The sequence below is a fragment of the Lissotriton vulgaris genome, chromosome 5 (assembly GCF_964263255.1).
Source record: "Lissotriton vulgaris chromosome 5, aLisVul1.2, whole genome shotgun sequence".
Lineage (NCBI taxonomy): Eukaryota > Metazoa > Chordata > Amphibia > Caudata > Salamandridae > Lissotriton > Lissotriton vulgaris.
In genome coordinates, this window is record NC_141693.1 from 1,238,035,198 (window position 1) to 1,238,107,286 (window position 72,089).

Below are 72,089 nucleotides of genomic sequence, written 5' to 3' on the forward strand. Positions count from 1 at the left end.
GCTCGGAGGAGTTTCACAGCAGAGCGGCCATTACGTTCTCTGCCGTGGCCACGCCCACTTTCTTGCTATACTTGCAAGCTTTGCAGCGCAAGCACGGGAAGAAGCCTGTGATCCTATTGGTAGCCGAGGTTGCAGATTGGGGGGGAGAAGTGGCTATGAATCAGGTGATCTGATAATGACTGGCATCTCCGATAGGTAATCATAGGTCTATCAGAGATATGTTTTTTCAAGAGGTTATCTGTTTTTAATATATGCCAGTTTTTCTTAAACGCCTGGATAAGATCACCTGATTTGATGTTAAATGTGGTGATCATTCTGACCTGATCATTCTCATTCTGCGCCTCCTTCACCAACAGGAGATCCCTCCTGTTGATGGTTTCTGCCTTAACGGTTGCCTGATTTAATACACTCTTTGAGTAGCCCCTAGCCTGGAATCTGTTGCTAGCATCTTTTTGGGCATCTCTAAAATCTGTTTCCGCTGAGCAGTTCCTTTTGAGGCGCAGATATTAACCGTAAGGTACGTTCCTGATTAGACTCCTAGGGTGATGGCTAGCCGCGTGTAGCACGGCATTGCCTGCCGTGGGCTTCCTATAAAGTCTAGTGTGAAGGTTGTTGTTGTCCACAAATACTTCTAAGTCAAGATAACATACGCTACTGTCAGTAATTGTGCTAGTGAATTTTAGGTTCAGATCATTATTGTTAAGCGTTGAGACATAGTCCTCAGCCGAAGTTTTATCTCCGCGCCAAACAACAAAGAGATCGTCGATGTATCTTGTCCACATCAAAATTCTCTCATTCCACATTTCATTATTACCTCCCCAGGCCTCGTGCTTCTCCCACCAGCCCACGAATAGATTTGCGTAGCTGGGAGAGAAGCACAAGCCCATTGAAGTACTCCTGATTTGCTACAGCTGGCCAGAGAAAAGGAAGAAGTTATTGTACAGACAAAATCGCATCATACACAAAAGCGAACTTTTTCTTGTTTCCTGTCCAGGAACCACTTTGTGGCACTTAGCCCTTTTTCATGATCAATGCATGTGTATAGATTAACAACATCAAGTGTTATTAGTAGCATATCATTCCCAAGTGACGCTGTCCATGATGCGAAGGAAATCCTGCGTGTCCCTCACATAAGAGGGTAAATCCTTCACAATCGGTGCCAAGTATGTATCAATGAAGCAAGAAGTGTTCTAGAGTAGGCTGCCTATTGCCGAGACAATAGGCCTCCCTGTTGGTCTTTTGGCATTTTTATGGATTTTTGGCAGGTGGTAGAAGGTGGGAAGAACCGGGGAATCGCAGTGAAGAAAAGAGTATTCCTCTCAACTGATCATGCCATCACTCTTCCATTGATTGTTCTCTCTTTACCATAGCATAGCACTCTATGTCTCTCAATTGTCTTAGTGCCTCATGTTCGTAATTATCCTTACTGAAGATAATAATGTTCCCACCCTTATCCGAGGGCTTGATCTCCATCGATTTATCATTCCATAGAGATTTAATTGCTTCCCATTCCTTCCTTGTGATATTAGATGTTCTCATATCCATTTTGTTGTTAGCCATTCTTTCCAGATCTGCCGTTATTGCTTCACTGAAAACATCAATCGCATCGTGAGATGCATTCGGCAGTTTCCTTGATTTGTTCATTAAATTGCTTGGATCTCTGACTTGTGTTATGGAGGTTACATTATTTCTCTCCATGTCTTGCTCCTGATTTTGTAATTCCTGCGTGGGAGTTAGCATGATATTCAGGCGATTATCTTCAATTGTTTCCTCCGTTAGTGTTGTTTCTATCATTCCTGGGCTTGCTGATTCTTGCCCTAATATTGGGTGTTGTAAGAAGAATTTAAGTTTCCTAATATATCTGAACAAGTCCATTTTTGTGTCCACAAGCTTGAACTCACTCGTCGGACAAAAGCTGAATCTTTTTTTGAGTACCTTGATCTCATCAATCGTCAAGTTCCTTTTAGACAGGTTGTTGATGTTGATGTTGTTTCCAGTAGGTAGTTCTAGTTATACCTTGTTTCTATTCAAAAAGTGTTTTTTCTTTTCCCAATAACTTTGCCACCGGTTGACGAATCTTCGCAAATTTTTCAAAACTAGTGGGGCGCTCTGGTCCGCTCCCATCTTGAAAGTTTCGGGGTGATCCAGCAAGCTAAAGGTAGCCCTCAAAAAGAACTCTTTTTCTTAAATGGTGTAAATCCGTTCAGTAGTTGCTGAGAAAATCAAAAAATAAAAGTTTCAATATTTAGAGGCACGGAGGATCTGCGGACCCTCCTGACCACAAGCTGTATTCTAATTGACTGACAACACTTCAAACCAGGAAGTGTTCGCAGCCATCTTGTGCCTCAGTTCTGAAATGCGCAAAACAAGAAAAGGGGGCGGGGTAGAAACACCCTAACCCCCTAGGCCTGCTCAGGGGGTCCCACAAGGACCCCCAGGGCCAAAAAACATTACTGAAGGTACCTGGTGGGCTAGGTGGGCTAGTTGAACCCCAGGGACCCTCAGGATTCAAGGGGGCTTAATCCCCCAACTTAAAACGTGCCACATGTGTGCAAACACGCCCTGTGGCACGTTTTAAGTTGGGGAATTAATTCCCCTTCAATCCCGATGACCCCTGGGGGCCAACTAGCCCAACAGGTACCGCCAAAAAGCGCCAGAGTCCTGCGTTGTAGAGAGGTGGTCCAGGCCATGCCCCTTTTTACACCTCTCTGCAATGCAGCTCCTTGGCCCTTACTGTAGGTACCTGGTGGGCTAGCTGGACCCCAGGGACCCTCAGGATTCAAGGGGACTTAATCCCCAACTTAAAATGCGCCACGGGGCACATTTGCACAGTGGTGAAGGGAGGGGGCGGGGCCTTTCTGCACCTCTGAATTTGAGGTAGTTTTAATACCCCTGCCCTATTATGTACCAGGGCCTTACAGAGGAGGTCATGCTAATCACAGGGGTACCCCAACACATAGTGTTCTCTAGTGTATGTAGGTGTTTTCATTGTATTCTAAGTGTCTTTTAGCATAGCACTGGTTCTAGGCGTGGTTAGTCAGAGTTATTTACCACCAGTACCGTCTGAAAAAGTTGAGGGCATAGGATAATTTTGTAACAAGGCCTCTTTCTGCTCCTCTGTTTTTTCTTTCTGCACTTCTTGCTTTTTCCTGCACTTTTCCTCGTCTTTGAGGACTTCTTTCTGCATTTTTTTTTATTCATTCCGTGCATTTTTTCTACTTTCTTCACGTCCTACCTCTGTAGGCATAGTTCTAAACTAACATTTAAAAGAACCTTAGAAATTCACTTAAAAACCATAGGTTTCAGGCATGTTATAGTTCGAAATTAGCATTTAAAAAACCTTTGAAATTCACAGAATAAACCATCAGTTTCAGGCACGTTATTGCTAGAAATTAGCATTTAAAAAACCTTAGAAATTCACTGCAAAAACCATAGGTTTCAGGGGCGTTAACGTAGAGCAAAGTATAAAGGATTTAACCCGTTAACCGCGGCGGTAATTCCGCCGTGGTGCGGGCGTTTCCGTGCGCGGGTGGGGCGCCGTCGGCCAATGGCCGACGGCAGCATGGAAAGGGTTAAGAACAAAAGAACAATAAAGTCAAAATGCAAAACAATGAAAATCCCAAACGGAATTTGATTTTTTTTTTAATGAGCTAAATAATAACAAAATGGCAAAAATAAAAAAGGGGTACCTTGAGATATGAATTTTAAACATTTTAAGTAGGAATAGCACCAAGAAACATAAAATGGCAATGATATTCAACGGTCGCAGTAAAAGTGATATAAGCACAATTTGTGGCTGTCTGCAGTGGAGTTTGGATAGGATACACAAACCAGGTTTGTTGTGGCCAAGGATTATACCATTTGAGTTAGTCCTTTAACCCTTGCATGCGTGGCGAATCTTCGCGCTGTGTGGGTCTTTTACATAGTGGGCGAGATTCAGACGGCCCCCGGCAGTCTTGAGCACACGCCCAACGTAACTCATGACAGGCGAGGGCCGTCATGAGCATGCAAGGGGTTAAGTCCCAAACCAGCACAAGAGTACACTTGTAAGGCCCCCTCAGGACCTCACGGGTGGCACTTAAAAAGACTTGATCGGTGTCAGGGAGATGACAACAGAAGGGTACAGTTGAGGTCCAGATGCCGATGGATGTTGCTGGAAAGGCCTCTTGTAGCTTGTTGTAGCTCTGTAGCTTGGACAAGTGGCCAGTCTTATGACCCTCACCCTTGGAGTCCACTCCTTTGTCCCGAGTACAAGAGGGAGAAAATCCAGTCCTTCATGGCTCCTCTCAGGTCACAGAAGCAGGTCAAGCCCTCTTTTATTTCTCCTCAGGTCCAGCAGTGTTCTGAAGTGGGTGCCTAGAGATGCTACCATTATGCTTGGCACAAGCCAGTGGATGGGAAGGACTCCAAGGCAGGCCCTAACCAACGGGGTAAAAGTTCAGACCCTAGCTATTTTGGGCATTTGCAAGCTGGCGAAAGTGTTCAGCCATGCTAAACTTCAGCTCCGAGTGATGGAGGTGTATGCGGTGAGTGTACTACGGTAACCCCGGTGCCCTCCCACATCTTACACCAACATCCAGTCTAAAGCAGCCACTGAACCCCCAATAAACCAACATTACGCAAAAGATTGGCATTTCCTGCAGTGCTGAGAAGTGGGCCAGGGGAAACCAGCAGGTGGATAACAACTGTGCAACTTCAACCAGTTTTAGATATTTTCCCTTTCAGTATCATCAGTGATTGAGGGCAAGTTGTATAATTTCCAACATGACAAAATCACAACACAAACATACAAAAAGTAAGATTGACAACACTGTTTTGTTTATTAACTTGTTTTCTCTTTTGTAACTAGCTGTGCATTGGACACTTGATGTTAGGCTCAAGTCTAATGTCTGGCTCATGCTTTTTTATAAGACAAAGCAGGCGTGAGCCAGCATTTTCTGTAAGGAGTTGACAGGATTATTCTGATCTCTACAATCAAATGTGTATCCAAGCAAGCACCTACTGAATTAATGCTCGACTTCATGTATATTTCAAAACTTTAATCAAATGGTTACACTATGAAACATTAAATTCCTTGATCTTTTTTGAGCTGTTGGATTTAAGGCAAACACATATCAGTTCTGGCTTGACTCTGCCGCAGAATGCTTTCGCTTCTGCCCCTTCGGCAAGATGCAAGGTGGATAAGGTTCAGTACGTGGCCTATTTGTTTGGAATATCAGCTTAGACAAAGAAGTCCTATCATCACACAAATCTGGATTGGACATTCTTTTATTCTTTATTACACATGAGAACACACGTTCCTCTTCTGCATTACTGTGTGGTAAAGTAAAAACAAGTCTTGCGATTTTAGAAAGTAGAAAAAACTTGCTCCTGTGTGAGCTTCGAAAGATAAAATCCCGCTCAAGATGAAACCAGACAACATCTATTCTGTATGCATCAACCTCTCCACTGGCACAGTTTACTTTAATGGTAGCATCTTCCCAGGTTTTCGCAGGAACATCTGCAAATTCAATAACTTGGTAAGTGCCAAACTCTTGCTTGAGGAAGGTCAGATCTTTTTTTGTGAATTTTAAATAAGTTTTAAACCGCTCAACCATAAAGAGCACACTTTCAAAACCATATTTATGTTTTTCAAAAAAGTTGAAGACTCTAGCATGTTTGAGCACCTCGTCATGAACTGGGAGCACTTCTAATGCCCATTTTACTGCCTCCTGGTGAAAAGAGCGCACAGCTTCAAAGAATTTAGATTGGGTTTGAGTTTCAATAATCCCTCTTTCAAGCATGCTCTTCAGCTTTCCACGAACACTGATGCCTACATAAAGGCTAGATTCGGGGATCTGGTAGTCGCAGGAACTCCGATCTGGAAGATTGGTTTCTGGATTTTTAATGAACGATTGGACAACCTGGCCCAGATAAGCTCTATTTAATAGTAATGTCAGAAGATCCACAATGGCATCATACAACAGATGAATTACTGGATCTTCTCTCTGCAGCAAGAGGTTGAAATTCACAAATGCTGGTAATGAAGACTGAAGGAACAGGCAATAGATCTCAGTCATAGGGTTCTCGAAGCAATGAACCAGCCTCTGCAGTCTGCTCCAACTAGCTCCATCAATATCCGTAGTGGACGAAAAATAAGAACGGAGGGAGTCAAAGTTAAGAATCAGTTGATCCAAACAAGTAAGCATTCCAAGCCAACGGACAGAAATTTCCTTCAGCGTTTGACAGTAGTCGGAGTCTGCAAACTTACAAAACTGACCAGACAAGTTTGTCATTTTCGATGCATGTTCAAACCAGAAGTATAAATCAATAAGAAGATCCTCAGCATCAAAATCTTTTAGGAAGATGCAGAAAGCAGATGAGGCTTGCAAGGCACAGTTGTCTGCTACTTGACTTGGGCATGCCATGAAATATATGTTTTCATTATAATTGTGTGCAATAGTTTTTATAGGGTTTAGGTTCCCCATATTAAATGAGGTGTTATCAAGCCCAAACCCAATACAATTTTCCCAAGGAATGGAATGTTTATGCACAGCATTGCAAACAGCATCAAATATACCTTCGGTTGTGTCATCCTTCCTTATGCACATGTCCAGAAATTTACAGCATACTCTGCCCTGTTTAGAGCCAAAAATACGTACAGTCAATGGAAATGCTTTTTGCTCAGGGTCTTGATATCTGCTTCCATCAATGCAAAGACTGAACACTGATGCCTTCATGTCATCTGTTAAGTTAGCCAACAATTCTGGTACAATTGCTTCATTCAATATGCTGTCTGCTCGCGTTTTATCACAAGTGAAGGACCGGGCAAATTTAGAGTCCGGAAAACTTTGGGATATTATACCAACCAAGTGATCTGCTGCAGCAAAAGGGACTGTGTGTTCAGCAAAAAATTTGGTGAATTTCCATTCAGCTTGCCTCACAAGCCTCTCTTCAGTGGACTCTTGCTCTGCTAAAGGCCCAGTGCTTGTCTTGTTTTTTAACTTCCTCTCTTCGAAAGTCCTGTGTGCTTTACCTGAAATATGGCGTTTCACATCAAATATACCTTGATGAGCGCAGGATACATTCTTTTCACAAATCAGACAACGGAAGCAGCTGGAATCATTCTTGACAGGAACAATGATCCCTAGGAGGTAAAAAAAGGATTTTCAAAATTAGATTTCTTTCATATGTGGCAATCTTTAAGTAAAGTGGCAGCAGATTTTAATACATAAGGGATTTTTATGCTAAGCTTCTATTTCTCACATAAGTGCATATGTTAACATTGAAATATTTAAAAATGTTCTGGTAATGCTACTGTGTTTGGCTCATAACTGTGAGTGGCACTTTGCCACGGATTGTTTTAGTCTCTCAATATGTCATGAAAGAGTCACTGGGTCCCTCATCTTGCATTGAAACATCTATTCATCCACCTATTTTTTTCCATTCACCTATTTAACCACCTGCAATAAAACAAACACACAAACTCAGCAAGCATATGGAAGATTCATGTGAGAATAAATGTAGAAAAAAAATGTCACCTAACCTTGGTGGGCATATGGTTGCAATGTAAAAAAAATATATACATAGCAATAGGCAATCATCTTGTACATAGTGTATCACTGTTTTAAAGTTCCATCCTCGCTGCAGTGTTTAGAACAAATGTGTTGGTCACCTTGGAGCAGTAAATACAATGATACATTATGCACAATACCATTTCAAGTTGGCCGCTCATATCACTGGGTGGCCATCTTAGATTGGTAACATTTACAGTGTGCCTCTATTGTACTAATCATCAAACGACAAAACCTTGGATAGTCTCCACGTAGGGAACAGGAGACAATGGCGTCACTAGAGTGAACTGGCCTCCAACGGCAAATGTTAAACACAAGAATCGCCACCTGAGAAAATGTTTCTTTGTTCCTTTATAAGTGATTATCCACCTCAAGTCTATCTACGGACACACAAACAATTGTGACAGGATGTCCTCACACCCCACCAGGTGTAATGCTTCATCATAGGACTTTCCTCGCTCTTCAAAAACTCATTCTGATTAAGAACAGGCCTACACTTAATAGTAAAGGAGGCACTCCTACCTGACTATTTAACTGTGATATAAGTATGTTAAAAACCAATGTGATAAATCAAAACGACCTTTTTATCTAAGCGAGATATCACTAGGTGTTAAAAAATAAGTATGGAGACTGGGGGAACCAATACCCCATCTCCCACTTAGACCATCAACATGTTTCTGCCTCTTGGTTCACAAGAGTGTGACATTTGTCAGGACGGAACACGGGATCATATTGTGGCTTGTACTCCTGTTAGTGCCACTTTATATTCAGACTGACATTAAAAAACAATATTTTGGGAGGAGGTAAGGAAAAGTCTTTTCCAGTTCTCCTCTCATGTTAAATCTGTTTGCTCACATCTTTTTAATGGGCACCTCAGTATCTTGGGGCGGAGGCGATAGTGTACTTTGTTTTGAAAACCCTTGCGCTGACCAGCTGTTCTTGCTAAATTGGCACCCTAGCAATAGCTTTTCAGGGATAGATTGTTCACCCGATTCTGGTGCTTATCAAAATTACCCAATATAGCACTGCCTCACATGCAAAAATGTTTGTTTCTTTCTACAGTTTTGCATTCTAAGATTGCATGCAATCTCCAAAAAATATCCTCTGTAGTCGCTTGAAAATTGACTAGGGGGCATATGTATCAAACGATTTTGTAATAGCAAATGCTGCGATTCGCAAAAAAACAGCGTTTGCGAATACAAAATCGCAAAACGCGATGTATGAGCAATTTTCGCGTCGCATTATTAAGGAATCGCTAATATTGCGATTTTTTAATTTTGCGTAAGCATTTAAAGGAATCGCAAATTACGATTCCTTAAATTCTATGTAACAAGCACCCAAGTTGTGCGATTTCTCTTGAAGATATCGCAAATTACCACCAACTTACAGTTGGTGGTAATTTGTGATTTCTTTGAAAAGTGCACTTTTTGGCATTTGCCATGTGGTGCACATACATGCCCTTATGGCATGTATGTGCGCCATATGCGCACACATGCTCATTTCAGGGGTGCATCGGGGTGTCCTTACGACACCCTTGCACCCTTGAAAATATTCTCAATTTGTGATTCTCTAATTGCAAATCGTAAATTGAGAATGACTTCCCCCTCATGGCCCATAGGAATGAATGGGAAGGTATTCCTTAATTGCGATTTCGCAATTTGCTAATCGCAATTAAGGAATAACAAGAAAACTCAAAATATTTGCACATTTTTAAATACATCCTGTTATGCGATTCTCAAATAGCGATTCTCAAAAAATCGCTATTTGAGAATCGCAATAACAGATTTTGATACATATGCCCCTTGGACTTAAAACGTCCAATTTTTGCCTCTCCTTTACTTTCCAATGAGCCTCTCGTTTCTTTGCATCCTTTAATCACAGCCTAGTATAAGTCACACACGTTTGCCGTATCGCCTATCATTTTATTTCTGCAAATCTCCCACACCTCATTTCAAAGATGTAACCTTGCCTTTACAAGATGTATCCCTGCAGCCTGACAATACCTAATCTCCTATAGCTTATACATTAATAATGCCAACCATTTGCATGGACCTCCGCCCAACTAAAGATCACACTAAGGGCCCGATGTAGGTAATTCTAATTTACCACTTCTTAAATACCGAATCATACCGATTCGGTATTTAAGAAGTGGTAAATTAGAGGGGGGGAAATGTAGGTAATTCAGAATCGGTAAATACCGAATCGGTAAGATTCGGTATTTACCGATTCTGTAAATACCGAATCGGTATCCCCCATTGATTCCTATGGGCCTTGAAGCCCATAGGAATCAATGTGGAATACCGAATCGGTATTTACCGATTCGGTAAATTCCGATTGTTGCAAGGGTGCAGGGGGTGTCACTTTGACACCCTCTAGCAACCCAATTCCGGACTTGTGTGCCATGTGACACACAGACATGCCCTAAGGGCATGTCTGTGTGTCACATTGCACAGGTGTGCATGCACAGATGTGCATGCACACCTGTATTCGGTATTTTACCACCCAATAGGATTGGGTGGTAAAATACAGATTCTTAAAGCCCTGTGGCACTCTGACATGTGCCAGCTACATCTGCATTTACAGAATCGGTATTTTGCTGAGTCTGTATTTACCGATTCGGTAAATACAGAATCGGTAAAATACCGATTCTGTAAATGCATGCCCTACATCTGAAAAACGTAATACCGGTCGGAAACGGCCGAATTCGGCCGTTTCCGACCGGTATTAGGGCACCTACATCGGGCCCTAAGCTTCTATAAATTTTTTCTACCAAATATAAACTGGAATAAATGCATGGAATTGTTTCCTTAGTGCATAAAACTAATCCCTATAACCTATTATAACATGGGTAAAAACACTAACCATTGATTCCACAGCAGAATGCTGCTTGGCGTAAATTCCTTCATCATGGGTAGTAAGCGCTATATGTATTCAACTGCAATAAAATATATAACCCTACTGGCTCACACTAATACCATAACACTCAATGGTGTTAAATAAAAGGTGACAGTAGTCCATACAGGCTGCATAATCATATTTACTGCTTGACACTCTTACACTTATATTAAGACAAACTTGCTATGGGTCATGTCAATCCATAGTACTTTACCAGTCCACAGCAATCAGCCACCCATCACAAATTGAACAGACATGGTATAACTTTGGAGATCTGCCACACGCTCCTGGCCAACGGAGGACTTTAATTTGGTCCTACCACTGCAGGTCACAAGAAGCTATACATCATGACTGCTATTTTTATGGTTGTAACTAACCAAATAAAGTTTTCTTACTGACTGACTGACTGACTGACTGCTATTTGACATCTCACAATGACAATCAGATATGGGATGGTATTAAGGTCCATCCAAGCAAATCTGTCGACTATTTCTCCTTCCAACCTATGCCTGCTCATAAACTTTACATAAAATATCTCAGAATGGACTACCCACTGCAGTGCATTAACCAGCTAAGTACACTATGATCTTACAAAATACTATAAAGGGACCTGCAAAGTTGTAGAAAGCTTCCAGCTTAAGCAAAAAGCAAACGACTTGCCTCTATGTCACACATTTTCATCAATTACACTGCTAAGTGCTGTGTCCCTTAACACAATAACCATACCTTGGTGGTCATCACTCACACGTGAACACTTAACTTATTGAGTTTTGTATAGTGAGAACTTGACCCAAAGGCATCAGAGCACTTTACAGAATGGGGACTGCCGCAATTACATGAGTTACCTATGGAGTAAATATTCATACATAGCAACAGTACATAAAATAAGTATACAAGAGACAGTAGGATATGTGGACAATATAGTCATAGTGCTTTACAGAGTTGGCACAGCAGCAAATACCAAGTTACAAGTGGAGTAAGTAAGAATACATAATAACAGTGTTATAAAGGAAGTTAACAATAGACAGTAGGATAAACGGATTATATAGTTTTGAGGTAGCTACGAAAGGGTGTTGCAAATGTGGGGAGAGTAGAGGCACAGTTCCCCCCTCCCCCCAGGTAGTGAAGCTCATAATTTTCGGAGATTGAGGGGTGCGGCAACAGACTAGTCAGATGGTTTAGGGGAAGGGTTATGATGTGTTTTAAGGAGAAGAAGTTTCTGTTTCTTTCTGAAGTCAGGGAATGATTGATTGTAACGCAACTCCTTGGGCAGTGACTTCCAGATTCTCCCTCTATGCAGATGATATCTTATTATACATTGCAAGCCCGGACACAACACTACCGGTGGTCTTCAAACTAATCACGGTACGGTAAACATGCTGGATATAGTATTAATTTGGGGGAAATCCACCATCTACCATATCAGCGGCCCCACGGACATATAATCAGTACCGCCCGTCTCTCGACTGCAGCCAAGGGCTTTCAACATCTTAGACTGTTTATCTCCCTTAATGATATGGACTGTCTTACCCACAATATCCAACGTGTCCTGCAAGAATTCCGAGAGGACATGGCCAGATCTATTGCAACACTCATAAGAGTTTGTATCAATTATATTTACTCCCTATTTTCATTTACATATTTCATATATGCCTGAGAACTACAAGTCTGGCATGTAAGTATAGTATTTTCATTTTCTCGTTCACCTTTAGCTCGTGTTGGCACAAGCATGCAAACACACTACACATATCACCATAATGGGCACCTTTTACCACAAGTGAATCACAGTTATGTACGAACAGAGTGAACTTAGTGAATATATTATTTATGTTGACATGACATATATACATATATATTTCTTTTTAGTGATGCTCCCTGATGAAGGGCTCTGTGCCCGAAATGCATAGGAGGAGTTAAAGCCAGATGCATTTAAAAAATGTTGCAACTATGTGAAAAGAACATAATGATATAAATTGACTTTGAAGCAAAGAAAGCAACAATAAAACGTTTATTTGAAAATTTAACTCAAGAATTCTGTAAGACATTTATTGTGGAGTTCATGGTACTATTCCCAAGAACAAGGAGGTGTGCTCAAAGGGATGGGACCAGCAGTTTGTTGGAATCACGTCCATCTTGGAACTTGAGTCAGACTTCAATACATCATTTATCAGACAACCACTGTTTGCCTACACCAGAGCAAAAAATCTGGGGGAAATTCTGAAAATGAAGTCAGAGAAACCTATTGAATATAAGGGCACTCGTCCATGCATGCACTGTGGAAATTATAACAACATCATAAAGGGCACTAAGATAACACATCCAATGAAAGGCCACAATATCAATTTGAGAGTAAATGCCACTTGTGACTCCACTCATGTGATATACTTACTGAAATGTCTGTGCGGCAAAGTATATATCGGTAAAACGGAAAGGAAAATAAAAACACGATTGAATGAGCACAAATCCAACATACGGACCTTTAATCAGAAATCGACAGTGGCGTTACACTTTGCTGAAGAACATCATAATGTTTCACAATTAAAATTTCTGATGGGGGGACGGAGCTTGCCGGCAACGATGGTGGACGCTTGAAGTGAGAGCTCCGTGCCGTCGCTCCTAAATATCCTGAATTTATCCTGAAATAGCCGAGCCCCATGGTCGGCGACGCTGTCTACCGGCCCCCGGACGGTGCCCGATTGTAGCTGAGAAAGAGCGAGGAGATTCTGAGCCTCCGCGGCCACAAACGATCCTGGACCGACATCGCGGCGACCTAGGCCGCTAAGCCGGGCGGTTGCTTAGATACCACCCCGGAGTGCGTCACTCGACGTGCGGCCAACGCAGCATCCTGAGACGGGGAGAGCTCGCACCACTTGATGGGACCGGACATTCCCAGCGAGACACGGCAGCGGCTGCAAACCCAGCTCTCTACCCCCTCAAGGAGTGTGACGGGGGATAGGGGCGATAGCTGGCCCCTGCTTCACTGAACCGACGAGTGGGCAGCGGCGACCGATAACAGCGTGGCGCCATTACTCTTCGAAAATATTGCACCGGGAACACTGCCTACCTGACGAGACTCGGAGGGACGGAGAAACAGTGATCTCCACGCGGTCCGACAGTGCGACGCATGGCCTTCATGGCGCGGCAGTGAGTGTAGTTTTGCCTGGTTCCTGCACGAGGACTGGAGCGGATAAGGAGCGCTAGTGCGGATCTGACTGTGAGTTGCGACCAGGGACTACTCCAGACAACGACGGACAACCCTTCAGAGCTGACACAAGCAACGGGAAAGCTCACGGTGGAGACCCGCTCGGCGATTACTAGCGGGGGCAACATGGGCAAAGGAGATAAAACGCAGTCCAAACTGGCGTTCGAACAACGCAAAACGCGGCCCCCGGACACACAGGAATAATCGCCTACGCAGCAAGGAAAAAGCCCGGAGAGTTCGTTTTACACAGACATTAAGGGGCTTCTAGTCACGATGGAGAAGAGCCTTCAAGATAGCATGACCGCGATAGGTTCAAAACTTGACGCTCTCACTTATCGGATGGACCGAATGTCGGAGCGTGTGGAGAAGCACGCGGAAAGACTGGATATGTCCGAAAGGCGCCTGACCGAGGTGGAAGAGGCCCAAATGGACCTGGACAAAGATTGCAAGCAGATGGGGAAGCTATTGCAGGTCATACAGGATAAGTCGGAGGACTTGGAGGCCCGCTCCCGGCGATCGAACATCCGAATCACGGGCTTGGCGGAAACGACCCAAGTGGGAAAAATGGAACTGTTTGTGGAACGACTGCTCACCACGCTGTTGGGGGACGACGTATTTTCACCCATGTTCATTGTGGAAAGAGCGCACCGATCGCTAGGCCCGCGGCCGAAGCCAGGCGCCCCCCCAGAACAATTATTGCAAAACTCCTGAACTATAGAGACAGAGACACTGCTCTGCGACTAGCCAGAGAAAAGGGGACACTGCAATTCGAGGGATCATTGATCTCCTTATACCCGGACTTCACAGCGAGGGTGCAGGAGGAACGCCGCCGCTTCGCCCCTTATAAGCAGCAGATCCGTGATCTGGGGTTGGACTACGCCATGTTGTACCCGGCAAAACTCCGCATAAACAGACAAGGGCATTCCCATTTTTTCACCGACCCTAAAGTACTGCACAAAGCGTTGAAAACCTGGTCCAGGGACAGACGTAATTACTCCGAGGACCAGAACGAAGAACGAGACCTCGTCAGCGGTCTAGAAGACCAGGAATAGGCCGCTGGGGCCACCAACTCTCCCTCATTGCCTCCTGACTTCAAGGCGGAGAGTCCCCTGGTGATCGGGTGGCGTGCTCGAGGACTACGGCCGACCCCCCCCTCCAGGCGGTGCGATCCAGTCGAGCCCTAATATTGGCGGGGCTGCTGGGGCGACGTCTTTGAGGACCCCCGGTGAGAACATCGCACGTTATGCTATGGTTTGCTCTTTTGTACTTTCACCTTGAGCTGCTTGTCATTGGGGCCACCTTGGGACTTAAGGCCATGAACAGCTACACTGTGGTTCACTGAAGGGGAGTGGGGGGGCGACTGTATAGCTGCTGTTGGGTTTCCGATGGGTGGCGGGGAGGCGCGTGCGATATGGGGCGTGAGTGCTAAAACAGTAAGGGAGCGGCGGGGCTCAGCAGCTCTCAATGCTGAGACGTACTGAGTACATGCACCCTGCACTGATCTTGGCGACCTCTGCCCCAGAGCTGTACGCACAACTGGACCCTACTTGGGATTCTTTGAGAAGAGGGGAAGGGTGGAGGAGGGGCTGTTCTATCATGCTAGGCCATGTTGGGGTTGGTCTGCTGTGGGAGGAGGGAGGGGGATCCATGGAACGAGGGGAAAGTTACTGTTTTTATGTTCTGTTCCGAAGTGCCTTGCCTCAGAGAACACAAAGTGCTTGCTGTGACCGATTACTGGCCGCGAGACAGCCTGCCTGCCCTGCACATCTGACTCCATTCTCAGAACCAGTGCAACGTCCTCATGGCTGACGCAAATGGTGGGCGGACAGATGAGAGGCCCGTATCGCTACACGCCCTCACATGGAATGTCAGGGGGCTTAACGATCACAGAAAACTCAGGAAGGTGTTGAGATACCTTAGACGCCACAATATTGATATTGCACTCTTGCAAGAAACGCACCTGACACTCACGAGCAACATGCTGCACACTAGAGGTTTGGCGGGGCATATAGCAACGGCTGGATTCACCACACACGCTAGGGGGGTCCTTACTTGGGTGAACTCAAAATCAGGCATTCAAATACAGACGTTGGGTGCAGACACTGAGGGAAGGTATGTCATAGCGTCCTTTAAGGGGCTAGGGATGGACCTGTTGGTAGTCAACACTTATGGCCCCATGATTTCTTTGACACACTGGCCAGTGAGATAGCTAGACATGCGAATCCACACGTACTGTGGGGTAGGGACTTTAATTTAACGTTAAACCCAGACATAGACAGATCATCGGGACCCCCCCCCGACGGCCCTCGTCAGCCGCACAGTCGCTCACAGCGAAGTTAGTGATGCTAGATATGGTAGACGTGTGGAGGAGCAGAAATGTTGGAAGGGGCGGCTTCAGACACTATTCCGCATTTCACGAGATACACACGAGAACAGATTACTGGTTTGCCACTGCGGGGATCAACCGTTCCGTTAGGCAGTGCAAGGTGCTCCCGCAAACACTCTCAGACCACTCCCCCATACTGTTAGCCTTGGATACCCCAGTGAAGGGTTACGCGCCGTTCACATGGCGCTTCCCGCCTTACTCCCTGTTGGACCCGGTCTTCCGCGGAGAGTTAGCGGAGGCGATTGATGTGTTCTTCGAGAAGAACGTGGGGTCGGTGGAGGATTTCCAAATGATTTGGGAAGCGTTCAAGGCCTATATTAGAGGCATAGCGATGTCAAAGCACTCCAGTGTTTTGAAGGCTACAAGGGCCAAATTGGCCGAACTGGAGCAGCAGTTGCAGGCGCTAGAGGCAAGGAGTCGATCTAACCCGGTTGACACTGTAGAGGGACACATTAAGCACCTATTGGTGGAATACCATGAGGCCGCGGATAGAGAGGTCCAACATCTAGGCAAGTACGCCATAGCCCGAACATACGGTGAGGGGGAGCGACCAGGCTCAGTCTTGGCTAACGTTATTAAAGGCCGCAGGGGAAAGGTGCTAATCTCAGAATTGAGAAACGCAGGCGGATATAGGGTGACGGATGAGGCAGAAGTCACCGCTGTCTTCAGAGACTACTACTCGGAGCTGTATTCTTCCAGAGGTGGTGACATGTCGGCTGAAATACTGCATTATCTAGAACACATACAGCTCCCGTTTCTCCCAAACTCCGAAAGGGAGTTCCTAATGTGCCCTATACAGTTAGACGAAATCAGAGATGCACTAGCCTCCATGAGATCAGGCAGCGCGCCAGGCATTGACGGACTCTCGGTCGACTTCTATAAAGCGTTTCGGGAACAACTACTGCCACACGTGCACACCCTCCTGGAGGACATATGTGTCCAAGGCACCATGCCCAGTTCCATGAGAGAGGCAATGATAGTCACCATTCTAAAGACGGGTAAGCCGCATGACGACTGTAGCTCGTACCGCCCAATATCGTTGCTAAAGGTTGACACCAAACTATAAGCCAAAGTCCTAGCGACTAGACTCGCGCTACTGGCCCCTGACTTAGTGGCCCCAGAACAGGCGGGATTCATCCCGTCCAGAAACCTGACATACAATATAAGGACAGTGTTAGGAACCATCCAATATGTAAAGCAGGATAAACCAGCAGTGGCGCTCTTTCTAGATATGGAAAAGGCATTTGACTCTGTTGAGTGGCCTTTCCTCCTTCAGGTGTTGCGTCGAATGGGGCTTGGCGAACCCTTCATCCAAATGATAGGCGCACTATATGACGGCCCCTCGGCTAGGGTTCGTGTGGGCAACGCGATCTCCCACCCACTATACATAGGCAGGGGCACCCGCCAGGGATGCCCTTTATCCCCTTTGCTGTACGCACTCGCTGCAGAGCCTTTAGCCTGCGCGATGAGAGAATACCATAGCCACGAGGGAGTGCGATTCCCCACGTACAAAATAGTTGTGTCTATGTATGCGGATGATACGTTACTATATGCCCATGACCCCGCTACCACACTTCCCCCACTCCTGAGGGAGGTAGTTCGGTTCGGTGTACTATCAGGACTCAAAGTTAACTGGGCAAAGTCGGTGGTACTGCCCCTAACTCCGGTGACCAAACGAGTGGAGACTGAGTATCCTGTCCAGTGGGCGGAAGACCCGATTAGATACTTGGGGATCCAAATCCACACTGACTCCTCAGTCAGAATTACGGGAGAGCGGTCAGCAAGCTGGAGGAGGATATAGAGATCTGGTGTAAACTGCCTCTTACACTGATGGGCCGCATAGCCATAATGAAGATGATAGTGCTTCCGAGATTTTTGTTCCTTTTTAACGCCTTGCCAATTGTGCTCTCTAAGGCCTTCTTCCAACGCTTAACCAGCCTGATGATAAAACTAGCGTGGGCAGGGAAACAGCCGAGAGTCAAATGGACAAACTCACCCTCCCGTACAACCTTGGGGGCTCAGCTGCACTGGATCTTGAATTGTACTATAGAGCGGCCCAAGCGTCACACCTACATACTTGGGTACATGGCGACAAGCAAATTCCACATGTCCGGATGGAGCGACTATTTGCTTATCCACTACCGCTCCCGGCAACGATCTGCCAGCCGCAGGATCGTCGAACGGGAATACTGGATTCCATCTCCTCCACCAATCACGCCTGGCACTCTCTCCTGCTTCGTCAGGGAGGGGCGACGATTTGCTCGCCGGAGATGCCGATAGAGAGGATGCGATGGCTCCCACCCATGGCTGAAAGAGCAGTCACGCAGGAATTGACGAAATTGGGTCTGAGCAGGGCAGGAGACCTGTTCCGGGACGGCACAGTCAAAACCTGGGACCAAACTTGGGGAGATGGAGATGAGCCCTCGTTACTCCAAAGATTCCACTTCCATAGAACCCGTAGTGCCCTATCGGAACTTCTGGGTCCAGATATGGCGGAGCCTCCGGAAGTCCCAGAATTAACATATGTGATTACACAAAAGGACCCAAAGAAGCTCTTAACAAATCTTTACAGCATAGCTAGGTCCCATGGGGAGCACCAGCTCATGAAAGCTAGGCTGGAGTGGCAGAGTGATCTAGGAGTCTCGTTGGACGATGCGACATGGCGCTATTGCTGCGAAAATACAAAACGTATCTCCCTAAATGGAAAACATCGGCTCATACACTTCAAATTCCTCCAAGGGTGTACTACACCCCCGCACGGCTTCACAGATATGGGTTGCGACCGGAATCTCACTGCGAGCGCTGCCGAGTGGCGGATGCCGACTTCCTGCATTTGTCATGGGGATGCCCGGGTATACAGGCGTTCTGGAGCGAAATATTTGGCGAAATGAGCAAAATTCTAGAGGTCGACTTGGACATTGATCCGGTAATAGCACTCATAGGAAATTCCAGGGGACTCCCGGGTGCGATACGCAGATTCACAGATATGGGGATGCTAATGGCAAGAAGGGTGGTGGCCCAGTGCTGGATGCGAGGCCCTCTGCCGACGAAGGCCCGATGGGCTCGAGATATGTTGTACTGTAGCACACAGACGGAGACGTACAGTGAATTACTACCCCCAAAAAGCCGCCCGAAAAGCTTCTGGGCCTTATACCAGACTTATTTGCAGGGACAGCAAAATGAAGACGTGAGCTCCACAGACAGCGTTTCCCAAGGGTAGGAGGCAGAACCAAAGATCGAAATTGTACAAACCACTCGCGAAGAAGTAGTGGGACTGGAGTAGGTCTGAGTGCTTCAACAGGGGTGAGCACAATAAGTGTAGAGGGGGAGGATAGAGCGCGAGGGGCACTAGCGGGGCTTTCCTAGGGGAACCATACATAACACGTAGGTACATCTAGACGCCGTACTAACACTTAGAAAGATAGCCTGAACACATACGGGGTGATTTTCCACCGGGCTTACAGGTACTAGTAGGTGAGAGGTCGGGTGCGGGTCAGGCTACTACATTCGCGGGTAACTTGCAATAGAACAGGAAGCTCTTCTGAGGCTAAGGGGTGGGGGGGGGGGCAGAAGTTACCACAGGGGAGTTATGGGGCTGTTGATGAGGGCGAAAAGTTAAAAAATGCACATGAACATTGAAAACCGGCTGCATCTGAGATCAAAACTGGATAATGAGAATACACTATCTACTTCACGCCGCCGGACCCCCGGGTTGTCGGCCACCAGGGTGTGTAACATACGATATAGTTTTGATTAAATTACCTGTGATGCGACCGGCCCGGAGGGGTTGTAGGTCGGAAGCTGTGTCAATCGAATTTTTTCTATGCAATAATTTTTTTTTTTTTTAAATTACATTTCTGATATTGGAAACTGCTACCTATCGAGAGGGGACTGATATGAACAAATATCTCCTCCAAAGAGAGAACTTTTGGATATACAAAATGAACTCCATGAAGCCATACAGGCTTAATGACCGAATTGAATTTGCCTACTATTTATAATTGGGAATTGACATTTTCTGAACCAACTTTATTGATATTGTTATGCTGTATGTTTTTACCCTTTGGTCCGACAAAAGATGAGGTTATCATAACTGGTTTTTATTTTCTGCATATTACATCACCAGTTGTGTCCGTACCTTTTTCCTATATATTCTTCTTTACATATTTTTCTTTCAATTTATTTACACACTCTACCTTTTATTCCGCATTTTGCTAGTTTAGTCCGTTGTTTAGTTTGTTGTCACGTGATCGGAGTCAGATGGCCTATTAGAAACGTTCTTACATCTTAGCAAGAATGTTACACGCCGATCGCTCGAAGACGCAGTAAACTTGAGAGCGTCGGAGTTCTCGTAAGCGAACTTGTAGAGAGACTTCCGTGTCTCACATGTAAGTACTGACACCTAACCCGCAGAGATCTATTGTAACACTCGTAAGAGTTTGTACCAATTATATTTACTCCCTATTTTCGTTTACAGCGTTTACATATATCATATATGCCTGAGAACTACGAGTCTGGCATGTAAGTATAGTATTTTCGTTTTCTCGTTCACCTTTAGCTCGCGTTGGCACAAGCATGCAAACACACTACACATATCACCATAATGGGCACCTTTTACCACGAGTGAATCACAGTCATGTACGAACAGAGTGAACTTAGTGAATATATTATTTATGTTGACATGACATATATACATATATATTTATTTTTAGTGATGCTCCCTGATGAAGGGCTCTGTGCCCGAAATGCATAGGAGGAGTTAAAGCCAGATGCATTTAAAAAATGTTGCAACTATGTGAAAAGAACATAATGATATAAATTGTCTTTGAAGCAAAGAAAGCAACAATAAAACGTTTATTTGAAAATTTAACTCAAGAATTCTGTAAGACATTTATTGTGGAGTTCTTGGTACTATTCCCAAGAACAAGGAAGTGCTCTCAAAGGGATGGGACCAGCAGCTTGTTGGAATCATGTGTATTTGCTTGATTAAGAACGCCCGGGTCAGGAGGCGTTACCTTTGAAGCACCTATAAATAACAATTTTTCTATTAACATAAAATAACATTGGGCTGTGCACGAATCATTTATTTCTACAATATTATAGGACTGATCACATCAATGTGCTCAATGAATGAGGGTATATACCCGGAGATCACCCTACGTATGCACTGGAGAGAGTCAAATTTCAAAAACGTTCTTACCTACATTACATATATGTAGGGAAGGGGGTGGGGGGTGGGAGAACAGGGCCTATTGCCAGTAACAAGGAGAGTAATAGAAGCATGCAATGAAGCAGAACATCAGATGATATGGGATAGACTGTTGACGAGGGCCAACCATTTGTGGGAAGGAAGGGGCCTACAGAAGATCGTGAAACTGCAAGGTTTTAGGGGATGGGACATTATCGGGATAACGAGATGTAATGGCCGGATTTTCCGCTTAGATGGGATCAGCCCCCAGGGGCCCCTTATGACCCAGCCAAAACGTACTCACCTTCCCTCCTTAGAACGTATTCACAATGGATAGATATACAGGTATATATACAAATCACACCTAAGGATGGGGAATAGCAATACACATGCATAGATTTTCTACAATATCTTATTCACACCAGTTGGTCTCGCGGCCACCCCGACCCAGACCGGTCTACCCTAGGGCAGATATGGCGCACAATCCGGTGCGACTACACATGGGCCTGCAGAACCCGATGCTCCCTTTTCCAAACGATCCACAATCCTGTAGATCTCCACGCCAGTATCCCCCCTGGCGCTCTCACTTATGCAAGCCACAATCCTGTGGGTATACGCGCTGGTAATCCTCCCCAGCGTTCTCACTAACGCCGCATATCAACGACGACCACATTCCTATGAACAGTCATCAGGACAAGGTCTCAGTTATCTACTCGGGATAAAACTATAATAATGACTTTTAATACGGTTCCCAAATTATATGATGTACCTCCTATTCTTGGCATCAAAGGTCCACTCACTCCCTCTTTGTTCGATCACTATTTACCTGATCGGGATTTCACATCCGCTCGCATAAACAATTCTCGACTAGGAGATGCATTTACCAAGACTGAACAGGAACACAAGGCACACAATAGTTCTATAAGAACTAGGATATTTATTGGCAATACACACATATCACATTACTATGCAACATAATTTCTGCAAAGAAAAGGTAAAGATTAGAGTGCACGCTAATTGGGAAAAGGGCGGAGATCACCTGGTTAATATGAAGTCTGGGCTCGGCAGTCATCTAGGTTCCCTTCTCGTCTCTGTGTCCTGGCTCGCCTCGCAGTCACACCCCAGCCGTCACAAGTACACGTCTGCACCGCTATGCTCAACCTGGTCTGCTTCCCTCCAGGGCACCGGAACCTTGCTGGTTATTAGCTACCGTCTCTCTCTCTCTCTCTCTGTATCAGTGCGCTCCGCGCTAATTCTCCTTCAGTCTTTTCTCAGAGAGTTTCGGTCTTAAATCTTTCTCGGACTTCAAAGATGGCGACTGTCCGCCATGAAATAATTAATGGCAGAGATGCTAACGGCTAGATGCCACCTACGGACTAACTGACAACTGACTAACACCTTCGCTAATATCAAAGCCCGTTCCTTCATGGAAAGCTACGGCCAGTAACCTGCCGCCCACCAAATTCTTGTACCGCCCCGTACCAAGGACACGTTCCCAGCCGGCCGGCCTGAAGTTGTGTCTTCGGTGTAGAGAAAAATACATTCCTTCGATAAGGGCCAGCCTGAGCCGGTTCTCTCCAAGCGAACAACAGCTTGAAACTAAAACACTACACTTGACCTAGAAAGCCTTCTCGAGCTACCGGGCAGAAAGCAAAATGGAGTCTGTCTCGTTTAAGGCCTACGGGGCCCACAATATGCGTAACTCCATGGAAAATATCCTAACATGTTAGCAAATGGGCAAATCATGACTAGTACTTATATATCTATCCCCTAACTTAAATTCATAAGCCCTACATTAAGGAAAGTGACACGAAAATACTCTAATATATGGAAGGCAGGGGCCCTGTCTATAGTCCTAATCCCTATGCTATGGGGGTGATAGGCTGGAGTCACTCTCCATCATTCTTCCCCTTAAAGGAGCCAGAAAAGGGCAGCCATTACATTACACCCCTTGACTCCAGTCTATTAACCACAAACTAAATAGAACTAACATCAGTAGAAGAATAATAGGAAACAAAATTAACTGATCTATGTCTCTTACCAAATCTAAAAAATTGGAGCAGGGAAGGGATGCACTGAATAAGGCAACAAATAGCTATCAGGACACAAATAGCAACAATAACTCCCCCTAAAATCTGTCGTAAAGAATGTAAGTCAGGCAGCCAATTAAAGAGCCAGTCAAAGAAACCCTGATCTATGTGTTGTCTAATTTCTGCAGTCAAGTCGTGGAGTTTGTCAATATGGGATTGGATAGATTTAGAATGATCAGACAAATTAAAACAGCATAGGCCTTCAAAATCAGAACATTCATGTCCATGTTTTAACAAAAGATAGTCAATAGCAGCGCGATTCTGTAAAATAGCTCTACGTTCGCCTTGGGCGTCTAATAAAAGATCAGATAAAACAGTAGATGTCTGATTGATGGACTTAACCATCCAACAGGCCATTTTGCCGATTGTCTTGGCATTATAAACGGCCAATGCAGGCACTCCAATAATAGAAAAAGCTAAACCAAGGTATTCTGATTTAGAAAAGAGGTGAACAGAGGAATCACAATCCTCATGCAATGACATTGAATCACGTACAATACGGGAATGTGAATTAGGATGTAAGGAAAACATTAATGAGCTCAATCTAGTGATGGCACATGGGCCACCAGAAATATTCGCAGGAATATAGGGCCAAGATGAATTCCCGCAGGAGAACAGCCATCCAGCTGGCAATAACATTGAACGATAATAACTAGGGGCAACTAATAAACGTTGACATGTCATATTGTTTTTTACAGAAAGACACGAATTCGGAAGTCTCTTTAAACACAGCAATCGTTGATGAGCTGAAAAAGAAGTAGCAGCCTGTATCATTAGTTTTAAGCATTCAGTGATAGCCTTAGGGTCACATGTCATTACAAAACATAGGTCTCCAGGGGTAATATTAAAAGTAGTAATTCGGGAATGAATAGGGATGTCAAGGTCTGGAAGAGCAGTACATGAGGGACAAAACTCGTGGGCCGCGAAGTCACCCAGAATAACATTTGGTCGGGCATTCGAGATATTAAAAATATGTCGCAAAGTCTCGGTAGATGCAGGGACGGCAACCAAACAGGTCGCTAAAATATCAGTGACAGACTTCATTGGAGTAAGGCAGAAATGCGGAGAGTTCGTCACCCGCCTTGCGAGTGTAATCCAGAAGTTGGACGAGGAGATCCACGCGGACCGCGGAACTCGGATTATCCCATCAACCTGCGTCGGTGGATCCTCTCCTCTCCCGGCGTAGCAGGCCAAAAGGAGTCCAGCGCCGACACATCCCGCAGCAGCAGTCCAGAGAATGATCTAAAAGAATACAAACACAGGCCTTAATCATTCTCGTAAGTAACATTTATCAGCTGGGACAGCTTCCCAGCCATCTTTCCCTGGCTTCATCACCAAAACGGTGTTGTCATGACCGGTCGCAATAATATCAGCCTGTTCAGGAGGATTTTTAGGCGATTGCACCCATATCTTAGCTCCAGGAAGATCAGATGAACCGAAGCCTTTTTGTCCTCGCACAGTTAGCAACGTTGGGGCAGAGCCTTTTTTAATCTCACCACTGAAGACAGGCATAATCAATAACTGAGCAGCACGGTCAGACTTTTTAATGAACATATCATTCTCACCGCTATTAAGCAGGAGAACCTTAATCTATCCCTGATAATCACTGTCAATCACTCCTCCGAGCACTTGTACGCCTTTCAGGGCCAGGCCAGATCTAGGGGCAATTAATCCAAAACTACCGGTAGGTATACAGACACCAATGCCGGTTTCAACAATGATTCGATCTCTTGCTGGTAATTTTGCATCATTTAAAGCATGCAGGTCGAGGCCTGCGGACCCTGGGGTCGCTCTACATGGAGCCAAAGCACCGGGGGTAATTTCCCAATACATGACAGTGTTTGATAAAGAATTAGGCTTCACATCAACATTTGGAGGAAACAAACGCATTAAAGGGGATTCAGCATGTAACAAAGGGCGATTATTCAGGATTAATAAAGCTTGAAACAAGACATCCCTCCACTTGCTGTATCGGTCATCAGTCAATTTGCACAACTGTTCTTTCAACAAACCATTCATTCTCTCAATCAGTCCCGAAGCTTGTGGGTAATATGGAATGTGAAACACCCAATCAATATTATTTTCCGCACAGAATTCCTGCACCAATCTTCCACGAAAGTGGGATGCGTTATCTGATTGAATTTGGAATGGGACACCATAATACAGAATAAGGAGCTCCAGGGTTTTAATGGTATTCACTTGAGTAGCATTCTTGCAAGGGAAAGCGACCAAAAGGCCACTATAAGTGTCAACAACTGTACAAATATATTGACAATTTCTGCTCATAGGGAGCGGACCGATATAGTCAATCTGCCAAATTTGAGCGGGCAATTTTCCTCGATACAAGTGGCCTCGAACAATTTGAGGCACCTCCTTTTTCCTAGAATGCTGACAAATGGGACAATGTAGAATGACATCTTTTATTAAAGAAAAAGGAATATGAATTCCTCTATCGGCAGCCCACCTGCTAGTGGCTTTCTCTCCAAAATGTCCTGCTTTCTGGTGGGCCCACTTCGCCAATCCCGCCAAATCAGAATCTTGCATATCCACCACTGCCTCAGCAATTTTAGATTTTTCATCTGCAATGTTATGGAAAAATTTATCAAGGGAGTCAATTGGAGCGTGAGCATCCACGTGAAAGATTGTTACAGTACTCTGCGGGAGCAGCTCCCAAATTTCTTGCCACAATTCCTTTCCCCACAATTCTTTTGAATGCAATTCCCAATTATGAGAATGCCATGTAGGTAACCATACCGCCAGTCCATTCGCAGTGGACCAGGAATCAGTGAAAATATGACATGTGCCAGGCAATTCCTGTTTCAAAACTTGGTAAACTGCATAGAGTTCAGCATACTGACTACTCTTACCATCTCCAGTTGTACTCAATAATTTCTGCGTGATCGGGTTATACGAAACAGCTTTCCAATGTCTTTTGTCACCAATGAACTTCGCTGAACCATCCGTAAACCACACATGTTTTCTATCCTCCACGGACAGATCATCAAATGATTTACCCCACTTAACGGGAGACTCCTGCACCACGGGAACCGAACACTCACTTCCAGTCTCATTGGAGGGCGCTTGCGCCACTCGCTCATGTAAAACCGCCACACCTTTCGGACCCACACGTGCCCTGTCCTGAATGTACCATTTCCATTTAATCACACTAGCCTCCTGAGCATGTCCAATTCGATGGGACTTCGGTGAACTCAAAACCCACTGCATAATGGGAATTTCGGGCCGCAAAATCACAGCATGGCCTAGGGTCAGTTGCTCGGTATCCACCAGAGCCCAATAACAAGCAAGTAACTGTTTCTCAAAGGGTGAGTAACGCTCACCAGCCTCAGGTAACTTTTTGGTCCAAAAACCTAATGGCACTTTTCGTCTGCCCTGCTTTTGCCACAGGCTCCAATTGGCATACAGGCCTTCCACGGACACATTCAGATCCATATCACCTTCACTCACGGGCCACAAATCCAAGGCCTACTGAATAGCTTCTTTAGCCAAATTAAAAGCAGTCTGTTGAGACTCACCCCATTCAAACGCATTCTTTTTACGAGTGACTCGATACAATGGAGCCAAAATCTGACTTAGATGGGGAATATGCTGACGCCAAAAACCAAACAAGCCAATGAAGCATTGAGCCTCTTTCCTGTTTCTGGGAACTGCAAAATCAAGTATTTTTCGCTTTACCTGTGGGATCACTTCTCTGTGACCTTCATGCCAATTAATTCCTAAAAATTTCACATTCTGGGATGGAGTTTGTAATTTGTCAGGGTTAATTTCCCAACCTTTCGCTCGCAAACAGTCAAGGATCTGATCTAAATGGGACTGTACCTCGTCTTGCGTTTCACCTTGAATCAAAATGTCGTCAATATAATGACAGACCTGAACTCGTGGATTCGTGGACACTTCAGACAAATGCTCTGCCACCAGCCGGTGACAGATCGTAGGACTGTGCACATAGCCTTGAGGAAGACTCCGGAACGTCATTTGACGTCCATTCCATGTAAAACTGAACTGTTCCTGACATTCGGGGGCAATCGGGATCGAAAAGAAAGCATTAGCAATATCAATAGAAGCATACCACGTACCTGGATGCTTTTGAATTCTCTGAATCAATGTGACAATATCAGGCACTGCAACAGTCAATGCAGGTGTGTTTTTATTCAATTCTCGATAATCAACAGTCATGCGCCAAGAATTGTCACTTTTGCGCACGGGCCAAACGGGATTATTCCAAGCAGACGTGACCGGAGTAATGACTCCCGCGTCAACCAAATCCTGAATTGTAGCAGTAATTTCTTCATGACCACCCGGGATACGATATTGCTTTTGAGAAATCACCTTCGTGGCTAAAGGAATTTTAATAGGTGGCATTCGCAAACGGCCAACCCGTACGGGTCTGGTCGAAATATACTGTCTTGTTCCAAATTGATAACAACCATCATCCAAATACAAAGTCATTCCTTTCAAAATGTCAATTCCAATAATATATTCCAAAAGTGGTACAACCAACACAGAGTATTCTCTACGAGGAATCCTACCAATTTTAATTTCAAGCGCAGTTTGAACTGCGGGTGTTTCCTTACCACCCAAACCAGTGATTGTGAAAGACTGTCCACGAAATTTCCTTGATTTACCATGAATTAAAGTGGCCTCCGTCCCAGTATCAACTAATGCTCGGGCCCTTTGGATATTACGATGTTTCCAAAAAATCTCAATATCTACATAGGGTCTGTTGTCTCTGTGAGCCCACTTGTGTACCGGAGCTTGACCTATTTCCTAGTCATTTTTCCCGCGTTCCGTCAACCAAGACAAATCAGGGTAAATGCTCTCAGTTTTCTTTGGTATCAAAATGTCTTGTTCATATCCGACTCCAGTACGAAACGGATTATTGTCATGTTCAAAAAATTGCGAATTACGGTCAGAGAGTTTGTTACGATCCTCTCTTTGTCTCATGTCAGGGGAATAACTCCTCTCATCTCTTCGTCGGTTGGAAACACGATCATCCCTCCCCTTCTCACGATCATCCTCTCTCCCCCTCCCGTCATTACGATGAGGGGAACCATCACGTTCATAACGCCGATCATCACGGCGATCAGAATTCACACGCCGCCTCTCATCACCACTGTCATCCGAACCACGGTCATACTCATTCTTTCGCACACGACGGGCACCCTCCTTTCGATCCAAACCACGCTTACGAAACATATCCCATAAGCGATTATTAGGCTCACCGTCAATGTCCTCCCTTTTGACACCATCAGCAATGAGGGCAAGAAACATGTCACGTCTAGAGAACTTATAGTCCCCAGCAGTACGACCCTCAGGTCGAGATTGTCTTTCAGGTTTAAACCACTCGCCCAGCTCACCAAGCTGACGAACAGACTCAAGCACAGCAGACAAAGGATTGCCAGTTTGATTAATCAATAATGTCATCATGACCTGCTTGTAAGCAACAGGAGAGGAACGGATAATGCGATTGCGCACAGAAGATGTTAAAAGACCATCCAATAACCTATCAGCAGTACTAAGAAAGATAGCTGTTTTCATGACTTCCTCCTTTAAACGTTGCGACGCATCGCGCAAAGTGTACCACGGTTTCTCATCAGTGGGCCAATCAGATTCAGTTGGATATTTATGATTACAGCCGTCAGACGCAAGCTGGAGCAAAGTAATTTGACCAGCACCATTATAGTTTCGAAAATGATCTTGAATCGTAGAATCAGAACTCAAAGAGCAAAACCTTAAGCAATCAACAGCATCGAGCATAATACCGGCAGCGCCAAGTTCATAAAGACGCACCATCCAGGTAAGCAAGGCCTCACCAGGCCGTTGTCGAAAACGTTGTAAAATGTCACTAACCTCCTGCTGAGTAAAATCTTCAATACAATCTAAAGCTATACCAGCCGGGTTACCAGGGGCTTGTTGTAATTTACGTCGAAAAACAGGGTGAGCAGAAACTTCAGGAAGAGCTTCCGAGGAAGCCCGCGTTTTAGATTTAGTAGAACAATCAAGGCAAGCTACGTCATCCGAACGGGAAGAACGAGCACTGTCACTGTGAGGACCAATATCAGTACATGAAGCAGATCTACAATCACGTCCGGAGCGAGAAGACTCGCGCTTGTCACCCTCCTCTGCCGAGGAGTCAGAAGTATGAGAATCCCAGATATTACCGTCCCACTCATCGGGGTTCCAATCCATTCCGGCTTTTGCTACAACCATACGCACTTTACGTGTAGATACACGACCACGACGATGTTTATACTTATATCGTGCAATACAGACCGCAGCTCTTTCGGCAATGGTTTGATATGTCTCAAGTTTGTCGGCAAGCAATTTATTTTGACAACGCAAAAGAGTATGCGCATTTTGCAATTCAACACACTGTCCTTCCATGTCCTTAAATCGCTTTTGTAACTGAACAAACCTCTCATGCAATATTCTGTATGCGTTAAGAACAATCCAACCTCTGCGTCCTAAAATAGGAAGCTCATCACCCTTCACTACTGGCGCTTTCTGTAAGCACGATACCACATCGGCAGGCTCCGCCTGCTCCAAGCATGAAGACCAATTTTCACTCAAACCAGTAGAATCAGCCCACTCACGGGCCAAGGCCTCGTAAGGGGTACATTCCCAGCCGGGAATCTGAATCGGTAACTTGAAAACCGACGATGATTTTTTCGCAAACATAATGATACAAAAAAGTTATATACACAATTATAAACAAAAATGTATACGTACGAGCCGAGCGCAAACCAACAAGATTAAAACAACACAATGCACACAGGCTTCGTAAACAGTTTGTGACGCCAGATGTAATGGCCGGATTTTCCGCTTAGATGGGATCAGCCCCCAGGGGCCCCTTATGACCCAGCCAAAACGTACTCACCTTCCCTCCTTAGAACGTATTCACAATGGATAGATATACAGGTATATATACAAATCACACCTAAGGATGGGGAATAGCAATACACATGCATAGATTTTCTACAATATCTTATTCACATCAGTTGGTCTCGCGGCCACCCCGACCCAGACCGGTCTACCCTAGGGCAGATATGGCGCACAATCCGGTGCGACTACACATGGGCCTGCAGAACCCGATGCTCCCTTTTCCAAACGATCCACAATCCTGTAGATCTCCACGCCAGTATCCCCCCTGGCGCTCTCACTTATGCAAGCCACAATCCTGTGGGTATACACGCTGGTAATCCTCCCCAGCGTTCTCACTAACGCCGCATATCAACGACGACCACATTCCTATGAACAGTCATCAGGACAAGGTCTCAGTTATCTACTCGGGATAAAACTATAATAATGACTTTTAATACGGTTCCCAAATTATATGATGTACCTCCTATTCTTGGCATCAAAGGTCCACTCACTCCCTCTTTGTTCGATCACTATTTACCTGATCGGGATTTCACATCCGCTCGCATAAACAATTCTCGACTAGGAGATGCATTTACCAAGACTGAACAGGAACACAAGGCACACAATAGTTCTATAAGAACTAGGATATTTATTGGCAATACACACATATCACATTACTATGCAACATAATTTCTGCAAAGAAAAGGTAAAGATTAGAGTGCACGCTAATTGGGAAAAGGGCGGAGATCACCTGGTTAATATGAAGTCTGGGCTCGGCAGTCATCTAGGTTCCCTTCTCGTCTCTGTGTCCTGGCTCGCCTCGCAGTCACACCCCAGCCGTCACAAGTACACGTCTGCACCGCTAGGCTCAACCTCGTCTGCTTCCCTCCAGGGCACCGGAACCTTGCTGGTTATTAGCTACCGTCTCTCTCTCTCTCTCTGTATCAGTGCGCTCCGCGCTAATTCTCCTTCAGTCTTTTCTCAGAGAGTTTCGGTCTTAAATCTTTCTCGGACTTCAAAGATGGCGACTGTCCGCCATGAAATAATTAATGGCAGAGATGCTAACGGCTAGATGCCGCCTACAGACTAACTGACAACTGACTAACACCTTCGCTAATATCAAAGCCCGTTCCTTCATGGAAAGCTACGGCCAGTAACCTGCCGCCCACCAAATTCTTGTACCTCCCCGTACCAAGGACGCGTTCCCAGCCGGCCGGCCTGAAGTTGTGTCTTCGGTGTAGAGAAAAATACATTCCTTCGATAAGGGCCAGCCTGAGCCGGTTCTCTCCAAGCGAACAACAGCTTGAAACTAAAACACTACACTTGACCTAGAAAGCCTTCTCGAGCTACCGGGCAGAAAGCAAAATGGAGTCTGTCTCGTTTAAGGCCTACGGGGCCCACAATATGCGTAACTCCATGGAAAATATCCTAACATGTTAGCAAATGGGCAAATCATGACTAGTACTTATATATCTATCCCCTAACTTAAATTCATAAGCCCTACATTAAGGAAAGTGACACGAAAATACTCTAATATATGGAAGGCAGGGGCCCTGTCTATAGTCCTAATCCCTATGCTATGGGGGTGATAGGCTGGAGTCACTCTCCATCATTCTTCCCCTTAAAGGAGCCAGAAAAGGGCAGCCATTACACGAGCCTGGGAGACATAGTCAGTCAAGGAGACTTGATGACTTTTTCACAACTGCAAGAGGACTATGACCGATCAGGCAAGCAATATTACAAATATATACAGCTCCGCCATGCATGAGCGGCGCTGAAACCCAACGTTGTCGATCTTCCCGAATATGCTCCTTTGGAAGATAGGCTGCTCCAAGAGGAGATACTTGAGAAAGCAATTTCGTGGACATACAAGACCCTCATCAATAATATGACTGATAACTTATTGGCATTGAGACAGTTGTGGGAGGCCACGATGGGTGAGGTAGAAGACATAGATTGGGAGATGCCCCTAATGCACCCTAGAGAAGTGGCAATAAAACTCAGGCTCCGATTGATTCAATATTAATATTGCGCAGAGTGTACTATGATAGGGCGAGACTCCACACCATGGACAGAACTGAAACACCTGAATGCCTATGATGTAAAACTGAGACGGGCTCTGTGATGGTTTGCGACCATCAGACGGTGACGACCAATCCACAATGGCTGCTGCAGAGAAACCAGGAAGTCAAGTCAGCCATCTAGCTAACTTGCAACGTCAGGAGGACATGCCCATTGAAGAGGACTGGTGGGAGGCGAAAGGGTCGTCAGGTGTGTCGGACTGGAGTTCGGGAGAAGGAGAGGATGCCACACAACCGGGACCGGAGGAAGAGTGGAGAGCGAACGCCAAGTGCCACGACGAGGAAGAAATTGACATCGGTAGCAGAGGAGGAACAATGCGGGGCCTTCCTACCAATCGGGTGGAAGTAGGGAAGGACAGCGACCGCTCGAGGAGCACTGCCCAGGGGACCACTGCTTTCCTCAATTGCGAGAAGGCTAGGTCTCCCATCACCACGGCCCAGGAGAGTCGTGGGAGCAGGCAAGTGCCAAGCGCATGCACTGTATTAGTTAAGGGGCTGTGGGCATGCTTAAAGGGCACCAGTGAGTGAGCACTTATTTTCCCTACACTAGGCACCCCACATCGCTAGGGCTCTGGTGGTGGTGCACGCTCCCCTCCCCTGTTACTGCCTGAGAAGTACAAACAGTACCCTGAGCCTTTCTTTTGTTTATTTTGTTTTCTGGGTCATTGCTCGCCTGACACTCTGAGAAGAAACCCAGAGTACAGAGACCAGAGGAGTCCAAGACAAGGACCCCACCAGCTACAACCCCCTCTTTTTTATACAATGTGGAGGCTATAGACTGATTTTGACGTATATGTTGTTAACATACACGGAGCAATAAAGAAGGACAGCAAAGAGTAACTTCGTGTGTTGGAAATACCTAAGAGGAGGGGTTGGAGGTCCGTCTCGGGGTCCCACGACCACAGGCTCCTACATTCATACGTTACGGGAATGCCAAATAATTCACTGATAGTGGACATGGGTGATACAAGAACTTACTAATATACTTGAGACACAACTGTCCTGTAGGGTATACATACGGATGTTGACTTGCCTAGATATACGCTTTTGTTAAATAACCATGGCCTCATAGAGGCAAAATGCGACATAGCCAGTAATTGGGGAAGAGCAGACTCCCCCAACTATTAAAGAATGGAGGGCGGGCATGGATATGTACATGTGGGCTGAAAGAACAGAATACCAGGCAAGGCGGGGCCCCAAGAAATTTTGGAAGATTTGGCAACCATGGTTGAGATACTACGGGCTAGAGATTGAGGGTGGGGACACGGGCATAATGCAATTGATTTCATAGGCGAGGACGGATGTAGAGCACAGGGTCTAGGAACTGCACTCGTTTTCACGAGTGGACATCATGAGGGAAAGAACATGGGGAGTAACCTGGAAATAGTGGAATGCAATCTTGTCCACTCCATGATCCCATCCATTGTAATTGTTATGGATTTCATACGAAAAGAAAGTACGAGGGGTATATCTGCTGCTTATCGTTTTGTTGTAATTTACCTTTTTCTTACTTCAAAAGTCAATAAGAACAGTTTAAAAAAAAAGAAAATATTGCAGTCTCTGTGCTGCTGCGTTTTCTGAACCAAGATTGGAAGGCGTTGTGAAGGTTGTATTATTCAATATGGTTGTTGAGTTGTGCAAGCACACATTTTTCAATGATTTTAGCAAGTAGAAGGAGGTTAGTTATAGGTCTGTAATTATTAAGGTAATTCTGGTCGAGGTCTGGCTTTTTGATGAGGAGGGTAACTTGGCCAAGTGTGTGGGGGCTGGCATGGAGCTGCTCGATAGAGAGGAGTTAATGATTTTGGTCCACATAGGAGAGATGATGTGACTGAGATTAGTGACAAGTGTAGCAGGGAGGGGGTCGCAGATGTGCAATGTCGGCTTCATGCAAGCAAAAAATTTGGGGACTTCTACAGGGATAAAGTTGAAGTGAGCCCAAGTTTTATAATTTGTTAGTTGCAAGAAGTTATGGTAGGTGGTCTGGATAGCTGAGAGGGGGAGAGTGGGGAAACAGCCATTAGTTGGAGGTAGAGCTGTGGGTGGACCCTCTTCTCTAGCTGGAACACCCTTGGTGCAAGGGGGGGTGGCTGGTGGCACAAGTGAGAGTTCAATGTTAGGCAGGAGGGTGGTGGGTGCAGGGCCTGCAAGCGGACCTCAGAGGCCAGGCTGGAGGAGGAAGTAATCTGAATACAGAGGGCTGGAGGGAGGCTCCAGGGTGATTGTTCATGTCAGGCAGCCAGGGGCAGCAAGCTGACCACAGAGGGCTGGAGGGAAGGCGGCAGGTGCATGCAGACGGAGATATTACATGTAACAAAATACCAGTCTAAAGTGTATAAGTAACAACAATCCACCCTTTAAGCCTATTGGCTTTAACATATGCTTTTCACAAAAAATAATTCAGTCCTACTGCCTTTACTTTTTATAATAAACAGATCATTGCTATGGACTCTGATATAACTGAACACAAGAGGGGAGATAGGTCATTAAGACCTATTCTTCTGTCCTTCTTATCAAAAACACATAGTGTAGAATAGCCATATTCTTCTTCACTCTGCGTTTAGTATCTGATAGAACTGTCCCAACTTAACCAATCAGGCCTTTCACCTTTATTATATGTTTGTCATTGTCATTGACTCAGGCCTACTATATGGAGCATAGACTTTCTTGCAAGGCAGGCTTCAGGCAAACAGTGAGCAAAAATACTGGTCAGATTACAGAAGTCCAAATAATATAAAACCACTCTAATGATGCTCTAACAAGGATTATGGGCAGTGCAGGGGGCTTGGCCTAACAAGATTGATGACTAGACGTGCCTTTGGCGAGCTCCCGGCCGCATAAACCTGCTGCTTCTGATGAGATAATCCCCCCCCCCCAACATATGGTGGAGCGGATGGAGTGAGCTGCACTGACCTAGCGGTTATCAGGCCTGATGGTCTGTCAGCTGCCGCAGACCCACTGCCGCTGCAGTGATTAGAGGCTGCGAGAGCTGGCGCAGAGAGAGAAGCTGCGCCACTGAGGTTCCCGGACCCCTGCTAAATAGCCAGCAAGCCATACGGCTGCAACACAATGGGGGGCAAAGCCTGGGTGGTAAGGAGGCAGCCGGCCCTCGGGCAGGGGTGAATGGAGAGACCATTGCGCTGAGTGTATGGCCGGAGGAAGAGGTGGCCGTGAGCTTTGAGCTGGCGGCGCCTGTGCTCAGCTGCCCGCGAGGGCCGTGGTCAGTAACTGCGAAGTGCTGAGCTGTGGTGGGCCCTACGGGAGAGTGACACACCAGCAGGCCACGGGGACAGTAGCAGACCTTTGGAAGGCCGGGAAACAAGATACTAGTGTGGTTTTTCGGACAGCGGAGGTAACTGCAGCTGGGCTCTGATGGGAAGGGTCGCTGTTCGAGGCCTCCTGAGGTAGCCCATTGAAGGCCACAGTGACAGACCCACAGTAATGAGGCAGGACCGCTGACGTGGGGAAGACGCGCTTGTAGTCCCCAGAGGAGGGGAGTCCATGCTATACAGAAGGAGCAGAGAGAGCTACAAACAACTGTACCTGTACAGTGAGGCGAAAAGGGCCTGGTGGACAAGAGTGACTCTACAACACTATATAAGAGGGAACGGCCCAGCCGTGCTGAAGCTGTGCCCGCTGGGGCTGTCAGACAACAACCTAGAGCTGCAGCCATGCAGTGGGGTAGCCCCTGTGGAGAATGGAAGACATGCGCAGAGCCCTGAGGAAATCAGATTCAGGGACAGAGGCAGTGGACTAGAATATACGGGGGGAGGTGCCATACCCTAAAACCGCAGGAGGGTGGTCAGTGGGATGAATATCACTGCGGCTTGTACCCCCTCTACTGGACATTGGGAGCAGAACTGAGCCAGGCTCCCCATCTGGGGACAAGGTGAAGAACAAACCCCATAGTGGGGGACAGTCCAATAAGATTGTAAATTACACCATCTTGGGACTGGGACCCCCAGGAGCAGACCATAGGGTGGCACCCCAGCCATTGTGTGGGGAGCAAACACCAGGCACGACAGCAATACTGGAGGTCTGAAGAGGGTCAATAGTCACGCTAGAAGCCAAAATGGAGTCGATGGCCTTGGATAATAACCACCTTCGATTAGACCTGCGCAAAGTAGCAGACGGTCACAACGACAGAGGAGGACTTAGCTCCCTTTTTTTGGGTAGAGTTTTATATAGCGCGAACTAGACCCGAGACTTCGGGTATCAGAGTGCTTCACATGAGCACCAGTTTTGTTACACAAGGACACATTCCTTTTTGTTAGGCACAGGGAGATTAAGTGAACTGCCCCTAATAACAGGATGTTGAGCCTTGTTGCAGATGCTCGAACCCGGTTCCCCAGCTCCGAGGTCGACCGCTATAGCCGTAAGGCTAAATCCTCTCAGTGCGCAATCTGCAAACAACTGTAGCTGGCCTTAAATGCAGCGGGTTGATCTCGCTGTAACAAGCTGCGCCTCCTCAGATTCCCAGTGTATGCAGAAGGTCCCTATGCTGCCCTGTTGTTAGAGGAATGGCTCCCCACAGCCTTGTGCCTCATGCAACTATTCAAATTCTTCACTATTGAACGGGCACACAGGGCCTTGGGCTAGGTGCCGCGCCCTTGGGCAGCCTGCAGGTCATTCTAGCCCATCGATTCAACTATGGGGACAGAGACATAATATTGCAACATGTCCGAGAACATAGCCCCCGATATATAAAGACACTCCAATTTATATTTATCCTGACTAAACCCGGAGAGTGCAGGACTTGCGTAACAATTTCCAGTGAATTAAGCAGAGACTCCATGAACATGATATAAAATACAGTCTGATGTTTACCGCATGGCTCTGGGTCCAATTCGAGGGCAGGGTGATATTCTATGAGACTCCCCAGGATGCCCTCGACTGGATGGAATCCATAAGCCTGCAACATGCTGACCGAGGGCCTGAGGCTCGAGACGATCACAGCGATGTCAGGGGACTTCTCAATAAAAGAGACACTCCTACAGAGGGCAACGAAGGACGGGTCTTAGTCAGCACAGATGGAACTCTGCTAATAGAGCATGAGCCCTTTGAGACATAGAACTCATACACACGGTTGGAAATAGTCCCAGAGACACAGGTTGATACTGTGCCCTTGGGATGATCTATTATACACCAAAGTGGCTACTTCGCTATTATACGTCTGAGTTACTGCAACCAAGAGCAATAGGTCATTGTATGTAATCACTGGATATTTGTTTTCGTAACTCAGGCTTCAGAAGCCACCCCTGAATAGATACTGAATCTGGGATTGTTAGTGCACAACTTGAGGATGAGGTCCACAGCGTTGTTTTTGTTTCTCGGGGCGCCAGGAGATGGGCCGAAGACTGCTGGGGAAGGGTGGGACCAGAGGCCAAGCACCCGACAAGGTTAATCCAGACGCCACATCATGATACCCCGCTGAGGCCTCGCCAGGGTCTCGTGGGGATCCACAAACCTGGTGGTCTGGTCAAGAACTATAACGAGTTATACAGGTATTAGTTGGGGATTGAGGGGTTAGGGAGGGAGTTTGGGGTGGGGATTTTACTGTCATCTTGTCTATCGGTTACGGCGGGAGTGATGAGTGGCTACTGCCTTTAGGTGGGTAGGACAGGGCGATATCATGGGTATTTGCAATTTCCTTTATCATCTTGTTTTTTCATAGAATTGTAGTGTTGATGTTAACTTTAGGGGACAGAGAATCTTTTGAGTTGAGAGGCACTGCTAGATGCTGCCAGGGCTAATTATTGAGGGTTCCTTGAATGTACAAGGCCTTCCTTCTATTTTTATCCATTTATTCTTGTTTTTCATGGCTATCACATGGATAACGTAAAAACTAGTCATAAATGTATAACTTTGAATGTAAATTAGGATATCAATAGCGTTTCTGCAGGAAACTCACTGTATAAAACATGTTCAGAGACACCGGAGGGGGCAACTGTATGCAACATCTTACTCAGGATATGCAAGTGGGGCCCTCATATGGGCGGCGCCCGGTGTCCCATTTAGGTCCACCTGAACTTGCCTAGGGTTGCTATCTAGGGGTGGAGGGCACCTGTGCCTGGTAAACGTATACCCGCCAAATGTAGAGGGCAGTACATTTAGGGGCGCATTGCTTAGGTCAACACAAATATCCCCAGGGGTGGAAATTGTAATTGCAGGGGACTTTAACTGCACATTGAATGGAGAACTGGACAGATTCCCCACCCACAGACTTGACGGTAAACCTTCAGCAATGGCCAGTCTTGGGCCGGTGAATATCTGCCATTTGCGTAACCCAACTACACAAACATATTCATATCATACCCAAGTGAAGGACACGCATAGTTACTTGTACTACTTCTTTATACATATATCCGTAGCCCATAGAGTTCAGGACACCAAGTATGTGGTTCGCTACCTTTCGGATCACTACCAACTAATAATTACATATGTACTCCATAGGCCTGTCCCCATGATACAACTCTGGTGGCTGCACAAGGATGCACTCACTGACCCGATATTCCTTGACACAGTGAATAGGGATTTAGTACAATATTTTGATCCTAATTGGGAATCCACAAACAGCAGGGCCACAGAGTTGGAGGCCATGAGGATGGTTAACGGGGGTGTGCATGTCCACTTCGGTCAGAATACGATGTACATACTAGTCCTTGGAGAAGTTGATGCCCACATCTACAGCAGGGGTAAAAGACTGGAACAACCAACGACAAAGGGTCGCTGACTTATGGGATCAGCTGGACAAACATGTTATGAATACTGGCTGTCGACAATGGTATATGGAGGGGAATAAATCTGGGTATTTACTACAGCATTTGATCCGTTCAGACCCTGCAGTGCAGACGGTCATGGCATTTCGACAGAAGGAAGGTAACCTGGTTTGCACGTAGTAACTGATTGAGGATGTCATGGAGCACCTCCAGAGGGTGTACTCAAAGCCACAGATGCCACAAGAGCAGAGAGAGAGGTGAACGCTTATCTGGTGGGCTTACCACTCCCATTTCTTACAGAGGAAGATCGCGAGGCTCTGGGGGCTCCGGTAACGAAATATAAATTGCTGTGTGCCGAGATGGCCCTAAATCAGTGAAATCTCCGGGGACGGACGGCCTCCCAGCCGAATTTTATCAACATTTCTCAGTCCTCCTCCCCGATAAGCTGATGACCGTCTTTGCAGAAGCCTTCGAAAAAACTGGAGTTACCACGGACAATGTGAGAGGCTCTACTAGTAGTTATACCAAATATACCTGGTAAAGATTCCTCTGAGATGATGTCTTATAGATTCCTCTCTATGCTGAACGTGGACCTCAAACTCCTAAGTCAGGTATTAGCGGCTAGACTTCTGCTTTTTCTCCCACAGCTTATATATGATGACCAATCAAGTTTTATTACCTGCAGGAACAAACTCCGCTATCTTTGCCGACTGGCACATGTTATGTAGCCACCGGGGCTACAGGAAGATTGTTTCACCCAGGCCTTTCTCGATGTGGAGCAGGCCTTTCATTCCGTGAGATGGGGATACCTATGGCAGGTACTCCATAAAATAGCTTTGCACTCCCCTTTTATAAAATGGTTTGAATTTCTATACACAAACCCACAGGGCAGAGTGCGCACAGGGAGACACATTTCAGACGTGTTAGTCCTAAAACAGGGTACCAGGCAGGGATGTCCACTTTCCCTCTGATCTTTGTAATAGCTATGGAGGCGCTGGCTTGCCAGCTGAGACAGGTTCTGAGAGGATGGGGAGTGGCACAATGGAGCATATTGTCTCGTTGTATGCCGACGCAATGGTATACTTTAGATAACCAGACTTTTAGGTCCCGAAGCTGGGAGTTTAAGGAGAGTTCTAGCAGGTATCTGGTCTACGCATTAATAAGAGTCAAGTCTCTGCTGTTCCCACTTGGATGGCTAGGAAACATACCAAAAGACCAGCATTTACTAGCAGAGCTACCCTGGACGGTGGACAAAGTCTGATATCTGGGAAATTATGTCACCCATGATAAGAAGCAGTTTTATGATAATATGGGGAGAGTGATGGACGGTTTGAGTCAGCCTGTAAGGTTCTATAATACGCTACAACTGTCTTTGATGGGCAAGATAGCCCTTATAAAAATGGTGGTGGTGCCCCACTGTCTCTATGTTATGCAAGGAAGTTTTTAAGAACTCCCATGAAGTGTATTGAAACAGCTGGACTCACTTATAGTGGAACTTCTTTGGAGTGGTGGGAGGTGGAGGGTAGATCTTTACGTGCTGCAACGGGAATGGGAGGGGGGTTCTGGAGGTCCCGGATCTGGAACTGCACTATTTAGTCACTCAGCTCAGCTATAATATATGATCCATTGGATGGATGCTGAGCCACACTGGGAGAGACCCCTGCTGGCCTGCAATTGCGATGGCCATCAGCTGGGAATGCTGCTATGTGGCACACAAATACCTTGGACTTTCCCTTACCCGGACGGACTGATGGCTAGACTCTGGGAAAGGATGGCCAGAGGATCCTGAGAAGAGCCCCTTATGCAATGGATCTGAAAGTCTGGCTCATACTACCCTTTGATAGAATGGCTCAGCTAATGTTTTCCGAAAAATGGAAAGGGAGGGTGCCTGACTGGCTGATCTGTACCCAGGAGAGAGGTTTATAACAATGCAGGATGCTTTGGCCACAATACGGAAAAATAGCTGCGGTAGCGCACCAATTGTGGCTACGTTCCTGGACGCCCCAGAACCCACTCACACAATGATGACTATGTTATCCATGGCCTGGGAAAGCCGGGTGGTCGCACATCTGAACCAAACACTGCGTAAGGATAAGCAGCTTAAGCCACTACGAGTAGAAGAGAGGTGGCAATCTCTTAGGGATGAACCGCTATCATTCAGGGATTGGTTTAAGATACATGCAGGGGTCCAAAAGGTATCAGTGAGCACCAGGTTTGAGCAGATTAAATTAAACATAATTCTATCACCTACCTGTCCCCCAGACGCTTGCATGCTATCTATCCAACAAGACAGTCCCGCTGCCCAAGATGCAAGGCTACTGAGGCCGATTACTTGCACGGGCTCTGATACTGCCCTCCAGTGGCAACTTTCTGGGGAGAAACACTAACACATATTTAACGGAAGACGGGTTGGGACGTACCATTTAAGATTAATCAGTGCTTGCTGGGCCTACTACCTGATGACCCAAAGCGCAAACTAGGCAGATGTTTCCCAGTGCTGGGCTTCACACTGCTGGGAGAAAGACCTGTGGGAGTGGGCGGGGCAGAGGGGGAACATATACAAAAGACAAGAAGAGACGATGGGCTCCCAGAAGTGCTGCTTGCCTGGGGGAATATGATAAGACTTTTTGGACCCGGCCGGACTCTAGGGTTCCTCGCCCGGTCAATTGAAAGTGGAGTTAGAAACAGTTCAGTTTGATGGATAGGATAGCAAAACAACCCAAGGCAGGGCCTTAGTTTGCCCATTTACACCACACACAAGGAAACAACAACAAAAAAGACGAAAGATATAGAAGAAAGGAAAATGGGAATCTTAGACCCTTCACTATATGAAAGCTTCTGGGAAGGGTAGGGGGGCATGTTGGGAAGTTTTACTGTTTATGTGTGTTATTATTCCTTTGGTTTTTCTTTGTTATTATTCGCTGTCATTGATGCAACGTGAAGTGATATGGTCGAGTGAAAAGTAGCCTTTTGTGTACTGACTGCATAATGAAACCTTAATAAAGACGTATTTTAAAAGAAAAACAATGCAGATGATCTAGTAGTAGTTACTAAGGATACTGAAAGGGCTTTCTCTAGGATTGAAGAATTAGCATCAACTTTTGGTTTCTTCTCAGGATACAAATTAAACTTATCAAAAACACAAATACTATTTGTTGATCAAAACCCTCCGCCTCTCAATAATGTAGTCTCGGAAGCAACCTATTTGTGGATTAAACTAGCCACACCAATTTCAAACATTCCAAATCTTAATTATGCTCAGATCCTGAAGAAAGCCAATTCAACCTTGGAAAGAATAGATCATTTACACTTATCGCTACATGGCAGGAACAATGTGTTAAAAACGCTGATCCTTCCAAAATGTATATACTTATTTAGAACAGTCCCATTGGAATTCCCGCTAGACTTTTTTAAGCAACTTAAAAAAATGTCAGGAAGATTCTTATGGGGATACAAAGGCATTCAGAGAGCTCATAAAAAATGATCATACCAAAGGATAGAGGAGGATGGGCCGTTCCACATTTTTTATTCTACTACTTGGCAGCCGTATTACAATTCATATCCCCTTTGATTGTGGGCAATAAAGCTCCCATCTCACAAGCACACTCCCCATCGATATATGAACTAGTATTAGGTACTGAAGCTAACAGTCATTTCTTAAGAATAATAGAACCAAGCTACTACAAAAAAACAAAATTTAAGATTATATCTGCTGCATATAAAACATGGAGAATCGTAAAAAAAACTGGTTGGGATTCCAAAGATTGTAAGATATACTCCCTTAAACTCACCACACTGCTTCCCCCCTATATTTAGAGATCCGGTGATGAAAAGGTGGAATCATAATGGTATCTGTCACCTGAGTGATCTATGCTCAGTTAATTCTATCTCTATATCTACTTTTTCTGAACTTCAACATAAATTTAAACTCCCTTCTCATGATTACTTCAAATACTTACAGATATTTCGCTTTTTAAACTCACTCTCTCCCAACGATCGACAAGGCCTCAAAACGATTCTGGTAATAGACAGTCTTTATATCAGAAGAAAAATAGGGTATTTTTATAATTTATTCATGACCTATCTTTCAGATGATCTTCCTATGATTCAACATAAATGGGAGGTGAAATTAGGAATAAACAACCTCTTGATAAAAGAATCAATCAAGACAGCTAATTCCATATTATTTTCTGGGCGATTACAAACTCAACACTATATGGCTATGTGTGATCTCTACTACACACCTGCTAAAGTTATGAAATGGGGGGCTACTCTTGGTATAATCTGCAATCGCTGTACTCTGATTGGAGCAGATGCAATACACATGTTCTTTTCTTGTATTAAACTAGCTGGTATAATTTCAGAAATTCAAATATTTATCGAAAGAATTACAGGGAGAACAATAATTCTTTCTCCTGAACTGATTTTATTTGGATTATCAATAGACTCTATAGAAATAGAACAACAACACTTGATCTTTATTATGATGTCTGGATTTCGTGCATGTATCACTCAGGAATGGATCAATCCGGAACCACCATCTTTTTCTATGTGGAGGGCTGGCTTATTAGCCAAATTTAATTTTGAACTTGCTATATATGCAACAAAAGGAAGAAAAAATAAACAATTAGGTATGAAACTTTGGGCTCCGATACAACAATGGATCCATGGGGAAACGACTTAAATATTTGCTTGACTCTATGTTAAAAATTCATTGTTTCCCCTTAGCAACTTTTCTGTTTTTTTTTGTTTCTTTTTCTTTGTTTCTATCGGAGAACGTGTTGTTGTTTGTTCTGACTATGTACTATGTGATGAAATAATCTGTTTTGTTTGCAACAAAAAAATCAATAAATAAAAATAAAAAGGAAAGAAAAACAAGGATTATCACAGTGCACATCTTCTCCCCTAGGGTCTTTACAACACCAACACCAAACCCTTTCATACTAAATTAATATGTATGATTACATGTTAACAAAATACCCATCTACAGCCTTAAACACAGTTTAATAACAAGTCTCTTAAAATGCCTGTTGATTTTAATATATGCATTTCATAATAAGTAAGCCAGGCCTTCCACCTTAGTCATACCTTTTCATAATAAAATAAACATCGTCTGACATAACTTTTTCCATGTACAAATCAAGACTCTTGTCTTCATTGGCTTTTCGCCATAACCAACTGAGGACTCCTGTACTTCACATGAACTGGCAACCATCAGACACACAGTCCTACTGTTACAAATATATACACACAATTACAGTTGGCAACACACACAACCCCACTGAAAGGGGCATAAAGTGGGTTCTCACACAAACGCTTACACTCGACTATTTGTCAGAAGCAGAAACAAACCCCAAAACCCCTCACGTATACAATGATCTGAAAGAATCCATATAATGCAATACCTTCCTACAGACTTGAACTTAATGGAATAACAATTCACTGTTAAGGCCAACTGGCTTTAACATACTGTTATTTCAATACATTAGTTATGCCTACAGTGTTTGTCGTACATTTTCATAATTAAACATTAGATGTATTGCCCCTAACACATCGTTTTCTAATGAACCGATCTAGCCTATAGCCTTTATCACTGGCTTGTCACCATAACTAACTAAGGCTTGCTGTAATCTGCTTAAGCTTTCCCACAAGGCAATCACCAGTATACAATAATAAAAAAAGGTCAAAATACAGAATTACAGTTGGCAAAACAATATTCAAGCCTTCATACAATGGTATAACATGGATTCAAATGATGTTCACATTTTTTATCCCTTAGAATTTTTCACTTTGGATAACCAACACCAAAAACCTTAACAATGTGCAGCATTCCCTGTAACTAAACACCTGACTAGAAGCTTTAACATAGTGTAATGTCATTCTACCCTTAAAAGCCCACTGGCTTTATATATCAAGGTTGCTGCAACACACCACCTTTCGTCTCCTCGGTAAGCAGACACGGACCCATTATCAGTGCAAAAACCTCAGTTTATTCTTCGTCGGCCATTACGCGTTTCACCACCTCAGTGGCTTGATCACATGACAACGCTAGTTTGATTCTGGACCAATTATAAAGCTGCACTATTTTGCACGTGATTAAGGTGAATGATAGACATAAACAAAACATTTGGGTGCTTATATATCAGTCAATGCTTTTTAGACATGTGATGTAGCAATGAAATATAAAACGTTGAAAAATCAAAATAGTTCAGATAAATTTACTTACATGATTCTTACATAAAGCCGAAAATCTCAAACATTAACTTAATATATATATATATATATATTTACAAATACAAAAAATAGATTTAACACCTTGGCTGCTAGCGATATTTTCCTTCTGCGCTGCATTCCCAGATTTACCATTGTTCATGACGAGCTCAGCTCGTCATCAGCACAGCTCAACTGTGCCTCATGACGAGCTGAGCTCGTCATGAGCATCGAAGGGGTTAAATCTCTATAAATATATAAAATCTCCATCGGTAAGGGGAGCTTTAAATATATCAGATCAATGAAATTAATACATGGGCCCTATGAAGAATCAGTGGATTTAACTAAAGTAAAACATTTCAAATATGACATAAGAACCGCATAAATGCATTTTTCCAACGCTAATTTCATTCTTAATGACTACAATGATAACCACCTGAGTTTTGTTATGTATATGAACAAATGACCCATTACCCGTGAAATAAAGTGCATATAGTGAAAAACATCTCAAATGTTAAAATTTGAAAATGATCATCAATATGGAGAAAGGACAGCCCCTGTAGATAGTTACATTTGATTATTATTACACAAAGGCAAAACAAAATGCATATGTTTGTTAATGGAAAGCATAACTAATTGATTATCAGAAAGCAAAGCATAGAGAAGGATTTACGGGTTCAAATCCAAACGGGGTATTTTAAGTTCATAAGCAAGTGTGCAGGTCTTCCGTATTTTTAAGGCCTCCAGGATTCTTACTATTAAAATTAAGTATGTACCGTGTCTCCAATTTCCTCATTGCTTGCTCTCTGTCGCCACCCTTTTTGGTGGGGATAGTGTCAATGACATAATATGAGAGGTTCTTTAAATTATTGTCATGGACCGCGCGAAAATGTCGTGCGACAGGATAAGTTGGGTCACAGTTTTTAATGGCCGGTATGTGTTGCAACACTCTTTTGCTTGCAGGTAATTTCGTGCTGCCCACATATCTTAGGGGACAGCTACATTCTAAGACGTAAATGGCATATTCCGTCTTACAGTGTAGGGGTTTGGAGATTTTATTCTCTTTTTTGCTAAAAGCGGTACAGTAACTTTTTTTATTAATTCCATATTGGCACGCCTTGCAGGACCTGCATTTGGTAAAGCCATTAGTTTTTATAGGCCAATCGCTCAATGGTAACACTTCAGGATTGCTAAAGACCAAGTCCCCATACATTGATAGCGCCCTCCTAAAGGTTATGCTGGGTCTAACTGGCATCTCAGCTCCTATTATTGGGTCACTTCTTACTAGCGCCCAGTTCCTGTTAATGATTTTGGATATCTCTTTTTCCTGTGAGCTAAAAGGTATTATTAGCCTCATAGTGTCAGGGTTACTGACGGTCATATAAATAGGTTCTCTGACCTTTTTTGGGACCAATAGAGTGTTTCTGTCTAGTTTCTGGGTTTTATCTATGGCTGATTGTATGATTTTGAGAGGATAGCCTCTAGCTAAAAATCTTTGTTTACAGCCAAGTTGAGCCTCAACTAAGTCGCAGGGTTGTTGCAGATTCGTTTGATGCGCAGCATCTCCCTGTAAGGGATGCTGCTTATCAAATGACGTAAATGGAAGCTCGTAAAGTGCAGAATAGAATTCCCGGCTGTTTCCTTCCTGAACAGCTTGGTCTCTAGTTTGTTGTTTACCACCTGTACTTGAACGTCCAAGAAATTAATCTGAGATGGGGTAACAGTAGAAGTAAAATGTAAATTAATAAAATTTTGGTTCAAACCATCTACCCATGTTTTGGCTTCTTCAGTTCCTTCCCACACAAAAAATAAATCATCAAAGAATCTGTAATATATCCTGACATGGTCATCATATTGTTTGCTGTGTGTGCCTTTGAGGACCAGCTCCTCCCACCAGCCCATGAAAATGCAGGCGTAGCTAGGGGAGAAGCTGGCCCCCATTGCCACCCCTCGCATTTGCTGATAGTACATTTGGTTAAACAATTTTTTTTTATTGTTAAGACAAAATGTAACCATATCTAAAAGCATAGTATCATGTTGAGGGCAAGTGGCATTTCTTTTGTTCAAAAAGAATTCTAGGGCTCGCAGACCATCTTTATGGTCTTTAAAGAAGATACATCCAATGTTAAAAGATGATAATTAGGTCCCCATTCACAGTCTTTGATTTTATTTAAAAAGTCACTCTGTCTCTTAGATATGAGGCAAGTCCCATCACACTTTCTTGCAAGAAAAAGTCTATATATCGTGAAGTATTTTCCAGCAGGCTCTTTCTTGCCGATATTATCGGTCGCCCTGATGGTTTTGATGTATCCTTGTGAATTTTTGGTATAAAATAGATGTTTGGGATGATCGGATGGTCATTTCTCATGAATTTATACTCATCCAGGGAGATGAGCCCAGTGCTTTTCCAAGCTACTAATTTCATATAAAAAGAATTTGCTGTCTCTTTAACAGCTGAAGCACTGCTTAGCCTGCAACACATTCGATCATTTAGTTGTGATTGAGCTTCATTTATATATTCTTTCCTTGACCATAGCACCACGTTACCTCCTTTGTCCGAGTTCCTCACGATTATATCATTATCCTTTTTGAGTTTGGCAATCAGATTATGATATTGTCTATTTCTGTGTGATATTTTCTTCTTTGTAGCGCAAGTCCTGTAATTTAGTTTTTTAATTTCGTCAGTAACTTGTTCATTGAAAATGTCAATGCCATCTCATAAAAGTATAGGGTTAAACTTGGATTTCACTTTAAAGGGAGTATTCCGTTTGGCTACATTGATGTTGCTTGCTGATTGACTGAGATTAGTGATGGTTGGACTTCCCATGTCATCGCAATAGTTTTCATTGCGTAGATCATGGAGTACAGTGCGTAGGGTTGCTTCCAAATTTTGTGAGGGAGTGTGTTCAGTTGTTGTTAGATTTAAATCTTGTGACATAGCAGCCTCTGGGGCATTTTTGGATTTGTTCATGGAGTGGAATTTGCGCAACTTCAACTTTCTGATGAACTGGTATATGTCCATTCTTGTGTTTGCATAGTCGAAGTTCGATTCATTGCAGAATGACAATCCTTAACGACAGAATTTGAGTTTCCGCTTTGCTAAATACTGTTTCCGTTAGGTTGATGACAGTTTTTTCTTCGTTTTGGTTGCTCTCAGTGCTTTTGGGGTTTATCGGCAATTCCACCACCCCCCTTTCAAGTTTGTTGCTGTTGCCTCTGGGAGTCCCTGCGTTTGTGGGCTTTGCGACGCTGGCCCCGCTTGTAGTTTCGTTTTTGTTGACTTGATTTCGCAGATTCCTCGGCCTTGGCGTTGCCAAGCGTTCCTCGACTAAAAAATTCATTTCTTCGCCAGGGGAGGGAGTCGCATTAGTTTTTGCTGAGGACGCTGTATTGTTTTCACCGTCCGTATCACTTTCAATGGCGGAACTGAGGCTTGAGTATGATGACTCTGAAACTTGCTTGGCCATTGCCGTTCCTGCTTTTTCCCCATTGGTTCGTGTTAACTTTGCCTTTTTTATAGCATCATATTTGAGCGAGAAAGTAAAAATTTACAATAACTAACTCAGCCCTACTGCCTTTGCCATAACTGCAAAATAAACAGATCAGGCCTATATCCATGATAAACAGCTTTTCATTATAAGCATCTAGGGCCAGTCATGTTGATGATAAGCTTTCCTACTAGGCAAAAAGTGCAATCCAATCACTTGATTTCAGTGAAGTACCACATTTCTGAAAAATTAATATCTGTATTCAAAGTAATCAACATTGGGTGCGGCTAAAGAACCTCTAAGTAGTGCATTTGAAGGCTACTTTTCTGTTAAATACATATGGTTAGGCGAGAACTATGCATTTGAGCCATACCCGAACATGTAACCCCTTTAAGAGAAGGACAACCACCATTTGCTGCAGTGACCAGGGAGCATGGCACTGTTTGTTGAATCAAGAAGTACCTTTAAATGGGCCAGTTTGGATCCAGGTCACGTCAAATTTTGACTTGTAATATTTTGTTCTGCATTTCTTTGGCAAACCAGGCGCTTTTCCCTTCTGCGATGTACTCTCCAAGGAATTACAAATGCTTTCTGCTGTATCCGAAATTTCCCTGCCAAAAAAGAAGTTAAATTACAGAAGTTGATTGTAGTTATTATGTTTGAGACACAAACGTTTCACGAATAAAACTAAAACTTTGTTATGGTGCATTTCTTACCACTTCAGCACAACTTGACGAAGGACTAGCAGAACATTTTCCTCTCATAAATGAATATGCTAGATACCTCTAAAATCTAACCAGGCATATTTTTATACACAGTCAAGGTCATTAATAAGCGTTTCTTCATGTTGCGCAAGTTTAAAAAAAATCTTCAATAGGGTTCTAACTCTGGGCACCACCGCTCAACCTCCACCACAACTGGATAGAACAAGACTTTAAATAAAGAGCTGGATTTGAATGAACCCTAGAAGTGGGGTCAGAGTCAACATGCCACTTATAAAGTGTACAGACATTTTACTCCCTAGAGTAAGTCCAATATGCCCACTAGAAAAACAAAAGGTGTATACCACAATCAAAGCAGTCTAGCCCTGCTTTTACCCAGAGTGGCCTGATATATAGCAATCTGAGGCTTCATCAGTAATGTGCCACAAGGAGGTGCTCATCAATATCTTTACTTGATATTTAATTTTGTGAATTTTGAGCTACAACAGAAACATGAATAGGATATAGTCTATATTTCAAATCTGCTTATAAAGATTGACATTCACATGCATAATTCAAATTAGCTTTTATTTCAACATCCAGAAGTATCTGGATCAATACTTTAACCGAGGCTAAAACAGCTTGGCACTCACCGATTAGTACACATTGACTTAAGCCATGAAATTGCTGCATTACACAAAAAAAGGACTCTAAATTATTACTTTCAAGGTTGATCACGCCAAAAGCATAACTAACTGAGTTATCCAATCTGCTAAGGAAAATCCGTAAAACAGCAGAATATCGTACCCAAAATATTGTCTATCAAAAATATTGTGTCCCAAACATGGTTTACCAAAATATCGCCCACTGGAGTTAATGATGGCCATTTTATGCCCAGTGGGCCAAGACTTTTGGAAATTATATTGAGGACACAATAGTTCTGTCACAATATTTTTGCTAACGAAATTCTGGCACGCAGCCCAAAATTACATGCATATCTCACAGAAAGTAGGAATATGATGAACTGATATTTGTGGAGCGCAGTTACTCCGAGGAGTGTCACGGCGCTGGTGTAAGGGAAAAAGGCCATTAGCTTTGAGAAAAAAGCCAATCTCTCAGCTTCTTTTTAAACCGCTGTTCAGATTCAGTTTGACGAACGTCAAGGGGAGTTTGTGCCAGGCCGAAGGGCCCAAATAAGAGAAAGAACAGTCACCCGCTCTAGAACGGTGGATCCTGGGTACCAGGGCCAGAGCACTGTTAGAGGAACGCAACTTCCTGTTTGGAAGGTAAGAATGTATCCTAGACGAGAGGTAATTGGGACAGGTGTGGTGCAGAGCTCTGTAGGTAAGTACTAGAGTTTTAAACAAGATGCGTTTACTTACTGGAAGCCAGTGTAAGGAGTGGAGATAAGAGGAAATATGAGCTCCCAGCAGAAGCTTAAGAAGCAGTTGAGCAGCTGCATTTTGTACTACTTTTTGCTTGTTTACTAGGGACTGAATGAGGCCACATTATACTTCATTTGCATAATCTAATCTGGGTGTGATGAGTGCTAGAATAACTGCTTTCCTGGCTGGAAGGTCAAGGCAGTGCAATAACGTTTTTAGGTTTTGACTAGCGAGCTGCGCACTGCGCAGTTGCAGGGAAAACCTTATGAGAAGAGTAGAGTGGCTTTGGTCCCCGCCTCTGTTTCCATTGGCTAGCTCCATAAATGGAGGCTAGCCATTGGAACAGACATCTGCTCGTCATCCTGAGAGCAGATTCGGGGGCGTTCCTGCAAATTTTAGGCCTTCCGCCCCTTTCGAAATCGTCATGCGGCGGTGGGCGGTGTTTATTTTTTGTTGCGTCCATGTTTATTTTGTTCATTCTGCGGCCGACCGCCGCCGGAAGTCCAGGTGAGTGCCCGTTCCCGCCCCCCATCCCGCTGACCGTGTGCCGTTCCCGCCCCCCCCTCCGCTGACCGTGTGCTGTTCCCGCCCCCCCTCCCGCTGTCCGTGCCTTTCCCGCCCCCCCTCCCGCTGTCCGTGCCTTTCCCGCCCTCCCTCCCCCTGTCCGTTCCTTTCTTTGTTAATATTTCAGTCAAGATGAGCAGGCAGGTTCAGGCACAGGACAAATCACCGAATAGCCTGCTCCCCTCCTTTCCGTTACCTTTAGCAGGTCACGATTTTATCCCGCCCCCCCCCTCCCGCTGTCCGTTCCCCCCCCCCTCCCGCTGTCCGTGTGCCCGTAGGTGCTTGTTAATACTGGTAAAGCTGTGGTCTCGTCTGCGAGCCAGCGTTCACGAGAAGGAGCGGTACCGAAAACATGGCTGCCTACGGAGGTAAGAACCGGAGGCCCAACTTGGTGAAACGTGTCTTAGTTTCTTTCATAATATCTGTCCGCGGCGCACGTGTAGATTTGTCTGGGCAGTCTACTACTACCAAAACTGACAAAAGAATTGCTCCTGCCCGTTAATGTCATGAATTGTAATTGCCGTCTTTTGCTTGAAACAGTCGCGTCCTGGTAGAAGTCAGCTTGCTTCGTGATGCGAGGGAAATTCGCTTTTATAAGACCTATAGATGAAGAGTCTGTGCTAGACGATGCATAATCTGATTTAATATGCCTTTGGGGGAAAAAAAAATACAATATGTCATTGTGCAATGTATTAAGAGGTTGTGCGTGGTTGATTGCCGAAAAGGACTGTATTTTTCTCCTATTAGTTCCCCAGTATTTTGACGGTATAACACATTCAAAATAGAAGTCCTCATTTTTAGGGTGTCAGAAGGGCATTGGTGCCAAGTGGCACCACGTCCTGTGTGACACCTCCAATCAGTGATGGCTGTCCAGTCAACAGTACTTGACGTGTTGGGATTTTTGACCCAAAACGTTCAAAGTTGACAGTCAAACCACGTTTCCCCGAATGCAATTTGCTCTTGGCTAAAGCACCGGAACTATCACACTCAACTAGTGGCTACTTTAGTACTAATTGCATCCTCAGTTCACCGACACAGACAACGCTTTTTTCCCTGCTCCCTTGTATACCGTCTTCATCAAAGGCCACGCGCCTATCCACCACTTATTTATTAATGCCTCAGATGTCAGAAATAGAGGGGCAACATAACTGCACCAGTCAAGGCAGAGATCGTACTTAAATTATCTACACTGTTTTTTTGCAGCATGCTTTGTTTTCTTATTCCAATAACAGTTCAGATTATTTTTATCTTTAAAAAAGCAACGAGAGAGGTATTTTCCGTAATATACTCGACTGGAACTGTTTTTGATATGACCAGATTTATTTCACCTGCCAAAGTCTAAAGTAGGGGCTGATGGGTGACCCTTAACGGCGTTTCATATTTCACAGAGTAGAGAATGAACATAATTCCCTGTACAGACGTCGCCTTCCCTAGTCACCTTTGAAGTCCTTTTTACACCTATTGGTTACCTATGCGGTCGGTTCATCTCTAACAACAGTGTATAACTTGCACAGGGGGGCTCGCAGTGTGTGGAGGGCTCTGTGTGGGTGTGTGGGAGGCTCTGTGTGGTTGTGTGGAGGGCTCAGTGTGGGTGTGTGGAGGGCTCAGTCTGGGTGTGTGGGGGGGCTCGCAGTGTGTGTGTGAGGGCTCTGTGTGTGTGTGTGTGGGGGGGGGGGGCTCTGTGTGGGTGGGGGGCCCTGTGTGTGCATGGGGGGCTCTGTGTTGAGGGGCTCTGTGTGGGGGGGCTCTCTGTGGGTGTGTGTGGGTGTGGCATTTGCGAGAGATTAAGCTATTGGCATTGTAAATGACAATGCCATTTATTTATCGGTTTTCAAAACGAACACATAAATAAAAAAATTGTCATTTACAATGCCAATAGCTCAAACTTTTCCAAAGGCAAAACCGTTGCATTGTAAATACTTGTTGCAGTATGTAGCAGCCCGTTCCAGGTCCCAACCACGGCTTTTGAATTGTTGAAAAGAAAACTGGTTGTCAAATTTCACTCGAAGATTTCTGACCACCTCAAGATTGCGGACTTAGCAGGGGGGGCTCCGTCTGGCTAGGAAGTCTGCAAGCCTGATGAAGAGTTGTAGCCAAAGCAGAGAACCTTGGTCTCATTTGCCTTACACTTCAACTGGTTAATGCGCATTTATTGGAAGATAGCAGCTAGTCAAGGTTTTATAGAATCCAATATTATATCTCCTCCTTTACTGAATAAGAAGAGGAGCTGCGTGTCATCCCCATAGGAGATTATTTTGGCAACACAGTATTCCACCAATGGAACCAGCGGGTTCAGGTAGATGTTAAACAATGTGAGACTCTTGAGTTGAGCCCTGCGGTACCCCGACTGTAAGTTCTTTGGACCCAGAAGAGAATAGGGGAGTGCATACTTCCTGCCCTCTGTCCTCAAAACCTGACAGTGCAAGTCCATCGATTCCAATGCTCTGAAGGTGGGAAATTAGCCTAGAGTGGGGAACTGTGTCTAAGGCTGCTCATGGATTAATAAAATCAGCCCAGTCTTACCTCCTACGTATGTGATATTCTGAGACTCAGGGCAACATTTAACATTTATTGTTTTGGATACCAAATATTGTTTTCACACACAGTATACTAATTCAGTATATAAAACACAATGTGGAAGCAAATTTTAAATAAAGCTGAATCATCATAGTCCCGGCTACATATCCGACAACTCACCCAGTACAACTGGTGGGTTCTGGTGACCGTTGTGGCTGAATTTCTTTAGACTGTGGGACTTCCTTTTCATTGACACAACTTTCAGTTCTCTTTGAATGGTTTAGCTGGCCTTCATCCTCCTGCTTAGTTTCCAATATCTGACAGTCACTTTCAGTACTGGGCTCCATTCTCACCTGCTCCCTCTGCAAGCATGACAACACCAAAATCTACTTTAGACACATCCCTTAAAAGTACAGAAAGCAGAATTAAATACTTCACTGTAAAATACATAAAACCCACTTCTTTGATGGGCCTCTAACCTGTGGAGTTCATTGTCTGAATGTACCAGATTCTGACAGTGAGGTAAGATTCATATCATCTGTTGCTACTGTGTAATACTAAATAGCAAATGATTTCTAGGAAAATATCTTAAGCAAGTGAATATACAAACAAATTGTGGGCACAGAACACGACAATATTGACGAAATTAAATCATCAAACAATAACAAATACAAAACAGAACATGTCGAATACTGTGTATTTATATCTAAAGTAGAACAATATTTATTTGATGAAAAATGCTGAAAATATCAAAACATAATCTAAAAAGAATATTCCGCAGACATACTTGCACTCATACTAATACCAAACAACACCCTGTATGCAGTGCTGCAAGTAGTTGAGCAAGTCAGAATGCAGGCTTTAATTACTAGTGTTTGCATTCTAGGCTTAGTGCCAAGTGCATGAATTAGACAATCCACAAGACAGGGTTCACATAGTGAGCTTGATAAATTTGTAACTGTGAAACAACAGCAATAAGCAAATCATTAAATGAAGAGAATAAGACATATGCACAGATATCTAACATAGGAAATTTGAAATTAATCCTGCACCTAAATATAACTGTAGCTGGGGGCGTGGCTACGGCGGCAAGCGTAATGGCCGCTCCGCTGTAAAGCTCCTCCGAGCGGGCCCCCGAACTTGGCGAGAAGAGATGTAATCCGCCATCCCTGCTCACACCGGACGCCAGGATCTGCCTCCTGATGACCGCAGGCTGCCGTAGAGACATTTCCGACCCGCGGGGGCGGTCGGATACGGAGAACACGGCGGAGGGAATCTGAGGCCTCCGGACCTCGACGCCATCTTCCTTCTGCGCCGGAGCGCCGGGTGAGTGCTGCTCGGCCGTTGGCGGCCGTGACCCCGTCCCCTTCCGTTTTTCCCACCGCCGGAGACGTGTGCTCGCCTCCACTGCCGCGCGGTTCCCGTTTTTTTTTCCGGTTTGCCCGGTTCTTGACGGCAGCTGAGGCCCACGGCCCGGCCGCACGTGGGGATCCGGGGGCTGGATTTCGGGCCTGTGCGGACCTGAGGAGGTGGCTGCGGAACCCGGCGGAGGGGGCGGGACGCGCGGCTGCTGTGCGCACTGAGAGCGTTCTCCGGTATAGCTCAGCGGCCCCGCGCGCGACCGTGTTCCGCTGTCCCCACACTGCTGCCACGCAGTCCCTCCATGCTACGCCACAACTGAGGTGGCGACGGCCTTCGCTTGGAGAGGCCTCAGCGTCGCCCCATTGCGCTGACTGAGTCCGGCCAACGTATCCCTGATTTGGCTCCTTTGGTCTGAATCCCGCTCACTCACCAGCCGCTCCTTCCACAACGCACCGGCTCTTGTGGCTGATTACCATTGATCCCTGCTCTCCGCCACTGTCGTTGCGGCTGCGGCCCCGCTGCACGCCCTCCAAGATGGGGAAAAGGGATCCGGCCCAGAGGACTCTCAACTTTGACAAACCACCGCTACCTGCTGCCGACCGCCCCCCGGGGTCGGCCTCGGGCGCCCAGTCTCTACAGGACAATGGCGATACCTCGGCCATGATGGCCGCCATGATGGGAGAGATGCGTGCGGGCTTCAAGGCCCTTGACACTCGCTTCGATAGTCTGGAGAAGAAACTATCGGACATAGGCTCCACAGTGCAAGCCCACGACCGTCGTCTCGACTTCACTGAGTCGAGAATATCTGATTTGGAAGATGGATCCTCCAAGGCCTTAAAGCGGCTGGAACGGGTCGAAAAGATTCTCAAGGATGTTGCCATCAAGAATGAGGATTTAGAAGCACGTAGCCGCCGGAACAACATCAGAATCCTTGGCGTGGCGGAGACCACCGCCACTGGCCGGTTTGAAACCTTCGTGGAAAATCTCCTAATTGAGCTGTTCGGTAAGGACACTTTCACGGCTGGCTTCGTGGTGGAACGTGCGCACCGATCCTTGGGTCCCAAACCGCGCACCGGACAACTGCCCAGGCCCATCATTGCCAGAATCATGAACTTTCGAGACCGTGACGCCGCTCTGCGGGCTGCAAGAGAGATGGGAGAAGTGCAGTGGCAAGGGAACAAGCTGTCTTTTTTTCCGGACTACACCTTGATGGTGCAAGAAGCGCAGAGGAAATACACCAGTGTTAAGGCGGCCCTGCGCAATCTTGGCCTCAAATATAGCATGCTGTACCCCGCCCGTCTGAAAGTAGACGTTCATGGCAGATTTTGCATATTTGACTCCCTGGCCGAGGCCCAAGACTTCTGCCATACTTACAAAACGGGACCGGGCTCGGCCTCTGGGTCCAGACCTTCCTCTCCGCAACAGCCTGACACACAAGCTAGCGCTGACTTGTTTGTGGACGCTGGCCTGGGCTGAGGATTCATACCTCTCTGAACTTGGTTGCTCATCATTCTAGATTGCAGACCCGGCACGACCGGCTTTTTCCTTTCGAGCTGAGCTCTCTTTTTCGCACTATTGGGTTGCCCGCTCGGGGGTTTGCGTTGCCTCCCCCCAAGGCGCGGGCCTGCATGTTTCGCTCTGTTTTTTGGGTTTTGTTCCATGTGCATCTGCAGATATGTTTTGACACTGTGCATACTTGGTTATTATCTATCTGCGTATTGCTCAGGACTTTGTGGAGTTCTGCCTCTCTGGGGATGAGGGGAGCCTGGGTGGCGGGTGGGGGTGGGGATGTTCGTATTTTTTGTGGCTTTCTCCCTTTTTTTGTGTGGTTTGATTGCGAGACTCATGATATCAGCTTGTTGTACGACCTCCTCTCGCTTACAGTCTTTGAATTGACGATATGGCCCGGATAGGTTTACAGACTGGTCCCTCGGGTCTAACTTTAATGACGTGGAATGTCCGGGGACTGAATACCACCCGTAAGCGGAAACAAGTTCTGCATTATGCTGAGAGACACAAGGTTGATGTTCTGGTCCTCCAGGAGACTCATATGGTTCAATCGGACACAACTTCCTTTGCAAGGGGCTGGGGTGCACACAGAGTGTTTTCATGTTACAGTAGATATACACGCGGGGTGGCGATTCTGATACACAAACAGATTCCTTTTGTTTTAACGAGCAGTAAAACCGATGGGGTGGGTAGATATGCTATACTCAATGGTCTGCTGTTTGGTCATAAGGTTGCATTTGTGGGGGTCTACGGTCCCAACATCGACTCTCCTGCCTGCTTTGAGGATCTATACCTGTCACTTTTGCACTCCGACATAGACCTGTTAAAAAAAAATAAAAAAATATATATAACTGTAACTGAATAACTACATTATTGGGGAACTTTACTGTATTTTTTTTTCTCTTCACCCTTTTCACACACTCATCACTGTGTCGTTCTTTAAACTTTTTATGTTGTATATATACCGAATGGCTAAATTCCACCTTTTCCAAATAGTATTAACTTCATAGGATAGCTGAAAGCAAAACAAAATGAATTTCCCATATACTAAGATTGCATGGGCCAACTTTTTAGGTCTGCTCTTTGAACTCGGTTTAGCTTTATTCATACATAATTGTCAGCGGGTTTTAACCATTTGTCTATTAAATTCACATTTTACTTCAAATTTGAGTGACTGCAAAAGGCCTATACACATTATTCATACCCGCCTCAAAATAGTTAATTTTTAAAAAGTGAAAAAGGTGGTCCGAAGTGGGCTTTGTATTCATTTTATTTTCATATTAAAGTTAAATGCCAGCTGTTTATTTTGCTTACATCTAGGGTGCACAGTTAGATGGTGATTTATTTTCCGTCTCTTTTTTAAAGTTGTGTTATAAAGTCTTTAACCAACATTGTACAATTTTAGGTGCCGCGATTTGAATGGCTGGTTTGGTGGTTAATAATCCTTTCACAAAAATTAGAATACCTGGAGCAACTGAAAGGCTTGTAATTTAAAAACCCATCACCAGTAAAACAGCAAAATCCATTCATTTTGTAAGTTTAAAATTTATATTGCAAGCATATAATCGTCACACTTAGGCGGTGGGATGTATTTTTTATTTTTGAGGCACATGCGTGCAATAAAAAATAATGCCACTACACCAATTAGCTAAGGTAAAACCTATTAGCTTTTGCTGCTTTGCTAACTGATGTTCTCTCGGATTAATTTATCAATCAAGACTATTAAATGTTTACTTTGGGAACCCTGCCATGTGCCCTATGTTTGATACTCCGTTTCCATTTGGAATACAATGTTTGCCTGTCCATTGAGGCTACCTCAGACAGAGAGTGTACACATATATGTGTCTATATTGGGTGAGACCGGTAATAATAGCCTCGTTGCTGACCAGGTGTAGGGAATAATTACCTGCTAATTTCCTTTTCCCTCAATATGCACACTCTTGGGCCGTAACTATGGGACACACAATTAATGAAGGTGATTAATGTCTCCTATAGATGACATTAAAATGCAAAGAGCAACGGTGTTAACGTGTCAATGCACAGATATAAAGTGGAAGGTGGATTCAATTTTAATGTAGTAACTGCCCAAAAGATCAGTGAGTATTTGCACAGCCAGATGTGCATGTTCTATTCACATCTCAAAATAAAATGTGCATATTATGGAGAACCCTCTGGCGCCTGTCATGTCTTCTTCATCAACCAAAATAGATCGAGTTTACTGTGGCCGTTGTTAGAAGCCATTCTGATCGAAAGACTAGTTGAAAGAGCTAGTCTACACCCAAATTTCAGGATCCCCATCAATTATGTTAAGTAGTTCCATTTAGAGTAATTCTATGTGAATGCCTCTTCTGTGGGTATCTGCGATGGATCCACCTCTCTGTGACAAACATTAGTAGGAATGTAATTGGTTTGCAATGACATTTCCCTTTTTAGGTCTAGCTAGTGTCAACTTTGGGCATTGGCCAAAATACATTTTGTCACAGAAATATTAAAAAGAAGTAAGCAGAGAAGGGATTTGGATTTGCACCTTTACTTTTTGTATTTGATTGGGCAGCAGTTATGTTAGCCCGTCAATGAAAACTATATCATTGCACATAACTAACAGAGGAATTGTTCATGCAGACCCTTGCCTAAAATAGCAGAAGAGGGTCTGCTGGTGTAACCCGGAGGCAAATAGAGCCCCAGCTCTCACCTACGCAAACTGGCCGTCTGACCGGATCCTCGCCCCTCTGTCACTGCCATCGCTGCTGCTATGCCTGCTGGTTCCCACTGCTCTTACCTGCTTTTCTGTTTGCTCCTCCTGCGAGGCTCCCTCTTGACTCTATGGCCTCTTAACACCCCTCTCTCCATCTAATATTACGTTTATCATCTCGCCTTTTGTCATTACTTTGTCCTCTGTTCCGTCCTATGCCTCTTTTGCTCTATTTGACTATTTTCTCGATTCGTCTCTACCTTATACTTCGTTCCACCATGAACCTTTTTGCCCCATTTGACTCCACTTCTCATCTTTTTATCCACTTTTACTTTATCTCCATTCCACGCTCCTTTCACTCTCCTTTTACACCGTTCCACCCTGTGACCCTTTTGCTGCTCCCACCGCCTTCTCTGTCCTTCCCCCGCAAGCCCATCTGCGCTCATCCAACTGCCCCCCCCCTCCCCCCACACACAGCTACACCACTGCTGCACTCTGCCAGCTCAACCCAGGACCCCGCCACAACTGCTGCTGCCACGCTGCACCTCATCCCACGGCAGACCCTTTCGTCTGCACTCACTGCCACTTCACCTGGCACCACAAACCCGCACTCATCACACACACAAAGCACACCAAGCACAACACCTGCACCACAGCTCACATGCATGCTCCTTAACACGCGCTCGCTCAGTATACACATCACTGAAATTTATTTATTTATTTATTTATTTATTTATTTATGCATTTTTATATAGCGCGGACTTTACCCGAATGTGTCAGAGCGCTTCACATAAGGAACAGAAATGAAACATAATGAGAAACATTACAAAAGAACAGATTGCAAACGCATACGTTACAGTACATAAGGTAATAGTGACATTTGTGAGCAAACAAAATACATGAGGTAGTAAAAATTGTGAGCAGTCAAAAAACATGAGGTAGTAAAGGTAATAGTGACAATTGTGAGCAAACAAAATACATGAGGTAGTAAAAATTGTGCGCATCCAAAAATACATGAGGTAGTAAAAAGTGCACAGGAGGAAAAAGTGACAAGTGTGCAGTTACAAGAGAAGACAAAGTATCTTTTGGGGTATAATACTGCAAAAGGTGCTAGACACTCCGGCACAAGAACAAGTGTTATGTGGGCAGAGGTGGCACTTGTGCCAGTATCAAAGGTAAAAACATGTGAGAGGTCGCAGATCGTGTGTTACAAAGGCAAAGTGGTGTGTGCATGTTACAAAAGGGCACAAAACACAGGTACATGGAGAATACTCCAAAGAGGCAGATACTCCAACCCCAGGAATACACTGGGAAGGCACTTCCATGGTCGTGGAAATTATCAGTAGTGGGAAGCCTTCCTCCAAATAACAAGAGGACGTGAATTACTTTTGGAGGTGTCTCTGGAGGAGGAGAACTTTGAGGTCCCTTTTGAAGGCCTGGGAGGAGGCGGTGGTCCGGAGCTGAGGCGGAAGGGAGTTCCAGATTCTCACTGCGTTGCCTGAAAAGGATTGGGCCATTGTTCTCTCCTTCTTGAAAGTGGGAGGTTCAAGTAGTAGTTTCTCCGCATTGCATGAGGGTCTAGAGCCTCCAGAGAGTTTCAGTTTATTCGCTAGGTAGCGAGGAGAGGAGGAGTGCAAGGCTTTGTGGGTGATACAAGCGGTCTTGTAGATAGCTCTAGCCTCGAAGGGAAGCCAGCGGAGGGTGGATAACATTGGTGTGATGTGATCGCTTCTTTTGGCCCCATAGATGAAGCGAGCTGCAGAATGGAAAACAGACTTAAGTGGGGACAGGTGAGATTTGGGAAGGCCAGTAAGAAGAGAATTGCAGTAGTCAAGTCTGGAGAGGACCAGCGATTGCACCAGGGTGATGAGGTCCTGCTCCGGGAAGAAGCGTCGGATTCCCCAAAGAAGGCGCAGTTGGTAACGAGCAGATTTAGCAATAGAATTGATGTGGGGAGTTAGGTTGAGTTTTTTGTCTAGAATGACTCCAAGGGATTTAGCGCTGTCGACAATGCTGGGTTTATTGTTTAGTAGATTCATCTGATCCATCCATGATTGGACCGGGGGAGGAGAGAGTGAGGAGGAGAAGAGGAGGAATTCAGTTTTGGAGGGATTCAGAATCAGTTGATGAGTTGACATCCAGTTTTGGATTGAGTCCAGAGTAGAGCTTAGGAAGGAGAGATCATGAGTGGAGGCAACCTTGAGGTAGAGTTGAGTATCGTCTGCATAGAGATGATAGTGAATCCCGGATTTGCTTAGGAGGTTTCCCAGTGGTTCTAAGTAGAGATTGAACAATGTGGGTGCAAGTATAGAGCCTTGAGGAACACCCTGACCTACCGCCACAGGAGAAGAAAGACTGTTCGCTATTTTGATCATTTGGGATCTGTCAGAGAGGAAGGATGCAAACCATTTAAGCACAGTGCCCTCCATGCCCATTCTCTGTTGAAGGATATTGAGGAGGGTGTTGTGATTGACAGTGTCAAAGGCTGCGGAGAGGTCAAGGAGAATTAGAAGACAGGACCCCCCCGAATCGAGTATCCTCAGTGCGTCATCAACCACTTGCAGTAGGGCTGTTTCAGTGCTGCAGTTTTGGATGAAGCCAGACTGGCAATTGTCAAGAAGATCATTGTCCTTGATATGACGAGAGAGTTGTTTTGCTACACATCTTTCTGTGATCTTCGCAAGGAAGGGAAGGTTAGTGATTGGGCGGAAGTTGTTGAGATCCTTCGCATCAGCAGTGGGCTTTTTAAGCAGAGGGGTGACCTGCCCAGTTTTGAAGGAGACAGGAAGGGAGCCTTGCCAGAGGGAGAGGTTGATCAGAGTGGTCCAATAGGAAAGGGAGTGGGTATAGAAGTCCAAGGCAATGGCACTGGGGATAGGGTCAAGAGAATGGTTGGAGGGCTTTGTTTCGCGTATGCACTTGAGAAGGGCATCTTCAGAGATGGGGTCAAAGCTCTGCCAAATGGCTAAGGATTTGCGCTCCTCTGGAGGTGTAGGATGAGCGACCTGATCCACAAGTGATTTCACTTTTTCATCGAAGAAAATAGCGAAGTCCGCTGCTCTTTTAGTAGAATCCTCCACCTCGGAGGATGGGGGAGAGCAGCTCGGAATCTTGATGAGATCGAATAGTTTTTTGGGTCTATTTTTGGCGGAGTCAAGGAGGGTTTTGAAGTGCGCCGCTTTCTCAAGGAAGATATGCTTGTGGTACTTGGATCTTGCTGTGCGAAGCATGGCTAAATTGTCTGTGGAGGGCACTTGTCTCCATTGCTTCTCCAGAAATCTTAGCTGCTTCCTTTCCTCATAAAGGGATTTGTTGAACCAAGGTGCTGAGGGAGTGGGCCTTATCCTTTTGCTTTTGAGTGGAGCGACGTCATTAATTTCAGCTGCAAGCACTGTGAGGCATTGGGAGGTGAGATCGTCAACAGCTATGTTTGGGTCTAGCCTTGGAAGTGAAAGCAAAGCTGATTCACAGAGGGGACCGACATCAATATTTTTGCCATCACGGAACCAGGAGATGGCCCTCTTGGGTTGGCCAAGAGTTATCGAGTGTGAAAGTTGAAGAGAGAATGGGATGAGGTGATGGTCAGACCAATCTACATGGATTGGGGTAGAGGTAGAAAGCATGCCTGCTTTAGAAATAACAAGGTCCAGGATTGCGCCCTTAGAGTGGGTTGGTTCAATGCAGTGTTGGATAAGATCGTTTGTAGAGAGGAAGGTGGCCAGAGAGTTCGCAGAGGAGTCTTGCAGAACGCCCCAGTGGAGATTAAAATCACCCACGAAGGTCTGATTGTCACTTTGTGTGTATTGGTCGCTGATGAAGTCAGTGAGATCTTCTATAAACGAAGGGCCACTACGAGGCGGGCGGTAAATGATATGGAATCTGAGCGGTGGATGGTGTTTCAATTGAAGCTCAAGAGAAAGGCATTCAAAGGTGAGGGAGGAACTGATTGGAGAAGCCTTAAGTTGGAGGGCGTTTCTAAAGATGACTGCAACACCTCCCCCCGTGTTGTCAGTTCTGTCATTCCTAAATATGGAGTAACCTGTGGGTAATAGGAGGTCAAACATCGACACCCATGGACCAGACCAGGTTTAACAGCATCAGCTCCAGACATCGCGACAGCCATGCCAACCGGATACTTGATTGCAAACTACTTCCAACTCCACCGACCAGGCAGAGAACTGGCGATCATCCACTAGAAAGGGATCAAGTGCACCACACTCACAGACCCTGACACGCCCTTCATGGAACACAATCACTTCAAGCTGCAGACTGGCGAAAGAACCACAATCAAAGGAAGGGGTAAACTTAATCTTAGAAATTGGGAAGTTCTTTTAAGTAATAAGAATAAAGATGCTTCCAGTAGGGACCAAACAAAATAGGTTTCCGACCAAATAGTCAAAATAATTGATGTGGGTTATCTGGGGGTCTCAAACTCAGGTACCATGGCAGCCTGGAGGATTGCCCTTTCGGGAGTTCAGGGAGCCGATCGGGCGAGGCCATGACCCCCCTCTACCCGCAAGGCTGAACGGAAAGATCATCAGGATCACACGAGTATGAATTTATCAGTACGGTAATGCTCAGTAGAAAAATAGCAAGAACAAAAAAAATGCCGGCAGATTACAAACAGGGAGAATCTAGCTTGGTATTGTTTAAACCTCCAAGTGGCTGAGAGTGGACGTTTTCGGTCGGTCAATTTAACTTTGCTAATCACCCAATGTGTGTTTCTTATATTACGTTAAATGTGCACAAATGGGGGATAAAACTGCAGTATCAGTTTAATGCACCTTATTATCCCAAACCCAATTGACTCGCTAGACTCTGCTAGTGTCCCACATTATTTTAACTAACAGAGGAGATTCTGTTGCTCGTCTGCCTTTTATACGATTTTCAGTCATGTGTTGCAGACATTTGATATTGTGTAATCGAAGGTAATTGAACAATTAAGGGAAGATTTTTATGTTGGCCATTTAGTACGACTTGGAGATTTCTAAACACAGACGGCCAGTGAATGATGATTTATTGTTTGAACTTGCTATTGGTGATGTCAGGGCGCACTGATCACATATTTGCTTGTGCTTCTCCATTCCTACAAATCTGTGCTTGGGGACAGCGTGGGAAGCGAAACAGAGTGGGGGGTTACACGATGATCTCTGTGCAGATAAACAGACCATTCCTTGGGGTGACGTATGGTTTACTGAGCTCAGTGACGTCTGCAGCCAACTGACCACATTTTTTGTCTGATACCTCTAGTAGCCCTGGATTTATAGCCAATAGCTCTCTGTATTATCTGATTAGCAGTTTAACGTCTGTCATTGTAGCAGGTGACTGCAAGCCCTAGACCTTTTGGATAAAAGAAAAACAAACTGGCTGCAGGTGTCGTACTGGACATGAGGCCACGTGACAGCTCTGATGTTCACAATTATGCAGCACCTCTGGCTGGTAGCTAACTTTGCTCACAACATAGCTACGTCGACCATCAACAAGCTGTCAGGGTGGAGATGGGGTGAATAATGCTGGCAAGGATGTGAAACCGAAAGGAACATGCGGTAGGGAAGTGTGACATCTCAGAGTGGGAGGGGAGAGTATCCATGCTATGTGTGATTGGGTGTTCTTGTGGCCACAGGGTCCCAGAGTTACTTGAGCAAGAGGCGGTGTTGTGTTTCCAATGAGAGGATATGCACTGGTAAACCGGTGGTGATTAGTTTTAAAAAATCGAAGCTGGGGTCAGACTGGGAAAGGTAAGGAAATGGTGAGGAGGATTTTGTCTGCCCATGTATGCCTCTTAGGAGGTATGTGTGGCTAGGGCTGGAGGCTGCATTTTTATGTTAGGAATTTAAACTGCCTCAAAATTTTTATTTTCTATTGTGCAGTCGAAAGGCCTTAGGAAATGTGCCAAAAGGCAGCACTTTGTAAAGTCGAATGGGTTTAATATTCAGAGAGTGCAAGCGCTTCGGTGAACAACTGTAATTCAAGTTTGTTATTTGCCTACTATTACTGAGCGGCTTAAGTATTTCACCTTAGAAATACACAATTTGTCTCTGTGACTCGGAATGGTGTTGCTTTAACAAATGAAAACGGATTTGAGAGAAATTAAGGTGATGGGTCCCGTGGATTAGTGGGCACATGCATCTACTCTAAAAGCCAGTGTTTGACATACTCTATGAGTTTGTGTTTGTCCTCATGGTCACACGTTTTAACTTCAGTGAGCCCACTCAGCCTTCATCCTTCTGAGGTTGATAAAATAAATACTGCTGAGCTGCATAACAATAAATGTTTGGGCACAGATTTGCTATTCTTTGAGACAATGCAACAGTGCATCAAAGTTGTTTCAATGTCTTGTTTCAAAGGGAGAGTAAAAGAATGTACTGTATCTACTACGATATGGTGAATGTTTTCTCTCTACCAGTGCTGGTGCACCTTAGAAAGCAGCCCAGCTTCCATTGGTGCTACAGGTACAGTAGCACGGGCCCACTGATCTCCGAGGAGCCACTGAACCCTGATTATTGTAGTATTTTATAATTCAATCAGTACCAGAGGGACATTTCCTTACTTGCACCAAGGCCCATGACACACTGGCTATACTACTCCTTATAGCAGCCATTTGTCAACGCACAAACCCTTATGCCTTAGTGCAAGGGTGTGCGTTCTCTGAAACATAGGTTTTGTACTGGAAGGAAGGCTTCCAATACAAAAACAATGCTTTTAGGCTTGTTCCACTATGTATGTGTGCTGTACAATGCAGCTCACATGTAAAATAGGACAAATGAGGAGAATTTAAAAACCTTTCTCCTCGTTACACCTGTCTTGAGGAGGTGTAACATTTTGCCACAAACCCCTCTCTACCAATGATTTAGATAGGGATTTGCATCAAAGCCCATCAGTGGTCACATGGCAACGCCCCTGCACTAAACACAGAATGCCCCGTAGACGGAAAGTAACTCAAAGCAGCGCATTGCGCAACTTTGAGTTACTTTGGGATAGTATCCAATGCAAATTATGGATAGTTAATCACATTCTAATACTTTGTGAGAGGTTTGTGTCACAAACCCTATACATATCATTATTAAATGTGGGCCCCTGTGGGTGGTGAACGATTAACTTAAAAAAGATGTTATATTTAATAAAAGGACCCTTGTGCAAGGACATATTTGTTATTTACTAAACTGGCTCCTAAGAGAGTTTGGATGGGAGCTTTCAGGCCTGCGGCATGAAGCAAGGCCAAGAAGGCTGCCAACTGCAAAATAAGGGTATTTTATGAGTTGGAAAGGACTCACCGAATTCATAGGGTAATTGAATTTGAGGACTATGTGTTATTTATTGACAATGATGCCTGCATGTATTTTTGGGGGGAATGCGTACTACTTGCTGGAGTTTTTAGTATGAATTATACTTTATTTTATTTCTGGACTGCCAGGCCAGTTCGGAGAGGGGTGGGCATAAAAATTGATAAGCCCACGTCAAAAGGTAATTAAGGAGTTAACTGGAGATCAGATGGGAATGGGGCGACCGATAGGTACTGAGGGGCAGGCTGAGGACAAAGGAGGCATAGGTGGAGAGGACATTTTATGGAGGTGGACAGATAGGCTTGAAAGGACAAGGGTGGCTGTAGGTCCAAGTGGGTGGGTCTGCTCTATTATTGAGGCAATGAGATTAGGCTGAAGGCAATATGTGTGGTGTGCAATTTCGTGAGCGTGCACCTGCCAAAGCATTATTTTACACATCAGACCCATCATTTCGAGTTACTCAGAACTCGCAGTTTCGGCAGAAACAAAACATGATCATCTGACTAGGGAATTTGTTCTGATGGGGTAACCCCACCTTTGGTTGTTCTGGGGACGTATTCACCAGATCAAACATGGAGGAATATGTCTCCAGAAAAAGGCCAGAAATTGGTGAATTAGTGATGGAAACAGGTGTGGCAACCCCAGTTTTGATGTGAACTCTTCATTCTTTAGGGGCTATCTCGAAATCCATAGGTGATTTGGCAGCACAAAATTACCAATACCCATGCTTCCTGTACTTTCACGGTCAAAATGATCCCATCAGGATTTAGGGCCTAAGGAGAATGTCTGTTGTGACTGAGGCATCTCTCCAAAGGCACAATAGACCTCATCTACAATATTTTGACACACAGCAGCGCAGCAAGCCCTCCTGCTGCTCTGTCGTGCATCAAAATAAAATGGCAGGAATGCTCTGTAACTACAAGATATGGCCCATTCCTGTCCTTCTCCCCTGCGCCAGCGCACTACAGCAGCCATGCATCAGAGCAGACACCCTTACCTCATTTTGCAAGGGTGCCAGTGCTGAGGAGATATTTTTTTTGTGTGCAGGAATGGACAACTTCGTGCACAAAAACAATCAACACGCATAGAAAGAGAAAACATACATATTTTCTCCTTGTTGTGCCTCCTTACGCCTCTCCTGGGGAGGTGTAGGATTCTGACGCATTCCCAGCTTTACAAAATGTTGTAATTCTAGGAATGCATCAAGTTCCATGGATGTTGCGTGGGAAACTCACAGCAACACCCATGGAATGCCCCTTTCACGCAGACTTATGCGTGAAAGGTTAAACATATTTTTCAAAGCCATGAAAGTCATGTAGGATGTCTTTACATGGCCTTGTAAATATGGGGAAGTCCATTATGGCAGAGGGGGAGATGGTGCAGGCAGAGGGGAGACATGGTGCAGGCGGAGGGGAGATGCTGTGGGCAGAGGGAGGGATGCTGCAGGCAGAGGGAGGGATGGTGCAGGCAGAGAGGGAGATGGTGCAGGCGGAGGGGAGAGATGGTGCAGGCGGAGGGGAGATGATGCAGACAGAGGGAGTGATGGTGCAGGCAGAGGGGAGATGGTGCCGACAGAGGTGAGAGATGGTGCAGGCGGAGGGGAGATGGTGCAGGCAAAGGGAGGGATGGTGCAGGCAGAAGGAGGGATGGTCCAGGCAGAGGGTGAGATGGTGCAGGCGGAGGGGAGAGGGTGCAGGCAGAGGGAGAGATGGTGCAGGCAGAGGGGGAGATGGTGCAGGCAGAGGGGAGATGGTGCAGGCAGAGGGGAGAGATGGTGCAGGCGGAGGGGAGAGATGGTGCAGGCGGAGGGGAGAGATGGTGCAGGCAAAGGGAGGGATGGTGCAGGCAGAGAGGGAGATGGTGCAGGCAGAGGGTGAGATGGTGCAGGCAGAGGGAGAGATGGTGCAGGCGGAGGGGAGAGGGTGCAGGCAGAGGGAGAGAAGGTGCAGGCTAAGGGAGAGATGGTGCAGGAAGGGGGGTGAGATGGTGCAGGCGGAGGGGAGATGGTGCAGGCAGAGGGGACATGGTGCAGGCAGAGGGTGAGATGGTCCATCCGGTAAGTTGTGAGGGGGTGACACCATGAGTTACCCGCACCGGGTGACACCAACCCTAGTGACGCCACTGGTACCATCCGACCACAAAGGCCAGTAAATCATATTTCTGGCAGAGTATATTAATGAGCACAGGACTAAAGGTATGTTTAGGCCTAATAAATCTAGAAGAACATGACTATACAACAAAGGATGTTATTATTTTGAAGATTGCAATATATATAGTTTTGCTATACATAGATGCACGTTTATAATAGAATTTGATGTCAGATATTTCATTAACTGTAAGAGTCCACATGTTGTTTATAGGTTGTGGTTTACAATGTTACAGTGTCTTTATGGACTTCAATACGTGGATAGCATTAATACTAATTACGATATCAGGTCATTAAAAACATTGGTATTATCGGGTGGAATGATGATTGATATGCAGTAGCTGCAGAACTTTGGGAAACCATTGATAGTGTTCATTGTTGAATTTGTTTGAATGGGAAATCAGCTGTCAAACATTATATGGTTATCAATTTTACAGCCAAATGGGCTAAAGAAAGATAAAAGATGTTCCCTCTAGAATAAGGAAGTATGCTAGTAATAATGTGTGCTATAGTCTGAGTTTATTTGTGTATTTTTATTTTATTTACCCGTTTCTCTGCAAATAACCAGGTGATGTGATATATACAGTAGTAACTATTTTGAAATTGTCTTTGTCATGATCTGTGTCTCTCTACTTGCAATACTTGGCAAACGCACAAATGTCACATTTCAAACTTGCTCGCACCAAGATCGTTCAAAGGAAGAAAAGACTGAAGGAGGTCACAAAATGCCACAGGTGCATGGTAAAACACTATGCACACAGAGGACTCAATATGTGTGAGTGTCTGAATACAAAACTACTATTCCCATGATTCCATGGGAGGTTTACTTTGTCTGGACATAGTAGTAGTGACATACTTAGTCGCTACAGCCTGGACCTTGATTCTAGTTCTTGCAGGAATCTCTCGGACAGTTTACCTTTCTTCTTTCAGTCAGAGAAGTATTCAAGAATATATTGCCATATTTGGAAAACAAACTTTGATTAAAAAAAGTACAAAAGCTGAACTTTCTAGAAGTAGTAGAGAACTATATATGTTGTTGTACATTACAGGATCTGAAACATGAACCAACAGAAGGGATTTTTTTTTTTACATAAAGGCCTATGAATAGTCAAGATGTACATAAAGCATATCTAATAGTGGTGATGTATATGGAAGGAATTGATTGGTATTCAATGAGAGATATATAGTACTTATGAATGCTCATTAGATTTCAGTTAGCCAAAGGCTATCTCATTATAGAGAGAGAGAGTGAGTTTATTCTAAACGTTCATTACAAAGGTTTAATTTACGCTTCAGTGTTACAGAGATACCAGTATCTGCTTTAAAACAGAGGGTTTGAAAAATAAAAAATACTCTCAAGGTATATCAGTTCTGTAGAAAGTGATAGGTAATTCACTGTATTGGTTAGGTGCTAAGTGCTTGTCTTTAGATATCCACTGGGACTCAAAGACGCTTATGCCCAGCAGAGTAACCGGTCAAACTGACAATACCTACAGAGAGTTTTCTCTCTCATCCCATTCTCCTTTGCCCATATCTGAGGTTGATCTACATATTGCAACTACGTGCGGTTTGCTGGGGATGCGGTGAAATGCAAAATTCTAGATCAGTACTGTTGGATCCCAAGATTAGTGCTTTCTAACAGTTTCGCAAGAAAGTGTTGATGATGTTTGGGATGAACATTATGTATTGAACCTCGTCAGCTCAAGGTAAGTGAATCTATTCTTGAGATGAACATATCAGTTTAGTTGTAACTTGCATGTGATTTATTTAATCTTATCAACATTTTTACCATCAAATCACAACTAAGAGATCTATACTATTCTTTTTAATAATAAGCTACACTTTGGGCAGGGTGCAGCTTTCCTCTATGGCTTCTGCACGTTGGCACCTGTACTATGATGTGAAGCCCTAAAGAATTGGAACACGCACCTTTCTTATGTTTACAGACACAAGGGCCACACAGAAATCATCCGATTGAGTGACCCGCACTGCTATAAACCAGAGTCCTCCTCGAAACAGTGTCCTCAAAACAGAGCACTAAGGGGAGTGTGCTGAACATGGAGTGGCGATAAGAAGTAAACTGCAGAGTGAAAGCGGTCCCACCTCATGGCGGTAACGACATTGGATAAGACCAAGTAAACAATAACCGCTGTGTCCACAAGAACGGGGATGAGGGGCTCCCCCGATGCCAACACGCTAAAGAAACAATCACAAACAAAATCAAATGAAGATATGGTGACAAAAATATAATTGCCTTGTAGTAGCCACACAGCAAGATGCATTATAAACCCCTATGTGATAGCAAGCAGCACATAAATAATTGGAAATGCACAATCCTACAAAGTAGATTTTGTATAATCTTGAAACTGTTACTCCTGGTTTCATATAAATAGCAGGGTGACCTACCGAAAGTATGTGCAACAGACTCATCTCTAGGGTACTGTCAAAAACTCGGATCAGGCACGTACATCGCTGTACAGATGTGGCCCAATCCTTGCCATAAGACCAGTCCCTCTCTCTACAGTTAGTTCAGAACACATTCCCTTTGTGGAGATTCATGGAGGGCCCTCTAATATCTTTGACTCAGAAAAGCAATGTAATTATTCCTTGTGGTCGCATTGAGAACTAAAACATAACTGCAATAACTACAAGGCCAAAATAACATTTCTTTCAAAACATAATTGTTTAGGTTATTTAAGCAGCAGATAGATTCTTATAAAAAAAGAAGGAGGCAGCAGGACTTTAGAGTAATTTGCTTGTGCTGCCTCTACCTCAATTAGTGCAGTCTCTGGCCAAAACTTTGGACCACTTTTTGTGCAATCTTAACATCCCGGGAGCCATTTTGGAAATGCAGCTATTTCAACTACGACTCTGTGTTTCTCAATACTCTGCATCCACAAGCCTTGAAGAGGTGAGGAGCTGCGCAGCAGCCTCTTCATCATGAGTCAAGCAGAAAATCCAGGAGTCAAGGGGACGCTTCTCAACAATCCACCTCCCAACTAAGTAGTCTACAAACTTTGATTTGGAGTAGAATAGTTTTGTTTTCAATTCCAGTAAGGCATTGTTTGTTGTTTACTGATTACAAGTCCAAGGGGTGGATAAGATCCACCCTGCAAGACCTAAAATGGTCTTTAGAAAACTCTGGAGCGTGCTTATTTTACAAAAGAGCTTACTAAGAACCAGTTTTGAAGGACTGAGAGTTTTCCTAATACTTGGGTTTCTTGAACAGTGAGTCTTAA

The 72,089-nt window shown here is 44.8% G+C and overlaps 1 protein-coding gene across 1 annotated transcript; it reads right to left on the bottom strand.

Moving 5' to 3' along the window:
* Window positions 1-4,838: 4,838 nt before the first annotated feature.
* Window positions 4,839-54,215, bottom strand: LOC147712389 (uncharacterized). The gene is made up of 3 exons (XM_086920329.1): window positions 54,039-54,215; window positions 49,154-49,302; window positions 4,839-7,126 (listed from the first exon to the last, which is right to left on the bottom strand). The coding sequence occupies exons 1-3, from the start codon at window positions 54,203-54,205 to the stop codon at window positions 5,115-5,117; spliced, it is 2,328 nt and encodes a 775-aa protein (XP_086776455.1). The 5' UTR covers window positions 54,206-54,215; the 3' UTR covers window positions 4,839-5,114.
* Between the last annotated feature and the right edge of the window lie 17,874 nt (window positions 54,216-72,089).

Bases quoted from the DNA above. Each gene is read 5' to 3' on its own strand.
- LOC147712389 (XM_086920329.1), bottom strand. From the start codon at position 54,205: ATGGAGCCCAGTACTGAAAGTGACTGTCAGATATTGGAAACTAAGCAG. The intron at 49,303-54,038 runs GTGAGTTGTCGG...CTTTTTTGGCAG, and splicing joins GAACCCACCAGTTGTACTGG to GGAAATTTCGGATACAGCAG. The intron at 7,127-49,153 runs GTACTTCTTGAT...TTTACCTCCTAG, and splicing joins CCAAACTGGCCCATTTAAAG to GGATCATTGTTCCTGTCAAG.